This window comes from Mus caroli, unplaced genomic scaffold (genome assembly GCF_978045245.1).
Source record: "Mus caroli unplaced genomic scaffold, Mus_caroli_1 scaffold_1, whole genome shotgun sequence".
NCBI classification, from domain to species: Eukaryota; Metazoa; Chordata; class Mammalia; order Rodentia; family Muridae; genus Mus; species Mus caroli.
In genome coordinates, this window is record NW_028227256.1 from 91252159 (window position 1) to 91324247 (window position 72089).

A 72089-nucleotide genomic window follows, 5' to 3' on the forward strand; every position below is an offset into this window, starting at 1 on the left:
GTGTAGCAGTTAAAAGCAATGATTTTGTTTTTAACGTTAGACACAACAAGCAATAATTCTTCCCTCTACTTCCCATGTGCCTTTGTTATCTCAGATGAGGAACCTAAGATCTCATCTGTAGAAGAAAATCAAAACAATAACAATATCAATAACAACCCTAAAGATTACACTAATGTCACTAGTATGTTCAGTTAATCAATTTGTTTTAAAATATCAGTAAAATTTTAAAAGCTCAGTCTAGGGAAAAAAATCTATCAAAAAGTAGAAATAGCTGCCTTTGCAACATGTAGTTGTGCTTTGAGCATTTTTATGTGTTCCCATGTATCTCACTTATTTTTACCCCTTATTTCACCATTATATTCCTTCTGGACCCCTCTTTCCACATTCCTATCCTCATGTCCACATCTTGTATATTTATTTAACATGCTGAGTTTTGTGCTGTCTATCCATGCATGAGTATGTAGAAAATATTAAATATAACTCTTTTCTATCAAATACTATAAAACTTGTATTTAGGACAAATAATTAAAATATGATTATTTCCCCCACCTTATAGGACTTTTATGCAAATGTTTTAAACCTCCCCTTCCAGTGAAACCTTTGCTTACACACAGACTAGCTCCTCTGTTCTAAAACTTGACAGATTAGAGCAGTAAAGCTTTTTTATTTCATCCTTCATTTCCTGTTTGCGATGTGTTTTCAGACTAGTCAAGTGAATAAAACTGTGTGGTTGGACTCCAGTCAATGGAGGAAAGATACAGCCACCACTTGTGCTAGGACAAATGTCAAAGGTGCTTTGATTGAGTACCTTGATTGTAAAAACAAAATGTCTATAAGATTCCAGATGATCTTAATCATCTCTTCTTGGTCAGCCACAACCCAGGCAGTAAAATTTGTTGAAGTAGCTTGTCTCCTAAGATAATCTCTCTTGCCTGAGCAAATAATTCCTAGAAGAGACCACAGACTCAGACATAGCTTCTAGTGCTTTAACCTCTGCAATCCTAAGCTTTTTACACATCCCTTAAAGGGACCCAGACAGCTTTTCCCCCTCATAGAACTTCCATTGCCAAGTAAACAGTCTCATACTTTGAGGTAAACAGTCTCATACTTTGAGGCCAGACTCAGGTCCCTTTTCTTCTTCTGTTTCTTTCCTCTGTAGAGGAAGTTGAACACACTACTTTCCCTGAGCTCATACTGTTATTGTTCAAGAATGAATTATACATTCTCCAGACATCTTGTTTAGAATGGTGATCTTTTTTTTTTATGAGACCCCAAATGTATTTTTAACAGGTGTAACACTGTCCATTGGAGTGTGGGTACTTAGCAGGGCATATAACCCTGAAGAAAACAGACTCTTTTCCCCCCAGAAACCATTAAATGCCAATAGTCCTCAGTTAGGCGAGGGGCCTCCTGAGCTCTGAACACGTATTTTCCATGCTGGAGTGTTTATTGGCTTAATCTCAGACAGACAACTATAGCTGTTGTGAGGTCATGGGTACAGCTATGCTTTCATAGCCAGAAGACACCATTTTACAGCAGACTTCCTTATTACCAAGCTTGTTTAGTCTCTCTTTCCCTTCTTTTATGATGCTCTTCTTTGAGGGAAGGGTTTGTGACATTGGTATTTTATTAAGGTTGAACACTCAATGATCACTTATGCACTACAAAAACTAGAAGCTTCATTGGTAAGGTTTAAGAGATATACTAATGTGTGAGTATAAAGGTAAATATTTATAAAGGAATTTGGTTCTGTGTCAATTTAGCAAAATAAGAGTATCAGATTCTCTTTTAGAGCCTATTTTTATTTATATCTATAGATGCTTGGCTAGGGTTACAAACCAAACATGAGTTCCATCCTGTGGGTCATTCCTTAAATCCAATCAGCTGTAGTTGCCATTAAGATCTTCATGCCATTCAAGTACTAACTGAGTTATCTTGCCAGGCAAGTGTTATCATAGCTTGTGGAGTTCACAGCTTGGTAAGACTGTTGATAACTCTTTTCTACATCTTCTGGAAATAAAGTTATCCCAGATAATAGAGAACAGTACTCAAACAAGAAAAAAAATGTCTTAAAAGATAAAACACTGTGGAATTGTAGGGTGAAGTTTTGTACCATCAAGAAATTACTAAGGAAGGTTATAAAATGTAATATATATATATATATATGTATATATATATATACAGTATATACATATATATTTATATATATAGTAATATGTATATTACTATATATAAAATGTAAAAATATAAAGAACACTTTATAGCTATGTAACAGGCACAGAAACAATGTCCAGTTATTAAAAATACATTATATCAAATAATATCCCATTGTTTGGAAGTTAGCCACTGAAAGAATTTGTTCATAATGCTATATTTAACTGGTCAGTTTTGTGGTAATAATGTTTCAAATATGAGAAGGAATAACATCCCAGTGTAAATGAAAGAGAATCTAGCATATAAAGAGAGTCTGGAAATAGAGAGTAATCCCTATTCATCAGTACCCTCCAGTCCCTTCTTCTCCACATCCAATCTCTCCACTGAGTTAGATAGTTCAACTAGAAAACAAAGAAAAGCCATTGAAATGGAATGCATCACGTAGAAGACAGACTATTAGGATTCAAAGACAAAGGGTCTGGACCAAATAAGCATGGAATATGAAAACCAGCCACCCACCCAACCAACCAACCAACTAACCAACCAACAGAAGGCAACACATAGGAAATGCGGGGCACCATAAAAATAAATGGTTGAATTATAGGCATCACCAAGAGAAGAATCCCAAATCAATGATATAGATCATATTTTCAACAAGATCATAGGACAAATGAACCGTTCCCAAACTAAGAAATGGCACAGTCATACACCACACAGAGTGACAACTAGATGAGACCAGAAGAAAACTCACATGACATATCATCATTAAAACACTAAGTATACATAATAAAGAAAAGATATTAAAGAGATAGAGAGAGGAGTATCCTTCTAATCAAGAAAACAGTTAAACCAAAAGGCTAAACATATTCTAACTATCCTAAACATATATGCATTAGACCCTTTTCATAAAAATGTATGACTGGCTTTAAAGATGGAGAGATTGACATCATTCCATTAATAGGTGATTTAATACCCTGCTTTCTCCGGTAAATTTGTCACTTGTAAGAAAAATTAACTGAAAAATATCATAATAAAATAATTAATGGGCATGATATGTCTAAGATATTTAACAGCTATCTACATAATATTCTGAGCTGGGCAGTGGTGGCACACACCTTTAATCTGAGCACTTGGAGGCAGAAGCAGGTGGATTTCTGAGTTTGAGGCCAGCCTGGTCTACAGAGTAAGTTCCAGGACAGCCAGGGCTACACAGAGAAACCCTGTCTTGAAAAAACCAAGAAAAAATATATTTCTACCAAGACACAAAAGAACAGATGCTCTAATGCTCTACTCAGAAACTCATGGGAGGTTTTCTAAACTAAACCACACCCTGAGGTAATAACTATATCTTTACATATTTGGAAATGGTGAAATAACCTCTTGTTTTCTATCAGATCACAATACAATAAAACTTCAAATTGACAACAAATAAATCTCTAACAAGTACACAAACCCACAGAGATCAAATGATGAATGGGTCAAAAAAAAAAAAAAGAAATCAATCAAAAAATTTATTTGAACTAAGTGAAAATAAAAATATAATACAATAAAACTTCTGCAACACACTGAAAGCAGATCTATGGGGGAAGTTTATAGTTAAGAATGCCAATGCTAAAAAAAAAATCAGGAAGAGCACAAATAAATGACACAGAGATCCTACTTAAAATGTTAGGAAAACAAAATGACAAAAAGAAATAATAAAAATTAGAGCAGAAATTTGTAAAACAGAAATACAAAAAACAGCTTCTGGTCCCCACCAGCACCAGGGTAGTTTGGGGGCAGAGTCTGGGGATACCACAGGCTACCCACAAGACCATCCATTGGGACCTTAAGACCTCTGGTGAGTGGAACACAGCTGCTTCTCCAATCCAATATCACAGGACCTGAGACTGCATTAATTAGGGAAACAGAAACCCAGCCTGATCAGGGGCACAAGTCCCTCCCCACCAGCACCTGGGTAGTTTGGGTGCAGAGTCTGCAGACACTCACAGGCTACCCACAAGACCCTCCACGGGATCTTAAGACCTCTGTGAGTGGATCACAACTTCTGCCAGGAGGCAGGTTTGAACACCAGATATCTGGGCACCTTCCCTGCAAGAGGAGAGCTTACCTGCAGAGAGTACTCTGAACACTGAAAATCAGGAGAGAGCTAGTCTCCCAGGTTTGCTGATTGAGGCTAACATAAACACCTGAGGAACAAGATCTAACCAGAGACAACTACAACAACTAACTCCAGAGATTACCAGATGGTGAAAGGCAAATGTAAGAATCTTACTAACAGAAACCAAGACCACTCACCATCATCAGGACTCAGCACTCCCACCCCACCCAGTCCTGGGCACCTCAACACACCCGAAAAGCTAGACCTGGATTTAAAAACATATCTCATGATGATGGTAGAAGACATCAAAAAGGACTTTAATATCTCACTTAAAGAAATACAGGAGAACACTGCAAAACAGGTAGAAGACCTTAAAGAGGAAGCACAAAAATCCCTTGAAGAATTGCAGGAAAACACAACCAAACAGGTGATGGAATTGAATAAAACCATCCAAGAACTAAAGAGGGAAGTACACACTATAGAGAAAACCCAAAGTGAGGCAACGCTGGAGATAGAAACCCTAGGAAAGAAATCTGGGACCATAGATGCAAGCATCAGCAACAGAATACAAGAGATGGAAGACAGAATCTCAGGTGCAGAAGATTCCATAGAGAACATCGGCACAACAGTCAAAGAAAATGAAAAATGCAAAAAGATCCTAACTCAAAACATCCAGGAAATCCAGGACACAATGAGAAGACCAAACCTACAGATAATAGGAGTAGATGAGAATAAAGATTTTCAACTTAAAGGGCCAGCATATATCTTCAACAAAATTATAGAAGAAAACTTCCCAAACCTAAAGAAAGAGATGCCCATGAACATACAAGAAGCCTACAGAACTCCAAATAGATTGGACCAGAAAAGAAATACCTCCCAACACATAATAATCAGGACAACAAATACACTAAATAAAGATAGAATATTAAAAGCAGTAAGAGAAAAAGGTCAAGTAACATATAAAGGCAGGCCTATCAGAATTACACCAGACTTTTCACCAGAGACTATGAAAGTCAGAAGATCCTGGACAGATGTTATACAGAAACTAAGAGAACACAAATGCCAGCCCAGGCTACTATACCCGACCAAAGTCTCAATTACCATACATGGCGAAACCAAAGTTTTCCACGACAAAACCAAAATCACACATTATCTTTCCACGAATCCAGCTTCAAAGGATAATAACAGAAAAAAACCAGTACAAGGACAGGAACCACGCCCTAGAAACAACAAGAAGGTAATCCCTCAACAAACCTAAAAGAAGACAGCCATAAGAACAGAATGCCAACTTTAACAACAAAAATAAGAGGAAACAACAATTACTTTTCCTTAATATCTCTTAATATCAATGGACTCAACTCCCCGATAAAAAGACATAGACTAACAAACTGGCTACACAAACAAGACCCAACATCCTGATGCTTATAGGAAACCCATCTCAGGGAAAAAGACAGACACTACCTCAGAGTGAAAGGCTGGAAAACAATTTTCCAAGCAAATGGTCTGAAGAAACAAGCTGGAGTAGCCATTCTAATATTGAATAAAATCAACTTCCAACCCAAAGTTATCAAAAAAGACAAGGAGGGACACTTCATACTCATCAAAGGTAAAATCCTCCAAGAGGAAGTATCAATTCTGAATATCTATGCTCCAAATGCAAGGGCAGCCACATTCATTAAAGAAACTTTAGTAAAGCTCAAAGCATATATTGTACCTCACACAATAATAGTGGGAGACTTCAACACACCACTTTCATCAATGGATAGATCGTGGAAACAGAAACTAAACAGGGACACAGTGAAACTAACAGAAGAGCCGGGCGTGGTGGCGTACGCCTTTAATCCCAGGACTTGGGAGGCAGAGGCAGGCGGATTTCTGAGTTCAAGGCCAGCCTAGTCTACAAAGTGAGTTCCAGGACAGCCAGAGCTACACAGAGAAACCCTGTCTCGAAAAACCACCAAAAAAAAAAAAAAAAAAAAAAAGAAACTAACAGAAGATATGAAACAAATGGACTTAACAGATATCTACAGAACATTTTATCCTAAAGCTTAAGGATATACCTTCTTCTCAGCACCTCATGGCTTCTTCTTCAATATTGACCATATAATTGGTCACAAAACAGGTCTCAACAGATACAAAAATATTGAAATCGTCCCATGCATCCTATCAGACCACCATGGATTAAGGCCAATCTTCAATAACAACATAAATAATGGAAAGCCAACATTCACGTAGAAACTGAACAACACTCTTCTCAATGATACCTTGGTCAAGGATGGAATAAAGAAAGAAAGTAAAGACTTTTTAGAGTTTAAAGAAAATGAAGCCACAACATAACGAAACCTATGGGATACAATGAAAGCATTTCTAAGAGAAAAACTCATAGCTCTGAGTGTCTCCAAAAAGAAATTGGAGAGAGCACACAGTAGCAGCATGACAAAACACCTAAAAGCTCTAGAAAAAAAAGGAAGCAACTTCACCAAAGAGGACTAGATGGCAGGAAATAATCAAACTCAGGGGGGAAATCAACCAACTGGAAACCAAAAGTACTATTCAAAGAATTAACCAAAAGAGGAGTTGGTTCTTTGAGAAAATCAACAAGACAGATAAACCCTTAGCCAGACTCACTAGGGGGCACAGGAAAAGCATCCTAATTAACAAAATCAGAAATGAAAAGGGAGACATAACAACAGATCCTGAAGAAATCCAAAACACCATCAGATCCTTCTATGAAAGGCTATACTCAACAAAACTGGAAAATCTGGACGAAATGGACAAATTTCTAGACAGATACTAGGTACCAAAGTTAAATCAGGATCAAGTTAATGATCTAAACAGTCCCATATCCCCTAAAGAAATAGAAGCAGTCATTAATAGTCTCCCAACCGAAAAAGCCCACGACCAGAGGGGTTTAGTGCAGAGTTTTATCAGACCTTCAAAGAAGATCTAATTTCAGTTCTGCACAAACTATTCCACAAAATACAAGTAGAAGGTACTCTACCCAACTCATGCTATGAAACCACAATTACTCTGATACCTAAAACACAGAAAATTCTAACAAAGATAGAGAACTTCAGACCAATTTCCCTAATGAATATATATGCAAAAATAATCAATAAAATTCTCGCTAACTGAATCCAAGAACACATAAAAACAATCATCCATCCTGACCAAGTAGGTTTTATAACAGGGAGGCAGGGATGGTTTAATATATGGAAATCCATCAACGTAATCCATTATATAACAAACTCAAAGACAAAAACCACATGATCGTCTCCTTAGATGCAAAAAAGTATTTGACAAAATCCAACACCCATTCATGATAAAAGTATTGGAAAGATCAGGAATTCAAGGCCCATACCTAAACATGATAAAGCAATCTACAGCAAACCAGTAGCCAACATCAAAGTAAATGGTGAGAAGCTGGAAGGAATCCCACTAAAATCAGGGACTAGACAAGGCTGCCCACTTTCTCACTAACTATTCAACATTGTACTTGAAGTCCTAGCCAGAGCAATTCGACAACAAAAGGAGATCAAGGGGATACAAATTGGAAAAGAAGAAGTCAAAATATCACTTTTTGCAGATGATATGATAGTATATATAAGTGACCCTAAAAATTCCACCATAAAACTCTTAAACCTGATAAACAGCTACGTTGAAGAAGCTGGATATAAAATTAACTCAAACAAGTCACTGGCCTTTCTCTACAGAAAGAGTAAACAGGCTGAGAAAGAAATTAGGGAAACAACACCTGTCTCAATAGCCACAAATAATATAAAATACCTTGGTGTGACTCTAACTAAGGAAGTGAAATATCTGTATGATAAGAACTTCAAGTCTCTGAAGAAAGAAATTAAAGAAGATCTCAGAAGATGGAAAGATCTCCCATTCTCATGGATTGGCAGGATCAACATTGAAAAAATAGCTATCTTGCCAAAAGCAATCTAGAGATTCAATGCAATTCCCATCAAAATCCCAACTCATTTCTTCAACGAATTAGAAAGAAAAATCTGCAAATTGATTTGGAATTACAAAAACCTACGGTAGCAAAATCTCTTCTCAAGGATAAAAGAACCTCTGTTGGAATCACCATGCCTGATCTAAAGCTTTACTACAGAGCAATTGTGATAAAAACTGCATGGTACTGTTATAGTGACAGAAAAGTAGACCAATGGAATAGAATTGAAGACCCTGAAATGATCCCACACACCTATGGTCACTTGATCTTCGACAAGGGAGCTAAAACCATCCAGAGGAAGAAAGACAGCATTTTCAACTAATGGTGCTGGCACAACTGGTGGTTATCATGTAGAAGAATGCAAATTTATCCATTCCTATCTCCTTGTACTAAGGTCAAATCTAAGTGGATAAAGGAGCTCCACATAAAACCAGAGACACTGAAACCTATAGAGGAGAAAGTGGGGAAAAGCCTCAAAGATATTGGCACAGGGGAAAAATCCCTGAATAGAACAGCAATTGCTTGTGCTGTAAGATTGAGAATTGACAAATGGGACCTCATGAAACTGCAAAGTTTCTGTAAGGCAAAGGACACCGTCAATAAGACAAAAAAGCCACCAACAGATTGGGAAAAGATCTTTACCTATCCTAAATCAGATAGAGGACTAATATCCAATATATATACATATATTGGATATTATATATCCATATATAATATAGATATCTCTCTCGAGCTCTCTCTCTCTCTCTCTCTCTCTCTCTATATATATATATATATATACTCTCTCTCTCTCTCTCTATATATATATATATATATATATATATATAGAGAGAGAGAGAGAGAGAGAGAGAGTATATATATATATATATATATATAGAGAGAGAGAGAGAGAGAGATCAAGAAGGTCGACTCCAGAAAATCAAATAATAACCCCATTAAAAATGGGGCTCAGAGATAAACAAAGAATTCTCACCTGAGGAATACCAAATGGCTGAGAAACACCTGAAAAAATGTTCAGCATCCTTAATCATCAGGGAGATGCAAATCAAAACAACCCTGAGATTCCATCTCACACCAGTCAGAATGGCTAAGATGAAAAATTCAGGTAACAGTAGATCCTGGCGAGGATGTGGAGAAAGAGGAACACTCCTCCATTGTTGGTGGGATTGTAAGTTTGTACAACCACTCTGGAAATCAGTCTGGCGGTTTCTCAGTAAATTGGACATGGTACTACAGGAGGATCCCAGAATACCTCTCCTGGGCATATATCCAGAAGATGTTCCAACTAGTAAGGAAGAAACATGTTCCACTATGTTCATAGCATCCTTATTTATAATAGCCAGAAGCTGGAAAGAACCCAGATGCCCCTCAACAGAGGAATGGATATAAAAAATGTGGTACATTTACACAATGGAGTACTACTCATCTTTTTTAAAGAATGAATTTATGAAATTCCTAGGCATTGGTTGGACCTGGACGGCATCATGTTGAGTGAGGTAACCCAATCACAAAAGAACTCAAATGATATGTACTCACTGATAAGTGGATATTAGCCCAGAAAGTTAGAATACCCAAGATATAAGTTACAATTTGCAAAACACATGAAACTCAAGAAGAACGACGACCCAAGTGTGCAAACTTTGCCCCTTCTTAGAATTGGGAACAAAACACCCATGGAAGGAGTTACAGAGACAAAGTTTGGAGCTGAGACAAAAGGATGAACCATCTAGAGACTGCCATATCCAGGGATCCATCCCATAATCAGCCTCCAAACGCTGACACCATTGCATACACTAGCAAGATTTTGCTGAAAGGACCCTGTTATAGCTGTCTCTTGTGAGACTATGCCAGGGCCTAGCAAACACAGAAGTGGATTCTCACAGTCAGCTATTGGATGGATCACAGCGCCCCCAATGGAGGAGCTAGAGAAAATACCCAAAGAGCTAAAGGGATCTGCAAACCTATAGGTGGAACAACATTATGAACTAACCAATACCCCGGAGCTCTTGACTCTAGCTGCATATGTATCAAAAGATGGCCTAGTTTGCCATCACTGGAAAGAGAGGCCCATTGGACTTGCAAACTTTATATGCCCCAGTACAGGGGAACGCCAGGGCCATAAAGTGGGAGTGGATGGATAGGGGATTTGGGGGGAGGGTATGGGTGACTTTTGGGATAGCATTGGAAATGTAAATGAGCAAAATACCTAATTTAAAAAAAAAAAGAAATACAAAAGCAATGCAAAGAAACAGTGAATCTAAGAGCTGGTTGTCTCAGAAGATAAACAAAATTGTCTGATCATGGGCCTAAGTAAACAAAAGAAATTACACCAATGAACTGAATCAGAAATGAATAGGAAAACATTATGTATAATAGATTCCAAGAAATTCAGAATGTTATAATAGTAAAAAAATTCCCTACTCTATTAAGCTAGAAATCTAAAAGATATGGAAGAATTTCTATATTCAAGAAAAACACCTGTATTAGTCAGGATTCCCTAAAGTCATAGAACTTATGAAATGTCTCTCTATGTTAAGGGAATTTATTGTAATGAATTACAGTCTACAGTCTAGCTAACCCAACAACGGGCAGCTATGAGTGGGAAGTCTAAGAATCTAGTACTTGCTCAATCCCACCTCACCCCCGAGGCTAGGTGTTTTAGCTGATTTTCTGTATAAGATGGAATCCTGAAGAAATAGGTTCCAACAGATGTGCTGGAAAATAAATCAAGCAGATGAAGAAGAGTGAGTGTTCCTTCTTCTGTCAACCTTATGTAGGCCTCCATCAAAGGGTGTGGCCCAGATTAAAAGTGTGTACCACCACACCTAGCTTTGGAACTTGCTCTGTTTCAGGCTTGCCTCAGTTTCTTGGGAATAATGGTGTGTATTACATTTCCTGGGACTAAGCTTTTCATGGCCACTATGGCTCATGATCTAGATCAAAAATATTGCCTTGCCAGAGCTAACAGGAATTCTCACAAAGCCCCTCTCCTTACTGAAAAGCTACACATAATCAATGGCTGCTGAGAGGAGAATCAGTTTTTTTTCTTGTGACACTTGCTTGGTTACCAATCCCAGGTGGCCATCTATAAGCACATTTACATACAAGCAACAACATACAATGGACTCTCTCTGTCTCTCTCTGCCTCTCTGTCTCTGTCTCTCTCTCTGATAATTATAGAAGAATTAATGAATTCAAGAGGGAGTCGGGGGAAGAATTGGGTAGGAAAAGCCAGGGGTGGAAATGATGTGAATACATTATTCATATATTAAATTCTCAAAAGGAGGAAATGTTTTTATAGTCACTGTAATTACTATTAATAACAGAATTATAAAGATATTATTAAATACTATAAGAAAACGGAATACCTTTCTAAATTTCTATGTGGTTGCTGTAGAATTAAACAAGATTCCTGTAATTAAACAAAGTTACAAAGTCTAAGAAAAAAAAAAAGAAAATGAAAAACATGTCCTCCATTTCTGGATTGTAGTTCATTCTAGATGTAGTCAAGTTGACAACCAGGAATAGCCATCACACCACCAAAATTAAAGCAAGACAAAGCTTCACAAAATCAAAAAAGAATTAGAAAACTCTATACATCACACTTGTTATATGAAGAAGCACGGAGTCAGTCTTAGATGTGGTCGTTTTCTGAGATGGTCATGATCTAGCATAGTATCAGAAATCCCCCCCAAAAAAAACAACCCTCACTCTTTGTGTATCACAAACACATACCAATAGAAAGAGAATTCATTTACAAACATGCTAGCATGTTTTTGACTTTCTTTTAGTATGAATCTTCCAAAAATCCAACACTTCTTTGCTAGGGTTCTCAGCAAATTCCTGCCCACAGAATCTAGAGTTATCAAGAGACAAAGGGATTTCTGACCTTCAGAGAAAACATGTTCTTCTTGTGATCTTCAAACATGCATTGCAGATAGTAATGTCATGTTTCTTAGTAGGTAGAACTTCAGTGTGTAGTTGCTTCCCAGAAAGGAAGATGTATAGACATATTTCCTTTGTTCTATTTGATAATTAATTTTATAATAAAAGAATAAGGGAATTTCACTGTGAAAGTTTTTCAGTTAATATCAAGGCAAAGCGAGGAGGCAAGTTTGCATGCTGAGCAAACACATGGACTGAGTTTGGTTTCAGAAAACAGAAACCATGCTAAACAAGCAAACAAACAACAGGATGTGGCCATTTGTGTGCTGTAACCTCTTCACTTTAGTATGCAGTCAGACATTGGGTGATCAAGCCTGGTTAACTTTCAGATAAGCTCCTGTTGAGTAGGACACGCTATCTCAAAGAAATAAGGTGGGAAGTTATAGAACAGGACACTCAATGTCCAGTGCCTTCCTCTAACCTTCAAGCATGTACACTGGCACCTACACACACATGTGCTCATACATGTACACAGGTACCTACACGTATACATACATATACAAACACACAAAATATGTGGAAGCAGTTATCTGTACATGCTCACTTGGTAGACAGATATCTAAGTCATAGTGAACCAAGACTTTGTTTAGGATTTTGTACAGGTTCCTTCTCTTTGTTTAAGGTCCTTTATCATTCAATGACACATTCTTAGCTGGTACACATTTATAAATGCATGATATATGTTTGCCATCTAGTAGTAACAACAAACATGTAATTTTCTCCAATGAGCATTCCAGATAATCACACATTCTGTTTTATATTTAAGCTTAACCAATAATTGACTAGCCATGTTTATTCTCTCCTAAATAATATTTAATGATTCTTTATATAAATAAAATATTTATCCCTACCAAATGCCTTGGTGTTTTTGCTTCACAGTAAAGTCTTAGATAATTTAAAAGCAACATTTTACATCCTTTGCATGATTGTATGCATTTAAACTACAAATTAACAGCCTTATGCTCTAAAATATAATTATGCAATTGTAAAATAATTACTTGTAGCAAACTCAACAACTCTAACAGTAAACAAGCTGAAAATCTATTGTCACTATGAACAATTATGATTATATATGGAGCATAAAAATAATTAGTTTTTTTTCTATTTGTAGCATTCAAGAAAATTCATGAAAAATTAGAATGTCAACTGAAAATTCTAAATTAACAGTGACAGTAAATTTAAGGCTAAGGTATAAAGATCTTCCACAAGTAAGTCTGGAATGATAATGACATCTTTTATAAAATGAGATAATGAACTTAAATACAAAGCATAGAAGAATGAAACGATTTAACAGGTTTCTCTTTGGATTTTCTAAGTAAAATACTTTCTGTAATGATCTTTATCTTTTGCAAAAAGAAGCCACCTCTATGAGGGTGACAGCTGTTCATGGGTAAGTGTAAGAATGAGCATTTGGTATATTAGTAATTTAAATACATGTAAAAAAATGCTATCTGGTCATGTTCCAGGCATCTGTAATGACACTGGCCTCCTTGATTACTTACAAAAAAAATTTGAGCTGATTCCACCAATATTAGTCTGATTATAGGAAAAATACCTCAAGACATAGGCACAGCCAGTGTTTTTCTGGCCAGTATTACAAATGCTATGAAATAAAAACAAGAGTTAGGTCCATGCCATCATCAAATTGAAAAGCCACTGATTTTTAGAAAACAGTTTTAAGAATAAAGAGGGGTATGGGAAATGATGTAATTATACTATAATATCAAAAATAAAATAATTTTTAAAAGAGCGAAAAGAAAGCATACAGAATGGGAGAAAACATTTGTCAGCTGTTCATATGATGTGCACTCGATTGTAATAAACTAGAGTCATTTGAGAGGAGGAAACCTAAGTTGAGAAAATGTCCTCACTGAACTGGTTGGTGGACAAGCTGGTCATGCTCCAGTTCTGGATTGATGTGAGAGGGTCCAGCCCAATGTGGCTTGTGCTACTCTTGCGAAGGTGGGAACAGGTGGTATAAGAGAGCAGGCTGAGCAGGTCATTGAGAGCAAGCCACTTAGCAGCACCCCTCCATGGCATCAGCAACAGTTCATGCTTCCAGGTTCCTGTTAGGCTGAGTTCCTGCTCTGGTATGGTGTTTTTTGTTTGTTTGTTTGTTTTGTTTGTTTGTTTGTTTTTTGAGACAGGGTTTCTCTGTATAGCCCTGGCTGTCCTGGAACTCACTTTGTAGACCAGGCTGGTTTCGAACTCAGAAATCCACCTGCCTCTGCCTCCTGAGTGCTGGGATTAAAGGCATGCGCCACTATGCCCGGCCCTGATATGTTTTTAAGGATGATGGGCTGTGATGTGGAAGTGTAAGCAAAAGTAATCATTTCCTCCACAAGTTGCTTAGGGCCATGGTGCTTTATCACAGAAATAGAAGCCTTAGCTAGGACAATATGCAAATGAATTACACACACACACACACACACACACACACACACACACACACAGAGAGAGAGAGAGAGAGAGAGAGAGAGAGAGAGAGAGAGAGAGTACAAGAATAGTTGATCCAGCCAATATGCACCCAATGAATTGAAGAGACACTTCTTATAAGAAGTACAAGCAGGCAATGAGGTTTTAAAAATGTTCAACATTTTTAATAAGTAGAGAAATGCTAAATAGACATATCTGGATTCTATCTCAACCCACTCACAGGAAATAACAAATGCTCATGAACACTAAAGGATATTGGAACACTTACATTATTGGAGGAAAGGCAAATTAGACCAGTTAGAATAAACTATGTGTGGATGATTGTTTAAAAATATAAATATACAGCTAACATATGCTGCTATACCACTCCTGGGCATATAATACATATTCAAATTAATATAATGTTACATTCATAGAATGAGTCTAAGAGCACATGATCTTAACCATAAAGAAAAGCAGAAAATAATGTTCTATAACTAGGGTAGATGAACTACATTAGTTGAAGTATGAAGGAGGAGGAAAACAGGATGTTGGAGCAACAGTGAACACATAAACCCCCTCAAGACCCTTATGGAGGAAGCTGACTCTAGAAGTGTGTCAGAATCACTGTAAGACAATCTGGCACTGCCTAAGAAAATTGCAAACTGTTCTACCTGAAGACTGAGCTATAATACTCTTGGGCATATACCCCAAAGATGCTTCACCATACCACGAGGACATATGCTCCACTATGTTCACAGGAGCTTTATTTGTAATAGCCAAAAAACTAGAAGCAACCCAGATGCCTCTCAGTGTAAGAATAGATACAGTAAACGTGGTTCGTATATACAATGGAATACTATTCATCTATTAAAAACAAGAACATAATGAATTTCGCAAGCAAATGGATGGAACTAGGAAATACCATCCTAAGTGAGGTATCCCAGACCCAAAGGGACATGAAAAGTATGTACTTACTGATAAGTGGATATTAGCCAAAAAGTACAGAATACCCGTGATACATTCCATAGATTCTAAGAAGTTAGACAAGAAGGAAGATCCAAGTGAGGATATTTAAATCCTACTTAGAATGGGGAACAAAATAACTATGGAAAGCAGAGGGAGGGATGGAATTGGGTGGGAGAGGGAAGAGGGAGGGGAAAGGGGGGGCAGGATCAGGAATGAGGGAGATAGTAGAGAGACCCTGAGGGACAGGAGAATGAATGGAAATAGGCAGCTGCTGGGAGTGGGGGGTGGGAGCATCATCCTTTAGAAATTTCCAGAGACCTGTGATCTGAAAGGCTTCCAAGACTCAATGTTGGTGACCTTAGCAGAAATGCCCAACATTGGGGATATGGAACCTGAAGAGATCAGCTCCAATAGATAGATAGGCAGGAGTGGAGACTGAAAAAATGGCCAACCAGTGACCTGCTCAACCTGGGATCCAACCTATGGGCAGGCACCAATCCCTGACACTATTATCAACCAACAGTGACCAACACTGTCAACTAACCTGAAACCCTGGGAGCTCCCAGAGACAAAGCCACCATCACAACAATACACAGACTGGTCTGAGACCCCCGGTACATATATAGAAGAGGGCTGCCTTGTCTGGTCTCAGTGGGAGAGAATGAAACTAATCCACAGAGACATGACACCCTAGACTGGGGGAATATGGAGGTTAGGGAAGAGGGACTTTCTCAGACACAAAGAGGAGAGGAGATGGGAGAACTCTGTGAGGGGAGAACTGAGAAGGGGGGTGCCAACATTTGGGATATAATAATAATATTTAATTAGTAAAAACATTTAAAAATCATTTACCACTTTCCACATTCTAGAATTTCAAAGCCTGCTTTATTGTTCTAAAAAATAATTTCTCTATGTACCCATAAAGAGATAAGAAACTCAAAGCGGTGTACATAAAGACTGCATAATGTACAGTCAACCCATACATCTATAGTTTAATGTATGGCTTGTTTCCTGTCTTCATTTATTCAATGCAATCTAAGCTGCATGTGCGTAGGGATTGCTTCTCCTCTTTTGTCCCACTATTTTATCTGCATAAAGGAGAAAAATCCAACCAGCTCTTTGCTCTTTGTGATGTGTAGTTATCTGAGTGAAGCTGAAGGAAGGAGTATAATCATAAACAAATTTCACTCTCAGACAACAGAACCCGCAAAAGAATTTTCTCCTAGATTTTTTATAACTCAGTTTTTACATTGAACCACATGTCCTTCCTGTGACCATATCTTGCATAGCTTAACCTTGGAATATCTCTCTTCACAGGTTTTATTCTTGCAGATTTAACTGGCCCAGAGTCCTGCCTTCTTTCTGTGTAGATCACGTGGCAATATCACACTGTCATTGTAACTGATATCCAGAACAACCAGTGTTGTTAACTAAAACTGTGAGCACAAGAATTCAGCCTCTCAAATGATGATGCATCTGCTTTGCCCTCTACATGATCTCAAGAGTCTAGTATGGGAACAAGGCAATGGAATGTATACAATAAATAAAGGGCAAATAAAGTAGTACATGGATAAAAAGAGATGTATGGGCTTGATGCAATGTGTTAAGTAAGTAAATCATACTGGGAAACATAGATATATTACCTGCCTTCATTCTCATACAGAATCTAGTATTAACGTAGGTTAAAGTACATGACTGCATATGTGGACTCTTGGAAAGGGAAAGAACACTGTGAGGGGAATACTAGAATCACAAGGTTAATAGAGAGTGTGTGAAAATGAGCTATACACATGTCACAAGTAGAGATGTAGGGGGTATTTCAGTCTCTATATTGAATTATAATGGCTTTAGAAGGGTAACTTTTATCTTTATGCCATTTGTGTTTATTGAAATTTATTAATTGAACAAAATAAATGTATTGTGACACATTAATATCTTTTATCAAACTGCTGGGAGCTTTCCCTCTAAAATTACTACAATTCAAATTTGAAAATTAAATACAGCAAAAATTCTTTATTTGTTTACTAGTGAATATTTGTGTCTAAGATACTTAATAATATGCACTATATATTTGGAAAGTTCCCAGCAGTTTGATAAAACATATCAGTGCTGGGGTTTCTAAAGATAGGCATTCTAAAAATGTCTCAGTTCACTATAAAACATCACATCTGAAATTATCTCTTTCTAACACAAAAAGCAACATATAGACAAAGTTTCTATATAAATTTAAATTTTCTTTAAAGTAAAATTTTACCATGCTTTGAATTCTTTTCATATTTTTGTTTTACATTTATACCAATATAAATAAATAACAATTTGTTTTATTCTGCCAAGTCAGTAGAATAGCTAATTTACTTTTATATTGATATTAATTGCATATGATGCAGTGATTATATACTGATTTAGTAAACACACACATATATATAATTTTTGTCAAATAAGAAACACACAATAGTATGGTGTCTTTCCAGTCAGACTGTTTAACTGATTCACAAAGTTTTAGAATTCTTAAATACAACTGACAATTTCGGGCTAATAAAATGATTGTTGGCTCATTGGCTCATCTGAGACTTGTTAGTACATAATTTTCTGTGTATTCCATATTATATGACTACAGATTATTTAGCACAGTTTAGGTAAATGTCAATAAACACACCAAATATTTAGATAAAACATATTAAAACTGGCAGTCATTTCAAGCACATTCATTCCAGAATGGAATTTGACTCTTACTACTGAACATTAGTGTGTGACACATGCACACATTTCATTTCCTTGGAGAGACCTTGTTAAAAGATTGCCTGACTGTCATCCATATTTAGACTGGCATTCCTATTATTCCAATTAGGAATTTGTCAGCAACGATGTGCCACTCATGGATTGATGGAAACTGCTGAGGTTTATATATCTTCTTAGTTGTCTACTTGGCTCATCATCTAAATTTTTCTAAAATAAAGTTCATGTCTCAAATTCAAACAGTATCTTATAATTTCAGAGACCAGAAGAAAGCACTAGTATTCAAAGGCTTTATGTAGCAGGCAGAGGATATCCTTCTTCTTCTCTTCCTCCTCTTCCTCCTCCTCCTCCTCTCCTCCTCCCCCCCAACTCCTCCTCCTCCTCTCCTCCTCCTCCCTCTTCTCTTTCTCCTCACCCTCCTCCTCTTCCTGTTCCACCTTGTCCTCCTCCACAGCACATAGTGAGCTAGCCCACAGCTATAAAAATAGCCGCCTGCAATCTCTTCCTTGATATTACCTTTCAGTGCTCATACTTTCTTACCTCCCCAGTTCCTTACTTCACACAATAGTCACAACTGTTCTGCTTGGAGAGACTTGCTTTCTATGCATGTGCTACCTCGTTCCTGCAGGGGAAAATTACAACACCATAGTGAATTCTGTCTTATCAACAGAGTGAATTATCTTGCATGGATTATTAATTTGAAGTAATATATGCCACCATACTGTGAATACCCTTATCATATATCTTTCTCTGCCAAAGGGGAATTTCTTCTGAGCTTTATCAGAAATTGAATCCAGTGCATTCATCTTCAGGGTGCATCTCAGTCCCTTTCGATTATTAGCATTTGTACTTTATTTCAATGATTCTTCCCTGGTTGATTGTAATAAGTCTTGTACCATGTCTAGCTCTTTACCGTATCTATGCTCTCCAGGCTTCTTGTATAATTCCCTAATCAGCTTAGGTGCTCTAGGTGAGACTTGAACAGTTTTGGTCTACTTCTGTAACATTTGGCCTTTATTTTTATTTTTGAGGCAATATAACTGAGTGTATATTAACAGAATTAGTTCTATTGTAGTGACTAAAATTTGCAATAGGAAACTTTTACATAAATTTATAAATTATAGGATGCACCCATATGGAATGTACAGTTTTGGTGGGCCCTGAAAAAATACATGTATGTCTATGAATCTGCATTGCAATGAGACACAAGATAGTTTTATCAGCCCAGAATAAAGGCCAACTAGTACCCTTGACTCTTGGAAACTCTGGTGGATGTTTATGTGTCATTGAACTGAGTAAGAACACTCAATATTTTCATGGCTTTAGACAGTCAGAAAGTGGAAAAACTGCCAGGTAAACAAAAACTGGAACCAGTGTTGTCCTAAAGTATGGAGACACCTGGATTTCTACACCTTAAGATTTGTTGAAATTTTTGCCAAAATTGATTATCTAATGTATCATAATCCATCTCTTATCAAAATTCCAAATAAATAAGAATTTATTTCTGGGTGTGAAAGTGATTATATAAGGAATTAAAATGTCTTTATATGCAACTCTGGGTCAAAAATATTAAAATAAACAAGAATGTCATATTTGATATTGAATTGTTTGAAGAGTTCATATTTATTACTAATATTTTGTATAATATAAAAGTAAAACTTGTTACAAAAGTAAATATCAAATGTTCCACTACAAAGAAATAATAATTTTTGTATGATGATTGATTTGATATTTAGCTGCATTAAGCTATTACAAAGAGAAATGTACAAAATGATTTATTGTGTCTATATACACACACAATTATTGTTATGTAAACATAAATATTTATTTATGAAGCTGATAATGATGAGGAATTTAAAAATCAGTAAAATATAAACAATGTGGAGTAAATGTTATGTTAACTTATAATTTTAATAGAGACTTGGCTTCAGATCAAACAGGAAGACTTCCTGATCCTCCAAATACGTCTCTCTCCTAGCTGTATACCTGCCTTGTAACAGCTCACAAGGTTCAGTCAGTGGTGAACAGATTCGTATGTATGTGTGTCTGTCCACCAGAGCATGGATAACACACAGTGTCCAATCTCTCAAAGAATGATCATTTCACTCCAAGTGCTGTCAATAGCCAATCAATCCTCAGTAAGTAGTAGGGCCTCACAAAATCCTATGCTGAGTCTAAGCTGAGGCCTTATCTGGCTTAAACTTGTGCAGGTAACCATATTAACGGTGATGTCAGGAGTTAATAGCCATGTTATATCCAAAATTCAGCATTTCACATCACTGCTTCCTACACGTTGGCACTTTTTTTGCCTAATTTTCCATTATGTCCAATGTTTCCTGAACTTTGAAGATGGGGCAATGTTGATAATAAAGCTGTCCCTTTTATTGCTGAGCCTTAAACAGTCACTTATTCTCAGAACATTGCCCAACTGTGCATTTATGCACTGGCTCCTGCCTACTGAAAAAGGAGGAGGAGGAGAAAGAGGAGGAGGAGGAAGAGAAAGAGAAGGAGGAAGAAGAGGAGGAGGAGGAAGAGGAGGAGGAAGAGGAGGAGGAGGAGGAAAACATTCCTAAAATTCCTCACAATCAATATCTACATGTTTTCTTTGTTAGCGAAAGAAAGCTTGGAGAAACTTTGCCCTCTTCAAATGTGTGGAATGAATATAAAGTCTACTATCTGTACTTGAAATTGATGAATATTATAAAACAAATTTTCTACTTATATATTACCTACATAAGATTTATTCCACATTGGTTATATTTTACTCACTTTTTATTTCTCATCATTATGTTTCAAGTCTTTTTGTTTATTTTGCTTTTGTTTTAACATTGAATTTTAATTTATTTTTTTATTTTTGAAATTATAATTCAAACATTTCTCCATCCCCTATCTTCCCTTTAACCCTTCCCTCTGCTCTCTTTCAGATGCATGCCCTTTAAAAAATACTAATTGTTATTGATGCATACATGTGAATGTATATACACATATATTCCTAAATGTTAACTTATTCATTCTATATAATGGTCTTTGTAGCTATATCATCTGTGCTAACGGTTTGGCCCTGAACAACATAGTGTGTCTTCTCTAGGAAAAGCCACCTCTTCTGTTCATGGAATTTCTCATTTGCTGTTTGTTCTTTGTTTGGGACTTGTATAGGGTTGAGGTTTGCTGGGTTATCCCCTACCTGTTGGGGCATGACCATGGTTTTCATCCTTGCTCAGTTCACATCTGGGCTGTCATGTTGCTAAGACATGTGTGTAGTACAAGGGTTATTTTCTCCCTTTCTAGAAATATATATGCTATCCTTTGTACTATTTAACAGTAATTTATCTTGTATTATTTACATAAGACTAATAATGTTTGTGTAATTGGGTTCTTTCTATTTACCCTTAAATCATTTGTATAAGTTTTGTTGGCATGAATTTTCCTTTATTGTGCTATAATTTTTCTTAAGGTGTCACTGACCACAATATGCTAGCAAAGTAAAAAAGACACAATGCTGTATTTTTAACTTTATTCAGATTTCATTTTTTCTATTAAAATTTTATTTTATATTCGTCTTTATATAAGTGTTTGTCAGCATGTTGGCATATACTTGTGAAAGAACAGTTATGCATGGAATCCAGACTGGGCATTCTGATGCCCTGGATCTGGAGTTATATGTGATGATGAACAACACAACATGCCCGCTCCCACTGGTCATCTTGACGTGATAGTCTGCAGCTTATTGTTATTTTGGGAAATCTTCTGGTAAGGGTTGAATAGGTAAACTGGTGAAGAAGTAGATTGCTCACTCTCTGGAGTTGATATTGTAGTCAAATTGTGAACTTCAATATGTCTCAGTTATTGAATGCTTTTCTGAAATAATTACCACCGATGAGGGCAAAATATATTGCTTATGTACTGTTGTGTGGCTTTAATATGCATGAACTGTACCATCCTGCTTCAGGGTAGTTACACTATTAGGACAAGGCACAGAGACAAACACACTGCCTCAAGTCAGCTTACACCAGCCAAGTCCTGCTGTGTTCCAGACAAGAAAATTTGTTGGCCTCACTTTTATTTGGCTATTTTCTGCTGCTTTAGGCATTTTTCATCATCTGCATAGAAAGCACCTTTTCTCTGTAAAAGTTCAGCCTACTCAATGATACTGGCTTGTAATGATTAGAAAGAAAGATAAAACACTTTTAACTTGATATACATATAACAGCCAAGTCTGAAAATGCATGCAGATACACTCTGATAAATTTACTCAAGAAAACTAAGTTTTTCTTATTCATTGTTTAAGAAACTACACAGTTTTAACTGTATGTATATATATATATATATATATATATATTCCAGTTATTTTTTGTTTGTTTGAATATAAGTAAATCACATTTTCTTTATTAAAGAACATTGTTAAAACAGGGGCAGAGATATGAGACAGGATTTTCCCTGTCCAATTATATTAAAATATTAGGGCAGCAGGAGACCTGTGATTGGAGAGGGAAAGGGAGGCAGAGTGAAGAGTTGTAGAGACAGAGGTGTCTCAGGAGAGAAGTAAAAAGCCACGATGGAGGTGGATGGACAGGAAGAAGAACCTGAACCAGCGTGACTTTAAATAGCCACTGGTAGTTATGAGATCATAACGGTTAGAATAACTGGGGTAATTTGTCTAATCTAGGTGGGCAGCTTGTATCATTATCGATTGGTTCTGAAGTTATTGTATTGGCATCTTGTGAATTGAGAATTTATTGATATATAAATCTGACTTGTTAATTATAAGCTTCTAGAGTTTTGATTTACTGAGTTACTGAAATGTGAGACCGCCGACTCTAGGGTTTTATGCCAGAGAGAGAACTAGAGGCTCTAGAGACAAGTGAACCAAAGCTGAGAACACAGCAGACAGTTGCTGGGGGATGGGGGTGGGGGTCGGGGTCGGGGGTTGGGTAGAGACAGAGCTGCCATGACTGTGCTGGGGCAGAGAGTTGTGGTGGCTGACCGCAGGGTGGACGGTCATTGCATGGGGCTGGCGTGGCAGCGAAGGGAATCTGGGAGTAGCTGGGGAAGCCTCCCAGTATTTTTTAATATTTCCTGCAACAGAGATAACTTGATATTGTAAAACTTTAAAATATGGAGTTCCTGTAAGAAGTTCCCAGTTACTCAGTAGGCAGAGGCAGGCCGGTCTCTTGAGTTTGAGGCCAGCCTGGTCTATATAGTGAGTTCTAGGTCAGCATCTATGTAGAGAGACTCTGTTCCCTCAAAATATTTCCAGCTCAGTACTACAATGTTACGACGCTGAAATGCCATAGATCTCATGAATGTTTAGTCAGTGTAGAAATCATTAAAAAAAAAATAGTAAACAATGTGCTTTTTATAGAAACTAATAATTTCTTAGTGATTGGGCCATTTCTTTGGCCTTGAATTTAGTATTTATTACTAGTGAATAAATTCATACAAATTCGTTTATTTGCTGACGTTGAATTTAAGTTGTATCAGGTTTTCTCTCTGGAATTCAGAAATTATGTAGCATTTCATTTAAGCTAATGTAAAGATTTGCAAAAGTTGCTTTGAAATATTTATTTATAAAATGACATATACTTTCCTGAATTTAAGCTGGTGAATTCAGGTAAACACAAAGAGAAACGCCCTTACTTGGCTGTTGTAAGAGGATCACCTCCCATGAGACAGACATAAACAAAACAAAAAATTCAAATCAGCTTAAAGCAAGAATTTCTTTTATAAATTTGATTATTGTCTATATAATTTTAAACTGCCCATATAACTGTATATATAATTTATATATTAACTTTATATTATTTATTTTTTAAAGAGAACTGGAAAGAAACTACATTTAATTTGATCTTTCCTTCCTAGACAAATAGTTTGAAGGTAAAGCTATAGAATGAACTATAAGAAACATTAAAACCTAGTAGCCAGTGATAAAGATATTATTCCATATTTCTTTTATTATAAATTAATTATTTTATTTATTTTCATCCCTAATGTTGCCCACCTCCTGATCTCCCCTTGCAGAGTTCTTCCCCCTTCCCCCTCCCCTTCACCTCTGAGAGGGTTGCCCACCCCATCCCTGGCATACACTATCCCTGAGGTGTCAAGTCTCTACAGGATTAGGCACATCTTCTCCCACTGAGGCCACACAAGGCAGTCCTCTGCTACATGTGCCTAAGGCCTCAGACAAGCCCTTATATGCTCTTTGCTTTGTGGCTCAGTGTCTGGAAGCTCCCAGGGGTCCAGGTTAGTTAACATTGTTGATCTTCCTTTGAGTTGCTGTCCCCTTCAGTTCCAAGTTCCTTCAATTCTAACCCTTAACTCTTCCATAGGCTTCCCTAACCTCAGTCCAATAGTTGGATGTGAGTATCTGCATCTGTCTCAGTCAGCTTCTGGTAGAGACTCTCAGAAGACAGACATGCTAGGCTCCTGTCTGCAAGCACAGCATAGCATCAGTATTAGTATCAGAGTTTGGTGCCTTCCCATGGGATGGATCCTAAGTGTGGCCATTTATAGGCAGGACAAAAATGGAGCAGAGACTTACCTGTATTATATATATATATTTTTCTGATTATGGTTTCTCCTCTCCTCCCTTTACTCCTCCCAATTCCTCCCCTGGCCTCCGTACATTTGGATCTGTACTCTTTCTGTCTCTTTGTAGAAAACAAACAGACATCGAAGGAATAATAGTAAAATTAACTATAATTCAATAAGATAAAAACAAAAACAAACCAAAATATGACAAAACAAACAAACAGAAGAAATAGAGGCCAAGAAAAAGTACACAGAACACATATAGATGTGAACAAACACATTTGCTTACACAGGACTCCCATGAAAACACAAAACCAGAAGCTGTAATACATATGCAATGGACCTGTAGGGTTTAATAATATAAAAAGCCCTGGCAACACATTATGAGACAAAGAACCCCCACAATTGAGTCTTTATTGCCTTAACCATCTACTGCTGGTCATGGGCTCTGTCCTTAAGAGTGGTTTTTTTCCCCAGTGAGTCCCTTGGAGAAAATGAATTTTTCATTTGCTAGTTGTTCAATTGGAAACAGCTTCTGGGTTAGGAGGGGAGACTTGTATTCACTTCCTTCATTTCTAGGACATTATTGGTGCACATCATGCAGGCTGCCACAGTTTATTTGTGGGTTTATGTTAATCCATCCCCTCTGGTCTTACAATCTTTCTGCTTCCTCTTTGGAATACTTCCCTTAGTCCTGAGGGGAGGGATTTGATGGAAACATCACATTTCGGACAGTGTGTGCTAAGGTCTTGCACTCTCTGCACCTTGTCTGGTTGCAAGGATCTGTGTGTGTTCTTACATGCTGCAGGAGGACGTTTCTCTGATGATGGCCGAGCAAAGCGCTGATTTTTGATTATAGCAGAATATCATTAGGAGCCATTTTATTGCTGTGTTCTTTCAGCAGAATAGCAGAATTTGTTTTACCCTGTGTCTCTGATAGGTTCTTGGCCAACCAAACAGAGTCACTCCATCTTGAGGAATGGGCTTTAAATCAAATCAGATCTTAGTTGGTTACTCCCACAAGCTTTGTATCACTATTAACCAGTGTAGTCCACCTCTTCTTTTAATTGGTGGTGTCTAATCTTTACTTTCAAATCCTTTTTTTTTCCAGTTATTAAATTTATTGCAATTTATGTAGCCTTACCAGACTTTTCTATTCTAGTGCTTGAAGGCCAAAAATTTCAAACAACTAATAACCAAAAGGAAAGCAGATTGCATCTGATAAATACATATCAAAAAGAATGGGAAGTATATGAAGGAAATTGTAGCAAGAAAGAAAAAGGCTACTCTTTCCTGACCACTGTTTCAGAGTATTTCTGCTTCTAACTGCAAAGAAACTAATTTATGTTACTGTAAACATTTTGCATTGCTGATTATTCCCTTACATTTTAAGCTTGAATACACATTTGATCACATTCCAAAAAAACATGATGTCAGTAAAGTGTATGCATTTTTTAAAAAATGATAAAATATATTGTCTTTTAAAGTGGTCTTTCTAAAGGAAAGAAATTAAAGTTGAGAAAATTATATGTCCCCTTCTATTATTACTACACATGAAACAAAAATGTGGCTCATTTGAATCGAATGTTACGAAACATTAGCTGTAACAGAGCAACAGTACCTGAGAAGTCCTCAGAAGATATTTCACACTGACCTGAGGAAGACTGCTAATTTAATTTTATCATTTTCAGTGAAAGTGACTTCAAACCAAGGGAGAGTCATCTAACAGTAAGCATAATTGCAAGCGCTTCAGTACATTATGCAGATAATAATGGCTCCCATGTGGGTAATAGAAGTTAGCAAGAGTACTAAAAACTGTACTTTCTTTTGCCATGGTGAAAATGAACCGCGATATGCATCTCATCCCCTGATCCACATACAAAAATGGAAATTGCTTTCTGGGTTTTGCTAATTTTACTGACACAATTTTGAATATTGGGTGAAACCCTCTCTTTATATGATTTCATTCTAATTAAATGCAAAGTGAAGAAAAAACATGTGTGAGAAATTTTATTCATGTGCATGTTGATAATTCTGTGTGGCATTGCCATACACACGCATGATACTCAAAAGAAGCAGCGACAACACCGATCTCAGATGAGTCCACGTTAATCAAAAGGTGCTGCCGTCCATCTGACCATGAAACTAGATATGTCTGAATTTAGTCTGAACTGTTACACCACACATGTTAAACCTACTAAATGCTACTATGAGTAGGGCTGGGATATCTAAAATTTGTATATAAATGTAAAACAGGTTGGTAAAGTATACATAAAGTAAAATAAAAGAGGTAGCTCAGAGGTTAAGAGCATTGGCTGCTATTACAGAAGACCCAAGTTTGTTTTTCAATATCCATATGGTGGTTCACAACCATCTGTAACTCCAATTTTAAGGATTGAATGTTGTTTTAGTTAGGGTTACTGCTGCTGTGATGAAACACGATGACCAAAAACTTGGAGAGAAAAGGATTTATTCTACTTATGCTTCCATATCACAATTCATCACCAAAGGAAGTCAGGGCAAGAACTCAAACATGGCAGGAACCTGGAGGCAGGAGCTGATGCAGAGGCCATGGAGGGGTGCTCTTCACTGGTTTGCTCACCATGGCTTGCTCACCCTGCCTACTTTGAAAATGCAGGACCACCTGACCAGGGATAGCACAATGGGCTGGATACTCTCCATTAATCACTATGAAAATGCCCTGCTCTCTTTCTTACAGTCCAGTCTATTGAGGCAATTTCTGGATTGAGGTTCTTCCCTCTCAGGCGACTTTAGCTTGTGTCAAGTTGACACAGAACCATCCAGTGCAATTTCTGTTCTATCTTCTGTATATACAAGAGAATTACCTGGTGCATACATTCACATGAAGGCAAAAACACTCATATACATAAAATAAATAAATTTTAAAAACGATATATTTTTAAAAACCACATCAAGTCGTGAAAAAGACAACAAAGGTGCAGATCACAGAGGCCCAAGGAACACTCCATGGCTCAGAACTTTTGATGGTGGAGCACTGAGAACAGGGCCAGGCTCCAAGCCAAAAATTAAATCTTTTTCCAGTTCTGGCTGATGGTACCTGTGGGTTTGTTTGGGCACCAGACAGGTTATCTGCTACCTTAACCCAGTTAACATATCCAGTTCGCTTAGTGATAAGACGCACCTTTATATGGCACACATACAAATGACATTTTGGATGTTTGTGGAAAATATTAAGAGCAAACAGGTTACTGTTCAAATATAGTTAAAATTTCAGTCATGTTGACTATACTTAACTATTTTGTTTTTACAACATGTTAATATTTGATGAAGTTTCTGTTTTGTTTTCCTAACCAAACCTGTAAAGACTAGCTTGCTTTGAGCAAATTAATGCCTTATAGTGTTTTGCTAGGTACTAGAGGAAGAGTAAAGTAACCTTGACTATTCTAAAACTCAACTCCTATTTACAAATGCTTATTGAAATTGTGTGAATAAGCCTGGCTAGTTCAAAGCATTTGCCCTGAATTAGTGAACATAACTGTATTCTGAGAATTCCATCTCAGTCTTTTAACACGCATCTTATATCAAAGTGAAGTTCAGAAATTGACACAAGGCTGTGGCACATGAGGAATTTGCAACAGTCTTGGATGAGGGTTGTTGAGCCAAAAGATTTAGTTAGCCAGTATACCTGGGCTTTACTCAAGATACATATAGATGTGATGTTTACAGGTTTGTGCTTTTAATCATAGCATAATAATTTCAGTAACTAAATTGACCTTATTGTATTTGGAGTATTTGATTCAGTTTCCAAAGTCCTTCTCAGGAAAAGAAAATACATGTATTATTACACTGTTACCCACTTAAGTAAATGAAATGGAGTGCCTCACCACAATTAAATTATAGCATTTTATAATGAATACCATATTTATTTGAAAAAAATAGCCAGATATGCCAATCTAATTAATTCTTGTTTTGTATTAATATTCTCACACTTCACATAGGTAAGTGTTGAATAGCATGAAAAATTCATACCATATTCCACCCATGAAATTGAGATAGCTAACAATTTTGTTAAAATGTATAGCTTGATAAGTAAAGTGGGGGTGGATGATGTTACACATGCATATTTTAAAGGGGTTGACAAGTCTGGAAGAGCAGAGATGACTCCTTAGATAAGCTATTAGCATAACATATAAAATGTTTATACAAATCTCTGTTTGCAACTGCAATGGCAGTGATGTTCTTGCTATAAATATGTCTTTAAACAACATACATGCTACAGATGTGCCCTTAAACAGAATACATGCTTCAGATGTGTCCTGTGCCCTTAAAAAACATGCATGCTATAGATGTGTCCTTCTACTTCACAGTGGCCATTGATATGTCCTTCTACTGTGAACTCCAGAACTAACATTCTCCACAGAGGTGAGGTCAAAAAGGAACAACACTTACAGCCATGTGCAGCTCTCTAGGGCATCAGTCAATTAATAAAGGCTTGTGGGCCGTATAATGTTACTACTGCCCAGTTCTCTAAGATCTTTCTTTGTACAAACTTTCACATATCCTTGTCACTGAGCAAATGCAGAGTCAATGAGTCTCCTCAATAAAGTTAAATACAGTTTACAGTGGTGGTTCAAAGAAGAAATGCCCTTTATAAACTCAAGTGTTTGAACACATGGTCTGGTCACCAGTTGGTGGCATTGTTTGAGAGTGTTTTGGAACCTTTAGGAGGCGAATTGTTGCTGGAGGATGTGTGTCTGTAGAGAATTTATAGGCCTAACCAGCTTCCAGCTCACTCTCTCACTTATGTGTGATTTAAATGTGGGTCTCAGCTTCTGTTTCACTCTCTCACTTATGTGTGGTTTAAGTTTGGGTCTCAGCTTCCTGTTTCTAAGTTTTCCTGGAAATCATGGACTCCTCTTCAAGGACAATAAGCCCAAAGAAATTCTGTCTTCCACCACTTTTGGTGGTGGTGTTTTATTTCGGTAACCGAATAGACTGACATATTAGAAAGTTTTAAGATAATATTTAGAAATAGGTTTTGGCTTTTTTTTTCATTACTGAGAAACTGATTGCATTTTTTAATCCAACCACTTAGAAAAATCTATGTTGGAAAAGCTGTTTGGCAAGAAGAAACGATTTTAAATAGCAAGGTAAACAGAGGCTGCAGAATTCATGCATTTATAGTCAGATTTGCATTTTAGTATGACTTTGGGATCATCTCAATGGCTTGGTTTATTCATTAATGAAAGAGGAATGGAAATAATTGCTGAACTGTAGGACTCTTATAAGGATTAGCAAGTTCAGGCATTTAATATCGTGTAGTGCATGATGAAAGGCTTGAAGATGAGTCTACAGTATTACTCAGGACAGCCACTTTAGCTAATCTCACATTTAGGTTCATAAGTGGCACTGCAAAGGAAAGGCTCACTTTGAATTTCTGCAAAAATGTGAAGGAAATTAGTTATCTTCAACATTAGGCTGACAATATTTTTAAGTACCATATAACTGTCTAGTCAATGAAGAAATGGTCTTTCACATTTCCCAAATGTGTTTTATGATGTTATCAATAGAAAGTATCCTGGGATGAACAATTTTCAAAATCAAAAGCACTCTGAATCAAAAGAAAAGGAAAAAGTACCTAGCAAGATGGAAAAAATTAAGCATAGAAGTAAATTAGGCCCGACAGATCAAAGAAAGCAAAGATGATGGTGCTATCACTGTAAATGATAATAAACTGTTTTATAAATACTGCATCTTTACTGCAATTCATTTGAAATGACATACGCCAAATGAAAATTCCTTAATTTTTATTCCTTGTTACTAGAAATATCAATAAGAAACACTTAAACTGATTTTATTTATAAAATGTTTTTGTTGTGCCTCAGTTTACTCTGTATTTGGCTTTTAATAAAAGAAATAAAATTCAAGCACTATAATTGAATGTTTAGTTGTAAAAACATGATGTGATCATGTTTTCTTTTAGTGGGAATTTAAGCCCTACACAAAACTCAGAGATACAGTGTCCCTGTAACTACTATATATATAATGTATGTATGTATGTATGCATGTATGTAAAACAATTGTAGAAAATACAAAATTATTTCAGTCCCAATGACATAGACCTACCATTCACATTATTTAATATACTTTCATTGGCTTTGGAAAAAAACATTGCTTACAGTGGTTTAATACATACATGGAAGGGTCTGTGTATGTAAATGACTATGGTCAAGCAACAAGTTGCCTATGTATTTCTGTAATTCTTTTAGCAAGTCAAAACTAGAAGACCTTCAGCTCTTAACACTTCTGTAATGGAGTCACCAACTATTATAGAATATAGCAAACTATAGAATTACAGTATGAGATATGACTAGCTTATATTGCAAATTTTTTTGTTTAGGCACCATAAGAATTATAAGTGATGGCTGGATATATAATTCAATGCATAGTGGGAAACCATTGGTCCAATCTCCAGTACTCATCCCTCCCCCCCAAATGGTAAAGCTGTGCTTCTTAAATTTACAAAATAATTATTCTATAATTTATAATCTTGAGTTAATTGATTTGTAAAGCAATAAGTAGTACATATTCTGATGTAGTGATCAATAGAATTTAAATTTTTGGATAAAGGGGTTATTTTATTTTTAAAATCTAGTTACAAAACCAGTCACAAAAGGCTGATTTTGAGGGACCAGCATCTAGAAATGAATGGTCAGTAGCAATTTGATTATATATTATGCACTCTATGAAGCTTTTATCACCATATAGAACCACAAACACAGACAGCATCTTAAAGATCTTGTGGTCTTGTCTACTTACTAAAACCTAAGTGGCTATGGGAGCCCACAAGTGCCTCAGGCTTCTCTTCTTTGTCTTCTCTCGAATGAAACAGTTGTAGGTTCACTGTTTAAAATCTCTGCTAATAACATAGTTACTGGAAATGACTGCATCTTTAAAACCATTTCAAAACCCACTAATTTTTGTTCTCACCTGAAAATTAGAAAACAATTGTTTTTATGACACAAAATGACATGGAGACATGATCTTTGAAACCTAAAACTGCTCTTCTTCAGGATTTGATTTTCAGTGACTGTGATCTTTACCCACTGGTCACCTTGTGACAGCTGCCATCACTATGTGTTCCTCTTAATAATTGCAGAGGACTGCTGTTTTATGGAGTTGGTTGAAATGATCCACCCCCTGACTTATTTCTCTTATACCCTATTCATACTCTTATTTAAACATCATCAGACATTAAAACATAATTAGTTGGTTGGAAATGGTCATTTTTTATAGTCTTCATATTACTATAGTTTTATAATATGACTTTGCAGCTGACCTATGATGGTAGAGAGCAAATGTTTCCATAATGCTGGGGAGTGACAGGATTCTAAGCCTCAGTCGAAAGTGACTTGTCCATTTATGTTGATATTTTTAATGTCTGACCATTGCCAAAGAAACAAGTCCCTGGGATGAGACTGGAAATAAGTGTAAATTACAGCCATGTACTCTCCCTCTCATCCTCTAGGTTGACTTCTAGTGTGTAAACTCCACACTATTTCTACCTAAGTGATTCTGTTTCCCAAGTAGTCATTGGTAAAACTAAGGTTTCTCATAGTCAAGGATAGCTAGCTCAGGCCCCTGGCATTTTGATGTTCATCCTGTGTTGGTTGTGACAAGGACTATATTTTTTGTCTCAATCCTGGGAAAGATTTTAGGGTTGCAATATGTTTTGAAAATATCAGATGGCAATAGGAAAAAGTGGATCTTTAGGATTACAGTCATGGCATGGGACAAACCATGTTTAGGCTGCTCATATTGAAAGCAGGGATGAGTGTTAGGCAGGTTCTATGGGACCACAGACTTTAGTTTTTGGCTATGCTTGGTCTAGTGTTTATCTCTGGACGCTTGCTGATCTGCACAATGACTTCCTTTCTACCATTTGTTCTCCCAGTTGTTATTTCATGTGTAAAATAGTATAAATTCCTATTTTATGTGGGATATTGTTTCTTTGAGTAGAATTTAAAGTCTGTATGGAATGGATATGTGCATGATTAATACCCTAATGTATTGCAGAGCCTACCACACTGCTGGATATAAAGTAGATTTTTAATAAATGGATGACTTTTCGGGGGAAATAAGCAATTATCAACCAACCATATAACTAACCAAATGTTCAATTACATTGAAGTATTTGCATGCCGACTGCTTAAACACTTTCTTAAAGCGTTAGTGTATTTTTTAAGGTCAATTTCCCAGCAGCAACACATCTATGTCACTAAATTCTATTGGTAGGGATTACTTTTAAAGAAAACACCTGCCCATTTTTTCCATTAATATATGTGTATCTAATTAGAACAAAATCTTAAATGACTATTTTTAGACATATGAAAATTTGGGTATCACCATCTAACAAGATTAGTTTTTTGATTATTATGTAATCAGTTACTTACTTAGCTCGCAAATTTAGGCAAAAATCTTGATTAAAATTACCACTGTTATTTTAAAATAATGTAATTCCATTTCTTACTTTGAACCAGACACGCACTCATATCCAGGGGACTTTCTTGATTAAAGCATTGAGTTATCTAATCACTTCTTTGCCATATAAATGGGTGACAATTGCTGAATAAGCCACAGCATGTGACTCTTTAAAACATATTTTATACTTATGGATTTGCTTAAAATATTAACTTTTATTTAATTGTTTTTATTCAAGCCTTATCAACAATCAACAATTTACTATTTATGCTTTCTAAATTATACTCATTTTATTTTAAGAAATGTTGTTAATCTTCAATAAGCATAATGTATTTATTGAAATGAGTGTAACTAATTAAAAGAAATAATTTTTTTTCTTTCTAGGATAACTAGATTTTTTCCATTGTGTCTTGCTCTCTTAATTTTTCCTAATTTTATTATGGTTGTACATAGTTAATATAAATTATAATTTATCAAAATGCACATATGTAATTCATTAAATAGTGTTGGCCATCACATGAATCTTCATTGCTTAGTTTATTTATTTCTCTGTGTCCATTTCTTAATAATTGTACTTTCCCTTTTCTACAATGTGTAATTCATAATTCATATTGCTTAAAATATTTCTATTAAAGGTTAGTATCTCACAGAGAGAAAGAGAGAGAAAGAGAGAGAGAGAGAGAGAGAGAGAGAGAGAGAGAGAGAGAGAGAGAGAGAGAGAGAGAGAAAGAGAGAGAAAGATTTTCCACAATATAGGTTTTCACTTAAAAGAACAGAGCAGGATCTAAGGAAGGTTTTATTTGTAGGTCTAGAAGAGCACAGTGCCTCATCATGGTCACCCTTTCGCCCTCTTTTCTCTCCGAATTTGATTCTTTCTTCTTCCTGTAGCATCAACTTCTTCATTCTGTCTCCTGTTCTACCTTTTTGTCACAGTCACCCTCATTTCACAGACACATGTACATCCTCTCTCTCTCTCTCTCTCTCTCTTTCACACACACACACATACTTTCTCAGTTGTTCCCTCTCAAAGACATGCACACACACACGCACACACACACACACACACACACACAATTTGCTCATTTGACAGTTACTAGACAGATTTATACAAATTTTACGAGTAAGAGTAATTCCTCTGAATAGCTTTTCCTGGAACTGGGAATAAAATTAAGTCTCAATTGTCTTTTTGTCTCTTAATACATTTTGTTCTACAGAAATACATTACAACCTTGTATTACATAGATAATTTTTTTTTATTGTCTGGATCACCCAAGCAAAGCCTGAAGTCTTTTTGATTAGAGAACTGAGCAATTTTATTCAACATTAGACACAGCATGTAAAACACACAGAGAACATTTGGTAAGTAATTATGACCAACTTAATGATTAGAGATTTGTTGTCAACATTAGTAGCTCCTGTGGCCACACATTACATCTTTGATTGTAGAAGCTGGAACCTTAGGACAAAAAGACAGGGAAATATTACTTGAGCCTTTAGAAGAATAGCATTTGGAGCTGTTGCCAGAAGTAACAATCTCCTGGAAATGGAAAGTAGACAGCAGTGGTAAGTGCTTGACGAGAGACCAGAGGCATCTAGTGTTCAGTTATGACAACCTTGGCATTCCTGAGCTCAAAGCCTTGTTTCCACATTCCAAGGAAGTGGGTTTAAAATAAAGCTTGTTATTAGAGGTGGAATTATTATTATGTTTGTGTGGCCCTGACAACTGTGATTTCTAAGTTTACTGAGGGGCACTGGACATATAAGGCATCAAACACAGCTCCAGTCTCTTCAGGAGAAGTTAGCATCACATTGAATCTCTCACCTTAATGAGATTACTTCAGCCTCTGGCCACACTCTCCTCACCTGGTATCTGTCTGCATGGGTTCAAGTCCTCAGAGGGAGAAGAGTGTGGGGAAGCCTTTGGAGAGTCTCCTTCCCTTTTGCTGGAAGCAGACAACAGAAGGGGCTGGAAGAAAAAAAGAACACGTGGCTTCAGACCAGGTTAGAAGCCCCAAGAAGCCTCATATACCTGGGGCAAGCAGAATAAAAAAAGTCACTGGTGCTTTTTAAACAGGGACCAAAGAGCAGTAAAATGTGTTTTGAAAAAGAAAAAAAATCCTGGTATTAAATCAGGAAAAAAAAAAAGAAACTTATTAAGTTAAACATCAAGACTGATTGACCTTGTCTAGTTACAGAAACCAAGTGGTAGGAAGTTTAATATACAGTGAGGGGAAATGTTTTCAGTTTGGGACTTACTCTATGTGTCATATACCAAAACTTTAGAAACACTGTTAATATACAAAGAGAAGGTTAACCTTGGAAACAAAGGGTTTTTACAGGATTCTTGTTCAGCTGGGTATGGTAGACTATCACAGCTATCTTAGAACTAGGGAATTTGAGTCCGAAAGATGTTGAATTCCAGACCAGTGGAAGCTACACAGAAAAATCTTGTCTCAAACAAACAAACAAACAAACAAGCATGAAAATCAACACATTTTCCAAACAAACCGCAGTGAAACATTTGCCATTGGTTTGTAACAAATGGGTATACTGGACACTATGGCATCAGTGTCGAAGTATAACTTGGAAGGCATTCTTTGGCCGGTTGATAGACAACCTTCTACACAATGGCTATCTCAAAGTAGTAAGTGCTGAAACTTTAGAATATTTTGGGTGCTAATTTTTGAGGCGGTACAGTTCCAGACGAAAATGTCCTTGAAAACATAATTGAATTACTTCCTTTTGAATTTCCAGAGACTTGACATGTTCTGGGTATCTTCCAGTCTACTGTATTGCCTGAATAGTGGATGAGGACTGATATTTGTTGTTTCTTCATAGCTGGTAAATGATCTCATTAAATTCCTTGAAAATATTTTTGCTGTATTGATTGGTTGTCAATTGAATCAAGTGGATATATAGACAATGTGAAGAGATGTTCCCGAGTTATAATTCAAAAGGGAAGCTCTAATACATATGCACAGAACCTATAAGAACATCTACTAAACGCCCCAACAAAACATTCTAAGACAAACAATTATCCAAGATACCACTGAGTTTCTTTTGTGTTGTCTGGTCATGAGACCTGCCCTTAAAAATATTTTTTATCCTCAGTTGAGAATTCTTTGTTTAGCTCTGTACCCCGTTTTTAATAGGGTTATTTGGTTTTCTGGATTCTAACTTCTTGAGTTCTTTGTATATATTGGATATTACCCCTTTTATCAGATTTAGGATTGATAAAGATCTTTTCCCAATCTGTTGGTGGCCTTTTTGTCTTATTGACAGTGTCCTTTGCCTTACAGAAGCTTTTCTTTAACATCCTTAGTCATCAGGGAAGTGCAAATCAAAACAACCCTGAGATTCCACCTTATACCAGTCAGAATAGCTAGGATGTTATGTTCATAGCAGCCTTATTTATAATAACCAGAAGCTGGAAAGAAGTCAGATATCCCTCAACAGAGGAATGGATACAGAAAATGTGATACATTTATACAATGAACTACTACTCAGCTATTAAAAACTGTGAATTTATGAAATTCTTTGACAAACGGATGGATCTAGAGAGTATCATCCTGAGTGAGGTATCCCAATCACAAAAGAACATACATGATATACACTCACTGATAAGTGGATATTAGCCCAGAAGCTCAGATTACCCAAGATAAAATTTACAAAACCCATGTAACTCAAATAGAAGGAAGACCAAAGTGTGGATACTTTGATCCTTCTTAGAAGGGGGGACAAAATACCCATGGAAGGAGTTACAGAGACAAAGTGTGAAGCAGAGACTGAAGGAATGATCATCTAGAGACTGCCCTACCTGGAGATCCTTTCTATAGACAACCACCAAAACCAGACATTATGTAGATGCCATCAAGATCTTGCTGACAGGAGCCTGATATAACTGCCTCCTGAGAGGCTCTGCCAGTGCCTGACAAAAACAGAAGTGGATGCTCACTGCCATCCATTGGACAGAGCAAAGGGTCCCCAATGAAGGAGCCAGAGAAAGTACACAAGGAGGTGAAGGGGTTTGCAGTGCCATAGGAGGAACAACAATATGAACTAACCAGTATCTCCACAGCTCCCTGGGACAAAACCACCAACCGAAGAAAACACATGGTGGAACTCATGGCTCTAGCTGCATATGTAGCAGAGGATGGCCTAGTTGGTCATCAATGAGAGGAGAGGCCCTAGGTCCTGTGAAGGTTCTATGCCCCAGTAGAGGGGACTGCCAGGGCCAGGAAGCAGGAGTGGGTGAGTTGGTGAGCAGGGGGAAGGGGGAAGGGATAGGGGGTTTTAGGAGTGGAAACTAGGAAAGGGGATAACATTTGAAATGTAAATAAAGAAAATACCTAGTGTAAAAAAAAGTATTTTTTATCCCCACTGAAATACCCTGGATTAAAAGGTATCTTTTTCAATTTGCAAGCATTTATTGATAGCTTCAGGGTTAGAATGGAAGCTTGTGACTAAGTCTCTCAGCACTAGTACCCTGAGGCTGTTTGAATACAAATGGCCCCCTATAGGTACATTGATTCTAATGATTAGTTAATGGAGAATGGCACTTGTTGGAAGGATTATAGATAGCCTTGTTGGAGGACATGTTGTGGGAACAAATAAAGGGGGCCCTGGGGAAGTGGGGGGAGGGGAAAGGCCCACACCCCGCCAGAGTTTTACCTATTCTCTGGTCAGTCAGGCATGGGAGGGCTACTGCCTACCCTTTTCACTCAACCCTGGGTGGGCATTCCTCTATTCCACTCTTCAGGGGGTGGCCAAGGGGCAGCTGTGCCTGGGGACAAACACATGTGACTTCTTTGATTATGGTTAAATATTTAAATGTTAGAAATACTACTATCTAAATAGATTACATACATAGTAATATTTATATTTGTATTAAAATTTTTATTACTATACATAATATATAAAGCAAATGAAAAATGGGCTTTAACTAATTTCCAATGGGAGATACTTTTTTTTAAAGTGTCTGTTGGCAGACTCCCAAGGAAGAAAGTTGATATATTGAAAAACAATCAAAATAAGGCTTCATTTGACACTGCAATCACTGGGTTTTCCCTAATGAGTCTATCTACTTTTCTTGATGATTCCATGGTCTTAGAAGCATTCTGAAATTCTATTCATATGAATTTAGAAGCTATTTCTCATAATTAGCAGGTGCTAAGGGACTGGTTTTAAAGCTGGGGAAATCGTGGTACTTAAACTTTGGAGTGCCCTGCCCTTAATGCATGAGTTTCAAATTAGTATTCGAGTTTTAGGTTTGTAAAAAATATATTATATCACATGCAGTATATGTACATGAAATGCACATATACTGCATAAATTCCAAATTAGTATTCGAGTTTTAGGTTTGTAAAAAATTTATTATATCACATGCAGTATATGTACATGAAATGCACATATACTGCATAAATTCCAAATTAGTATTCGAGTTTTAGGTTTGTAAAAAAATTATTACATCACATGCCATATATGTACATGCTGTATAATTAAGGAGGTTTTACTAAAGGAATTTTTTTTTAATGAAAATGAACAAAAAGTTGAGCATGGCTGTGGACACTGGATGACAGAGTTCATCCTTCCTTTTGTTGTATGTTCCTTGAGTACCAGGATGCCTTTTCCAGTGGTGACACTGGAACTTCATCATTTAGGACATGTCATGCTATGACAAATTGTTTGTTTCTCAGGCAATTGCATTTTGTTGCGTCTCTCCACCAAACCAGTATAAAGTAGCTGATGAAATCTGGCATGACAAATTACAAAAGACAAGTCACCCGGGGTTGGCAAAAATCAGTATTCCTTTGTTTACTCTAAAAGATAGAATGTGTCAAAATAAACAGCGGGGAAACATTTAGGTGGCATGTATACTAATGCATGTGCCCCCAAGAAGGGAAACTAAAGGCTAGATAATGCAGTAGCTAAAAAAAAAACCAAAACAATCTGGTTAAACAAAATGCCACACGTGACGAAGAATACTTGCTGTGTATGAAATACATTTTTTTTCCAGGTGTGTGTACAAATCTTCAGGGTAAGTGCTCACTTAGGGGCATATGGTGTGAGTTGTGGATCCAGCGCCTGCTGGAAACACACACATTCAGAACCTGAAAACACTCCCTCTGAACGCCAGGGATGGTGGGAAGATCGAGATACAAGTTCTCAGATGTGTAGGCACGACCCCGATGGACTTTTTAATAACAAGAGCATCTGCTTTTTCATTGGACTGTAGAGACTCATGTTGCTGGGCAGAAAATTGCCCGAAGAGAAAAGCACTGAGCTTCACAGGCGGGCTCTCTTCAGAGGGTGCTGTGATGTCTCTTATCCTAGCTTCTTTGACTCTTATTCCTGCTTTCAAATTTTTTTTTTTTTTAGAAAAAGAAACATGAAATACTGTTTTAAATGGCATGGGCGATTTGGTTTCATGGTTCCTTGTGGAAAGAATGGTTTATGTGGCTTGCAGATTGCTATTTACTGTGACTATCAAGGGATTTGTCTACCGCTTTGTTGTCCTTTAAACTTAGTAAGAAATAATAGTAAATATTTTGAGGATTTATTGGTATTTCAAGGTACATGTTTCCAGCTAATCTCCCTAAGACCCTTGGAGAGTCATATCTTGTTATTTCCAAGATAAGGAAAACAGTGTGTAAAGTACAGACTGTTTAATCAGAAACAACTGTGTTCTAGTTTACTTATCTTTTCATTAAAATCCTCACGGTGGTTTCCAGATTGTAAACACCAGCGTCACATACCACAGGTACATAAAGCAACGCGGGACTACTGGCAAGAAGGGAACCACAAAAATCTTGTGATAAACCGAAACTTTGAAACAACTTTAGACCATCCTTCCTGCCTTAAGGAAAAACTGCTTAACCGTCAGCAAATGCCTCTTTCTCTTCAGGGAAGCAAGAGAAACACAACACACATGGAAAAGGAGAAATTCACAGATGTACTTGTAGCATCTGAAGAACTCGGTATTTTTAAGATTCACAGACATTTTATGTTTGCTGAGCCAAATACTTCTGAATTGTAGTTTGGATATAGGTAGGCTGGTGTTTTCGGCTGTTGGCTTGCAAGGACAACAGCATACTTGACAACTGCTTTTTTTTTAATTCGATATTATCTTTATGTACATTTCAAATGTTATCCCCTTTCCCGTTTTCCCTCCCTCCCACGAACCCTCTATCCTATCCTCTCTCCCCCTGCTTCTTTTTATCAAGCAATATGTTTGTTCAGTACTGGTGCTTCCATGGAGCACTTGCTGTGCACGGTGTATGTGTTCCCACAATCATATCATGTGTTTGATCTCACACTCACATTTTAATGCACACTTGGTTGCTTACTTCATGGTGTCTGTATGCTATTCCATCAGCCTTTAGAAAACTCCACTAATTTACGGTATAGACTTCCTTAATTTTGTTACGTACACTAGGAAGAAGAAAATTATCAAAAAGATGTCATTTTGACGTGACTGAAATCAAAGCTTACCAAATACTTAAGTCTTTTGATCATTTTCAGAAGCATTCCTACACCTCAGATGGATAAACAAAATGTAAATGAATAAAGCTGATTTATGGAAAGCCTTTCTGATTGGAATTTCTTGTGAAAAACGCCATAAAAATAAAAGCAGGCCTCCTTTTACTTTGTCGTCAATAGTTCACCTAGTCACAGTCCCTTGCAGAGGTCTTGGCATATCCAATCCATGTTTATAGAGCAGACAAGGGATCTTCTAGGCAAGGCAGACCGATGGCTCATTTTAGTTGTAAGGATAAGAAGGCAGATGAATAAAATAACTTCTTCAAAGCTGCTCAGGAATTTGTACATACCCAGCTTGTTAGCGCTATTATATATTTGGGGTGGGTGTGGGATGAGTGGGGGTTCAGGCAACAATTCCAAACTTCACTATTTGGTATTCTCATAGGGGCATTGAAAAATAACTTTTGATTAACATAAGAGATTTAAATTTTACCAGGCTACTTCTTTATCTTAATTATGCTGAGGGAGATCTGATTGTTTGGAATGATAAGCATAGAGAACAGAAAGAATTAATTGGTTGAAACTGTACCTGCTTGAATCCCAATGCCCCTTGGGTCTCAGTCATAATTTCTAGGGACAGCTAACCCTTTCTTTGCCCATTTGGAGTTCCTGATTTTTGTTTTTATTGTCTGTCTGGCCTTGTATTTTTTTTTTTTTTAATTTCAAATCAATTCTGTAATTTTGCAGACTGCCTATTTTGAATTCAATTAAAAATCCTAGTTTCTACTTAGTGATTCCATTTTCATTATCAATCTAGCTGGTATATGATTGTGAATTATTTTTGTATGAATTGTTGCCTTCTTGTATTGGTTTATACTAGAACTTGGATATATTAAGACCTCTTACAAAAATAATATTTATTTGTGCCTCCTATAAATTCTTGTTTTTCCCCAATTTTTTTCAGCTTTTACTTGTATGAATCAATAGATAAATTTTAGAATTTTAGAATTTTATATAGTTATCATTAAATTGTCTGAACTCTGAATTACTAAATCAATTGTGTACACTTATTTCAATTCATCCTCAACAAGCTGATTTCTGTTTTTATTGTCTGTCTGGCCTTGTAATTTTTCTTTTAATTTCAAATCAATTCTGTAATTTTGCAGACTGCCTATTTTGAATTCAATTAAAAATCTTAGTTTCATAAACTTTCATAACTTATCTACTTCATTTAATTATGGGGCAAAAATATGAATGCCAAAGCATACTAATCAAGTTTATCAATCTGGGAACCTGCTTGGATTTGCATTCATTATAAATGTTGTATACTAATTTATTATAGCAAATACTATTCTACAATGCTATTAAAATCTATTTTAGAAAACCTTACATTTTATTATATACTTATCAGAACTGTCACTAATGCTTAACATTTGAATGTATTTCCTGTAAGAAAAACCAAGTATGTTCCTAAGATTACAAACAACTGATAGGTTTCTAAAACATGACCATAAAGATATAAAATATTAAGGGGTCTGTTGCTTTCACTTACTTTATGCAGGTGATGAAAGTCATATTTTGAGGGTCTGCTATTATAAAGTGGCATAGTATTTTGTACAGTCTTCATGTTGAGAACAGTCTCTGTACCACTCCTTTATAGCCTGAAAGAATCACTGTCCCTTTGTCTTTGGACTTACCTCGCCGTCCCTTCTTAAAGGGCTACATATAGAATGGTGTTATTTTTCTTTTTAAATCAGTGGGTTTCCTTTCCCACAAGACCATCGTATGTTTTCTGACCAACTCCATCTCTAGATGATTGATTGTACTTCCATAAATTTAGTCCTCAAAAAAGCACAAAACACTATTGTGATGGTTTGAATAAGAATGGCCCAGAGTGGCACATAGACTTGAATACTTGGTCATCAGGAAGTGACCTAATAGTATTCGGAGATGGGGCTTTGTTGGAGGAAATTTGTCACTGGGGTGGGCTGTTAGGTTACAAAAATCCCCTTCCAAGTCCAGAGTCTCCTCTACTGGGTATCGAGATGTACAATTCTCAGCTACTTCACCAGTTCCATGTCTGCCTTCATGCCACCATGGTCTTGGGTATGATGATAACAGATTAAATATCTGAATTGTAATTGAGGCCCAATTAAATGTTTTTCTTTATAATAGTTACCTTTGTCATGGTGTCTCTTCACAGCAATAGAACATTGACTGAGACAACTATTTTAAAGATACTTTATTTTGAGGATAATTATGTTGAAAATGTATGTCTGCTAATATAGAATATTAGTATCTAACTTCACGTTTTACTGCTGTGAACAGACACCATGACCAAGGCAAGTCTTATAAAGGACAAAATTTAATTGGGGCTGGCTTATAGGTTCAGAGGTTTAGTGCATTATCATCAAGGTGGAAGCAGGGCAGCATCTAGACAGGCACAGTGTAGAAGGAGCCAAGAGTTCCACACCTTCATCTGAAGGCTGCTAGTGGAAGACTGACTTCCAGGCAACTAGGATGAGGGTCTTAAGCCCACACCCACAGTGACACACCTACATCAACAAGGTCACACCTCCTAATAGTGCCACTTCCTGAGCATATACAATCCATCATAATTAATAATGAGAAAAGGTGAGGAGAAAGAAATTAGTACAGTTTCCCACAAAAGATCCTTCAGGCAGATATTGAACTTGGGAGAACAAAACAAAAACAAACAAACAAACAAACAACTATAATAAATTGTTCTAATGAGTTAAAATGAGTTTAGTGAGTTGATTGCTATTGAACCTAGATGGATCTTACAGCCTAATCAGTTCAGTGAATGGGATGCATTGATTTACATGATCCAACTGGTGGACAGACAATAATGGAGAAGCTCTCTGGGAACTGGCTTCCAGAAGAAATGTGAGGAGGGAGATTGTCACTGTCTGATCAAATCATCACTAAAGGCAATGTCATACAACATGAGGCTTGCCTAGGATAAAGAAGCAATTACATGAAAGGGTTTCATAAAAGACATAGGCAAGAAATGAAGCTACTTGACAGGTTTAAAAAGTGACTGTATGCTTTGACCAGCAGTTATCAACATCTTGTGTTAGGCAGCATATCCATGGAAGAAAAGAACTATCTTAAACTTCTTTCTTAAAATTACATGGCCCCCTCACCTCTAAGACAGTTCAATCTTCCATGTCAAAATGCTATATTGTAGCGAGTCTGTCAGAATGAGACAATTTGCTGTGATCTTCCAGAAAACTGCCATGGTAGATAGTCTCTTACAAACATGAAGATTGTTGCCAGGTACATGCTACATGTTGAGATGGAATTTTAAGTGTCAGCACTGAAGGAGAGTGGATATTTCCCCCAGAAGGTAGTATCGAGGCACTAGTTAGTGACTGGTAAGCAATAGGGTGACCCAATAAACATGAGTGTGTTTTCATGAGTGTTATGGCCCTTGATGAAATATAAAATATTCTCTAAGAAAAGTTAATCACTACAGTGTTGTAATTTTAATATGAAAATATTCTTAGATTATAAACATCACTGGATAAATTTGACTTTCTTGCTTCCTACATGGGTCTAATTAAATATTATGTTGTAACTATTCATAATTTTTTATCATGGCATTAGTGGGAGAAAATAGCTGAAGAAGGTTAATAAATAATAAAAGTTACATATAGATGTATGTCACTCATCCTTTCAGTCTTTTGGAGACTTTTTTTTCAAACATTCAACTCCTTCAAAGATTTTATCTTATATTATGTAACTCACAGACTCTGTATTAGAACAACATTAGACAATTGTAGATATTTATAAAATTGTGATGACTTTAACTGTTAACAAACTTTAATCATTTGATTTGTACAAAATTATTATTTTAACTCCCCTTCAAATGTTTGAAATTCTTTTATTTAGGGTTGCTTGATTTAAGAGAGAGTGCAATTTTCTCACAAATTTCCTATTGTTAGTAATTGCAAATTAAGACACATTCAGTGGCTAAATTCCTGGTACATGTCCAAAGCTATGTGCAATTTTTTCTTTCCAGATCCATAGAAATCTATTTTATGAGCAGGCAATTGAAAAATTTCCTTAGTTTGCCTCACTCTGATCATTCAGCAGGGTGTTTTGTGGCCAGAATTTCTTAATATGCAGAAATTGCTAAGGAAATCAAGGCAATCCTTGGAATCCAAGAAAAGTTGTGAGTCCCATCGTGTTTATTAATCAGAAGCTGTTGGGATATTTCTGATCGTTGGCAGCTGCTAAAGCTCAGAATTAGGAACTCTCTTCAGTGTTGTATAGCTAAGAAAGTTCAAAGCAGACACCCACTCTGGTGCTCTGCAGAGACCAAGGGCTCCATGGAGACCCTCATCTCACAGAGCTAATGCATAGCAGATGCCCATTGTCAAGGGTTTGCTTTAGAGACCAACTCTTAGAGAAGTGGGATGAGCCTTGTTGGTGAGTCAGACTGTGTGTTATTTACAGTGTTTTTTCCCTGATGATCATGGGCATTTATACAGTGTGTTTTCAGTTGATCTTAAAATGTTTGCATATTTTTTTAATGGTTTATTATTTTAATATGGAGCATCCAGATTCAGGAAACTCACTGGTGTGTGTGTGTGTTTAATTAGGAACTAGATTTGTTAGCTATGTCATCCCTCATTTATTTTACTGTTCTTTAACCTTACACTTGTTCCTTTAAAGACCTCAAATCACCTATGTTTTCCATTTTTTAAAAAAATTTTTTTTTGCATATAGTATTTATTGATTACACCCCTTTACAGTTCCTCCCTACTTCCCCTGCCATCTAAATTCACTTCTTTTCTGTCTCTCAAAAAAAACCCCACCATACTTTTAAGGGATAATAGTAAAATAAAGTACAACTTAATAAAATATAATAAGATAAATCAAAAACTTACCCAATAGAATAAACAAGATAAGCTAGCAGAAGAAAAGAGCCCAAGAGAAGACAAATGAATCAGAGACCCACTCATTTGCATATTTACAATCCCATAAAAACACTGAACTTGAAGCCACAACATGAATGCATAGGAGCTGGAATCAGTCGGTGAATCTGTGAATGCTGGTTCAGTCTCTAGGAGTCCATGTGAGCTTTGTTCATGTTGATTTAGAACCTTGTTTTCTTGGTGTCCTCCATTCCCTCTGAATCTTAAAGTCTTCTACAAGGTTCCATAGGTTCTAAGGGAAGGGATTTCATAGCAACATTGCATTTGGAGCTAAATGTTCTATGGTTTCTCACTCTATTCATAGTCTGTATATTTGTTCCAATGTGCTACAAGAGGAAGCTTTCCTGATAATGGTTGAGAAAGACACTGATAGATGACTGTAGCTGAAGTCATTAGAAGTCATTTTATTGATACTATTTTGTTATTGCTGTTGTTTTAAATCAGTAGAATTTGATTTTACCACAGTGTTTGATCTCTAATGTCAGGCTCTTGGTCAAACAAGCAGTAATGGGTATAGGTTCAATTTCATGAAATGAGCCTTAAGTTAAATAAAACATTGATTGGTTATTACCTTAAGCTTTGTGCCATTATTGTCCTAGCATGCGTTCCAGGCAGGGCACTATTGTAGATTAAAGGGATTGTGGTTGGGAGGGGGGGTTAACATTTTTCTTTTGATAGCATGCAGTGTACTTTCCTGTGACAAAGATGGTAGATCATAAGAATAAAGATCCTACGTAGGCTCAACTTCTTCATGTTCAATGAATTGTGATGGGTTCTTGACATTATTTTTTGGACAGCAACCTGTAGCAGCTTTACTTTTTGACAGCTTTCTTAAATTGTAAGACTCATGTCATCTATTAAAGAAGTGAGTATGAGACAAATGTCTACATCAAAACAGGGCTTTAGGAACTCCAGAAGGAAATGTCTATGAAATCCTTGCTTCTGGTTCTGCCACCTGGACATGTTAGTTATTATATAGAGGACCACAAAGACAAATGTCATGTGATTAAAACAGAATTTTTAAAATATTCTTGAATGTATCTCAGTAGAATATATCTATGCAAATGGTTAGATAAATGGATCAGTGGTCATAATTTCACCAAGACGTCCTATTAAATTACCATAGTAGAGAACTAATATATTTTCTATATAAATGCACTTTAAAATGTCTTTTTTATGTTAACTCCTCTGAGTTTAGTTTAAGTAATTCTAGCTGCCATCACAACAACAAAATCAAAATCTTAATTTTAAAGTTAAATCTAAACAAAGTTAATGAACAAAATATTTATCAATAAAGAGTGCAACCAGCTAGGAAAATAATTTAAAAGGTGGCAAGATTTTTAAATTAAATTAATTATTTTAATTAAGGTAACTTTACATAGAATAAAATACATTTAAAAATCTAATAAAAAAAAACCCAGCACTTTACTGAAACAACTCTCCTTTCCCTCCCATTCCACTTCAATCTCCTTGTAGATGGCTGCCACAATGGACGTATGAATGAATAGAGTAGGTGAGTGAGGGGGAATAATTCTTCCCTTACATTTTAGGCAGGATTACATGTATCAAAAATCCTTCACCACTTAATAATACCTAGTATATAAAAATAATTGCTGGAAGACGTACAGAGTCTCCTTTTGCAATTTGTAAATAGTATAATTGATATCTCATTGAATGGCAACATTTACAATTTTTTTAAATTAGTGTTTCTATTTTATACCTATACTAGGAAACAGAGTTCCAGTTGTTCTATAGTCAACTCAAACAGTATTGGAGGTTGTCAATGACTTGCCTACCAATTACATAAATAGAAATACTAGCTATTTAGACTTCACCTAGAATTTACTTTATAAATAATATTGTTGAACAGATTTTATGTGCTTTTTTATTGCTCCAATTTTTCTTCTAAATTGTATCTGATAGTAAGATTTTTAAATCTTATATTTATTTACTGTGTGTGTGCATGTGTGTCTGTGGTGTGTGATACAAATGACATATGGTGCACATGTGTGTTTATGGTTTATGTTTGAGGTATAGGATATAGTTTCTGTGTGTGATGTGGTGTGACTATGGTATGTGATGTATGTGTATGGTATGATGTCTGTGTATTATTTGTGTGTGGTGTAGTTCATGGTACGTACTTGTATGGTATGATATCTGTATATGTGTGATATAGCACATGTGTTTGTGTGTGATGTGTGTGGTATATGTGCATGAGTATACATATATGTATTTATATAATAGATATTAATATAGCACTATTTTCACCCTAGAATAAACACAGGAGAAAAGATGTCTTCTCAATAAATGATTCTGGATGAGGAAGATATTCATAGCAAACAATTCATAATGGAGTAAATATTTAAATATAAAATTTCTGGGAGAAAGGGGAAGTGGCATGATATTACTATAGACATTCTTTTTTTTTTATATAAAACCCAAGCATAGAAAATAGCATAAAAAATTTAAATTCATCAACCTAAATTGCTTTCTTGCAGCAAAAGAAACAGTTATCAGTGAAGAGGAAACCTACAGAATGGGAGAAATGTTTGTAAACAACTCATCTGATAAATTATTAATATACAGCATCTATAAAGACTCAAATGACTTAAATGTAAGTTGGCAAGGATAGCAAGAATGCATTTAAAAGCGGACTAGAGAACTGAACTGACATTTCTCAAATGAATATGTAAGTAGTATTTAGAAAAATATTCTCCATTAATAATAATGAAGTAAATAGAAAAGAAAATAACAACAGTGAGATTCTATAGCTCTAGTAAGGACAGTTACTGTCTAAATGACCTAAGGTACCAAGTGCTACTGAAGATGCAGAAGAAAGCCAAACTTTGGTTGTTTTTTTTTTTAATTTTTAATATTTTTATTACATATTTTCCTCAATTACATTTCCAATACTATCCCAAAAGTCCCCCATAGCGCCCCCCACTTCCCTACCTACCCATTCCCATTCTTTTGGCCCTGGCATTCCCCTATATTGGGGCATATAAAGTTTGCAAGTTCAAAAGGCCTCTCTTTCCATTGATGGCCGACTAGACCATCTTTTGATACATATGCAGCTAGAGACAAGAGCTCCGGGGTTCTGGTTAGTACATCATGTTGTTCCAACAATAGGGTTGCAGATCCCTTTAGCTCCTTGGGTACTTTCTCTAGCTTCTCCATTGGGAGCCCTGTGATACATCCAATAGCTGACTGTGAACATCCACTCCTGTGTTTGCTAGGCCCCGGCATCGTCTCACAAGAGACAGCTATATTTGGGTCCTTTCAGCAAAATCTTGCTAGTGTATGCAATGGTGTCAGCGTTTAGAAGCTGATTATGGGATGGATCCCTGGATACGGTAGTCTCTAAATGGTCCATCCTTTCATCACAGCTACGAACTTTGTCTCTGTAACTCCTTCCCTGGGTGTTTTGATCCCAATTCTAAGAAGGTGCACAGTGTCCACACTTTGGTCTTCATTCTTCTTGAGTTTCCCATGCTCATGGATTGGCAGGATCAACATTGTAAAAATGGCTATCTTGCCAAAAGCAATCTACAGATTCAATGCAATCCCCATCAAAATTCCAAATCAATTCTTCAACGAATTAGAAAGTGCAATCTGCAAATTCATCTGGAATAACAAAAAACCTAGGATAGCAAAAACCCTTCTCAAGGATAAAAGAACCTCTGGTGGAATCACCATGCCGGACCTAAAGCTCTACTACAGAGCAATTGTGATAAAAATTGCATGGTACTGGTATAGTGACAGACAAATAGACCAATGGAATAGAATTGAAGACCCAGAAATGAACCCACACACCTACGGTCACTTGATCTTCGACAAGGGAGCTAAAACCATCCAGTGGAAGAAAGACAGCATTTTCAACAAATGGTGCTGGCACAACTGGTTGTTAACATGTAGAAGAATGCGAATCGATCCATTCCTATCTCCTTGTACTAAGGTCAAGTCTAAGTGGATCAAGGAACTTCACATAAAACCAGAGACACTGAAACTTATAGAGGAGAAAGTGGGGAAAAGCCTTGAAGATATGGGCACAGGGGAAAAATTCCTGAATAGAACAGTAATGGCTTGTGCTGTAAGATCGAGAATTGACAAGTGGGACCTCATGAAACTACAAAGCTTCTGCAAGGCTAAAGACACCATCAATAAGACAAAAAAACCACCAACAGATTGGGAAAGGATCTTCACCTATCCTAAATCAGATAAGGGACTAATATCCAATATATATAAAGAACTCAAGAAGGTGGACTCCAGAAAGTCAAATAACCCCATTAAAAATGGGGCTCAGAACTGAACAAAGAATTCTCACCTGAGGAATACCGAATGGCAGAGAAGCACCTGAAAAAATGTTCAACATCCTTAATCATCAGGGAAATGCAAATCAAAACAACCCTGAGATTCCACCTCACACCAGTCAGAATGGCTAAGATCAAAAATTCAGGTGACAGCAGATGCTGGCGAGGATGTGGAGAAAGAGGAACACTCCTCCATTGTTGGTGGGATTGCAAGCTTGTACAACCACTCTGGAAATCAGTCTGGCGGTTCCTCAGAAAATTGGACATAGTACTACCGGAGGATCCAGCAATACCTCTCCTGGGCATATATCCAGAAGATGTCCCAACCGGTAAAAAGGACTCATGCTCCACTATGTTCATAGCAGCCCTATTTATAATAGCCAGAAGCTGGAAAGAACCCAGATGTCCCTCAACAGAGGAATGGATACAGAAATTATGGTACATTTACACAATGGAGTACTACTCAGCTATTAAAAAGAATGAATTTATGAAATTCCTAGCCAAATGGATGGACCTGGAGGGCATCATCTTTAGTGAAGTAACACAATCACAAAGGAACTCACACAATATGTATTCACTGATAAGTGGATATTAGCCCAAAACTTAGGATACCCAAGATATAAGATACAATTTGCTAAACGCATGAAACTCAAACTTTGGTTGTTATTGGAAGCGACAGAAATTAGTAAGTCGTCATAGAAAACAACATAGAGTTTTCACACACACAAAATAAAATTAATGAAGAACTACTATGCAAAACCAACAAGACTGCTACCTAGTATGTAGCTACAAGAAAATCAGCTTGTTGGAGTGAAAGCTTCACTCTTATGTTTCCCATAGCAATATTCACAATGGAGAAATAGAAGCTAGGTGCTCATCTCCTGATGAGTGCATAGGAAAGTGCCATGCATACACATAATAGAATACTTAGTTACAAAATTAATGGTGTACCACTATCTGTAACATCTGGGATAGAACCTCAGACTACTCTGGCAAGTGAAATATGTCAGAGGTCAAATTACTGAATAATTAAAGATATTAACATATTTGAGAATTTCATAGCAATTTCCAGGATTCTGTAACATGTAAGAGAATCGAATGTAAACTACAGTTGTTTTGAAAAGTTTATTTATCATTTATTTATTTATTTACAAAATTAGGCATGTGCATTGGTTAATCAGTCATTTTTTCTTTGTATTTTTTACCCTTTCACTTATTGTAAGATGAATTTGTGTTTCACTTTGTTCATGCCTGAAATTTAATTGGAACTTTCAACTTGATAGCCTTATCAAAGCAGCAATTGGATGCTCACAGTGTAAGTAAGCCAAAGTATGCATTGGGAAATTACAAACACAAGACTCCATACAAGAATGTAAAGATATATGCTCATAAAAGAAAACTCAAAGCAACAAGTTTCTCTCTATATTTCTTCGCTTTATTTAATATATTCAAATACCAGCCTACAAAAACCATATATACTTCCTGAATATGGTTGGAGGGATAAACCACTTAGTTTACCTTCCAGACCAAAGAAATTCTATGCAAATTAATCATAGACTTTCTATAACAACCATTGTAGGAGTTGCGTGTGGTGGTAAACACCTTTAATGCCAGCATTCAGAAGGCAGAAACAGAAAGATCTCTGAGTTTAAGAACAGCTGTTTGCAAAGTGAGTTCCATGGCAGCCAGGACTTTATAGTACCTGATGTTTATACAGCAAAAGCAAAAACAACAACAACAACAAAAAACCCACAAATAAGCACAAAAGTAATAAACAAAAGGAAAAACTCATGAGTACCCTAAACAGTCATTTTGTATATATAATTAGTAGCAAAATTTAATATTTATTGACAGGAGTATAAATACATTTGTTCCAGCTTAATGCTTTGATGTATGAAAAAATTAATAAAAGTATCTTTTATTCTTACTTCCAGAGTTATAAGAAGTCATGGGTATGATTAGATTAGTACTTTGTAGATTTATCTCAATATTAAATTTCACACATATCAAATTCAGGAGAAAATGTATACTTGAAGACTGAATGCCTGACAAGGTGGGTTTCTTGTCTATTAATATTTATTCCTTAAGAGGTTGAATGCCTATCCACTTACTCTAATATATATATATATATATATATATATATATATATATACACACACACATACACACACACACACTATATATATATATATATATATATATATATATATATATATATATATATATATATGCTAACAAGTATGTGAGTATAAGGAATATGTATAGATAATATGGGGAGAGCAGAAATTGAAATTGATTTGGGTGGATTACTTACATAACAAAAGTAAGACAAATACATCAAGATCTTTTCTTTGCATGAATGTATATATAAAGAATATTAAAGAAAATTTATAGAAAAATGTATAAAATATAATTATGCTTCGTATTAATTATTTGAGGCAATACTGGTTGTATATATACTATGCAGCCTGCTGGGGGTTCTCTTTACACAATTAGTCTTGCAAGTGCACATTCTTTCCAGTGTAGTGTTCTCCTAATTGTGGTTTTAACTATGTGTAATAACTTAGGACAGTAGTCACAATTTAAAATAGTATTTTAGCATTTAACTTAGATGAATGAGATCTTGATTTCCCAGTATTCTAAATTGACTTAGAATAAAAGTTTTATTGTCTAGAGGGCCAAAGAGGACAATGGAACGAGGGGGCATTAGAGAAAAATCAATGATAACAGGTTACAAGAAAACTATATTTAATATATAATAAATGTGTATATGTAACCATCTCTAGACAACACAGAACTGGGTAGAATGTATGAAGACGATGAGAATTTTAAAATAATGTTTCTCAATTTTATTTAAGATTATTTTTACCTTTGATCTCAGAAAATTCTTTAGTTTCTGTTCCATAAGGTATTTTTAAAGGTCAAACATATGTGTGTTGAAATGTATTATTCCTTTCCCTCACACCGTAATAATGTTCCTTGGTTAGAAAATTCAGTTCCTATTTATTGTTTTCATTTCAGCCTCTCTGATTAGATCTTGACTGAAACACTCTGAGTTGCCCCAGGCTAGAGCGCAAACTGGAGACAAGGTCTCTGCCTATTTCTTTTTTTCATTGTACAACCAGAAAAAGATCTTGTGCAAATCTTGTTTTGTATTTATCGTGATGAAATCAATCAGGAACTTCTGTTGCCGAGGGGTTAGCTGACCAGCATAGGCTATAATGGAAAGTTGACAGTGGTTTCTCGCTTATGGGTTTTCCTACCTTTAAGTAAGTAAAGATAAAATATACACATTCCTTTTCTCTCTGCTCTTTCTCTGACTTTTATTCTTTTTCCACAGACTGAAAGGAACACTTGGCCAACACCCAAAGGTTTTATCTTACCCAATATAGAAGTCACCCAGATTATGGATCTGAAGAATTCCCAAGGAAGAGAACCAAATACAGAATACAGATAGAAAGATTTTTCTTATTAATATGAATATTGATGTAAAATGTCTCTTTTGTGCCACAGTGCTGACAGTTTTCTTTATCTACTTTAAGTTGTCTGGCATACATTTGTGGTAACTGTATGTGTTGCTCCATTGCCTACAGAGAAGCATCTCTGGTTTGGGAAAAGCATCTTTATTTGCACACTAGTCTACTTTTTTACTCTTACATGGGTCCCTCAAAGTCCCACTGAGCAAACATTTAAACTGTATAGAGGATTGTCTCACTTACCTCTGTCACCCACAGCCAGGCATGGTGGTGCATGCCTTTAATCCCAGCACTTGGGAGGCAGAGGCAGGCAGATTTCTGAGTTTGAGGCCAAACCTGGTCTACAAAGTGAGTTTCAGGAAAGCCAGGGCTACACAGAGAAACCCTGTCTCGAAAAATCAAAAATCCAAAAACCCAAAAATCCAAAAACAAAACAAAACAAACAAACAAAAAAACCCTCTGTCACCCACTACAGTATTCTAAAGGTCTTCTAAAGGGACTCCCTGCTTCCCAAGCTCAAATTTAACAATCTTTATCAGGATAGCAGCCAATATAATTCTCTTAAAAATTTACTGACTGCATCATTACACTATAGAACTTTCAATTTGTTTCCCATCTTATAACAAACAAACAAACAAAGCAAATTTGTACTGAGTTTTACCTGTTCATTGCTGAGTTAACCTGGTCCAAAACTACTCACACTCCCCACTTTAGTCACATTGTGTGCTTGTGCATTCTTTTTGTTCAATCTGATTTTATTTTCAAAAAGGTATTTTTCTTTTATCAACAGTTCCTTTGCTATTTTGAAGTTTTTACCAAATGCTTGACAGTGGGCACTGTGCACATATTAGGAATCATTATCTGCCGAGTATCTGGTTGCCAGTGCTCTCTGCCCTTCTGTTGAAAAGGTAGATTCATTTAGTAGGAGTGCATTTATTAATCTCTCATATCTATTTCTCCCTCCAAGATAAATGATTATGGAATGTAGTAGATAAGTGTCAAATTGATTCTACTTCTTAAAAATGCTTTCTCTCTGACTCAAAGATCCAGGACCTAAGTATAAGCCCTGGACTTTTCTCTAATGCTAGCAGATTTTCTGATTTCCATCTCCTGACCTTTACTGTCCCTACTTCTCTACATCCAGCTACACTCCTGGGTGACCAATGCCAGCACCAGATTACATTCCACACTCTTGCATTGACTGTTTCTAGATAAACTGCTAAACTTTAAGAAGAGAGAGCAGCAGGCAGCTGGAACAGATACTTTTTGAAGATGCTTATCGCAGCCTGGTGGTATATCAGCACTTGGAAGGATGGACCTGTACAAGCATGAGTTGGGGCCAAGCTTGGGAAACAGTGCAAGAAGTCTCAAAGTGAAAGAAAAAATTGAGGCAAAAATCACTATTCCAACTAGAACAAACATGGTTTTATAGATGTGTAATGGACTCCATGGGTTAGCAATGTTGACTTTATGAGAAGAATACCAAATTCTCCAATTGTTTGAATACATAGTCTTTTAAACTGAGCATGAACTACTGTGGATGAAATTATTTCCAGAACAACTGAAATGTAAAGTACTTACTTTTATCTGATAAAGATGATCACACATTTCTGTAACTTGAAGACTCTGGAGACAGAAGAGGTGAAATCTGACAGTTCTTTGGGCATTCAACCTAGCCCAAATGGTGTTACTAGTTAATTGAAAATACTGTATCCTTCCAACCAGACAGCATACACCAACTGATATGAGGCCCCCAACACATAAACAGCAGAGGACTGCCCGGTTTGGGTTCAGCCAGAGAAGATGCATCTAACCCTCAAGAGACTGGAGGCCCCCAGGGAGTTAAGAGGTCTGGTGGGATAGGGGGGCGGGAAGGAGGTGTGGGATGTGGAACAGTCGGAGAGTGTACTGGGAGGGGAATTAAATCTGGAGTGTAAAAAAAAAAAAGAAAAGAAAAAAAGAAATTGCTATTGCTACTATCAATTGCATAGAAGGAAGTTCAAGTTAAAATTTTTATTGTCCCAGCTTTATTTAAACATACATAGGCATATTTATATAAACCAGAAATATTTATATAAAAGATTAATAAGTGTTCTATACTAATAGCATCATAATGATGATGCTTTTTCTCTACTGTACGTTAATGAGCTAAATAAAAATGTCTTTAGGCATTTAAAGAAAAGCAAAGAGAAAGATACTGTATCCCTATAGGAGAAAGGAGAGACCTTGGAAAAATGGACCCTAATCTAGATGTCTCTGTCAAATCCCTCCTCTCAGGAGTCAGGGTTCCCTGGGAAGGAGGAGTTAGAAAATGTGTATAAGCAAGAAGGGGTAGATGACACTAAGAAACAGCCTCTAAATAAACATGAGCAAAGTTCATATGAACTCACAGGGACTGAGGCAGCATGCCAAGGCCTGCACAGGGCTGCACCAGGACTGTTGCACATATATTATGGCTTCCCAGTTAGTGTTTCTATGAAATTGCTGAGTGGGCAAACACATGCATCTCTGGTTTTTATGACGTCTCTTGTACTCTTTGCCTTATGTTTATCAGTTTGTTTATTCAATTCCAATCATATTGTTTATATTTATTATGTTGATTATATTATATTCCCTTGTTTTTTAATTACTCTTCTCTCATATATTACATCTGATCACAATTTCCACTCCCTACTCTCCTCCCAGTTTCTTCTTCCCTCCCATTTCCCTTCAGAAATGGTCAGGCTTCCCAGGGATATCAACCAAACATGGGATTTCAAGTTGTAACAAATCTAGCCATCTCAACTCATATTAAGGCTGGACAAGACAATACAGTTGGAGATAAAAGGGTTCCAGAACCAGCAAGAGTCAGAGACAACTTTATTCCCACAGTTAGGAGTCCAACAAGAAGACCAGGCTGTAACATATATGCAAAGGACCTAGGTCAGACCCATGTAGGCTCCCTGATTGTCACTTCAGTCTCTGTGAGCTCCCATGAGGCCAGGTCAGTTGATTCTATGTTTTTCTTGTGGTTTCCTTGACCTCTCTGGGTCATTGAAATGCACACACACACACACACACACACACACACACAAAGGGTGAGACATACACAGAAGAGAAAGAGAAAAAAGAAAAAAAATATGAGATCCTATTTCTCAGTTTACCCTTTTTGATATAAGATTCTATAATAAATCCACAAATCTATTAAATGAAAACTAGGCAAAATTAAGATGTGTTTATATAACTCAATGAAGAAAAAAGCCATTATTCTAACCATTTGGGCAAAGAAAATTCTATTAAACAACTGCTGTAGGTCAGATATTTTGGGACATGTTGGGAGTACACTGGTGATTGTGGGCAGGTATATGAAACATTCTGTGATGCGATTATTCTCACTATGCATTTACTATTTGGAAAATAGTCTACAGATTTCTAGAGAAAAAAACTTTGGAAAGGATTTTTATGATTACTGTTTGTGGTGGTTTTAATGAGAATAGCTTTTAGGCTCATCTGTTTGAATGCTTTTTACCAGTTAGTGGAACTATTTGGGAAGGATTAGGAGGTATGTTAATAGGGTGGATTTTGAGGTTTCAAAAGCCCATGGAATATGCAGTGTCTCTGTCTTTGTCTATCTGTCTCTGTCTGTCTTTCTGTCTATCTGTCTGATGTCTTTGACTGTTGAGAATATCTGCTCCAGCACAAGGCCTGTCCCTGCCTTCTTCCCACCATAATGATCAGGGACTAACCTGTCAATCATATGAAAGCTCCCAATTAAATACTTTTTAAAATGAGTTACCCTGGTCATAGAGTCTCTTTACAGCTATAGAAAACTAAGACACTATTTTTGTCTATTAAATTAAATATTGTATTTTGTACTTTATTATTATTTTCCTGTTTTAAACTCCTTTCTTTTTATGATAGTCATATTCTTATGAATATTATTCTTTGTTCTCATAAATATCTATAGTTATTTAAAAGATATAATTAATCACATATGTCTTATTAAAAATAGATGACCAATCTTTTAACGTGTAATTAAACTGAAATGCATATATCTTTAAAGATTTGTATAATACTAAGTGCTGTGATGGATTATCTCATTTCTTTCCTGCAAATATCTAATTATGTATTTGTGATTAAAAACACTTCATAATGTATATAATAATATCTTAAACATTAATATTTTAATTGTCTTCTAAGTAATAATTACCATGTAAATATCCTTACAAATTATTCTAAACCAAGAGATTAGTAAGTCTATAATTCCATTACTAAAATATACTTCGAACAGTATTTCTTTCCTGTATATTGCTTAGTTGGCTCTGCTAAAATTAACATTTTAATATATGTTAAATGTTAGTAAAAATAATTTGTTTTATTAAGTCCTCTATTATTAAAACAATAAGGAACTAATTTGTTCAGTTTGAGTACACTCCTGGGCTATCACGTGCTTCTCTAGCATAAGCGTTTTCAAATCTCGATAATGTAAGCATGGAACATAAAGGGGCTTGCCTTGCCTGAATAGGAAACTCACTCAGATGTAATGTTGCTATGACCAACCTGCAATTTAAAAAGAATAGATTCTTCAAGAGATTGAAATTTGTGTGTATTGATTCTTTTTTTTTTTTTTTGTTCATCTCAGAGAAAGTAACCACATTAACTTTTGAACTACTTTTGAGCATTTTCTTTAGAAATGTGTTTTTCAAGTGTCTCCTTAAGCGTCAAAAACTTAAACTTTTTTTCTATACAAGAAAATTATAATCATCGGTGGATTAAAGAGAAAAAAAGAAGTTAATGTTAGTGTTTTCTAAGTAGGGTATGTTGATGTCTAGTTTCAATGATGCATTTCATGTATTTAGCTTGTCAAATTTTATGATAGCATATTACTTTAGAATTCCTTACATCTCAATCAATTCTATTAGTCTTAACTTTGCCCACTTAGAAAAATGTTTAGTTCCTAAATACCCAGCTTTTCCAATACCTAAGTTTAAAATAATTCTAACTTCAAAGTTTCATTTTTTGAACCAAGTGTAGTAATCAGAAGCCTGTGGGAACAATTTAGTCGTTTGACTCATTTTGGTAGACATCATTAGAGCATGTAGTTTTTATAAAAGATTTAAGCTACTATCATATGTGTATTTTCAAGCAGCTAAAATGAAGTATCAATATCAGCTTCATGAAATGTCTGTTGTGTTGCTGTTGTGTGACTTTAATTGGGAAAATGTAAACAGATGTCTAATTACCTGAGTATGGTACCAAAGACAGACAAAATACTAATAATGTTAATTAATAATAATAATAAATGATGATGTTAATAATAATAACAATAATAAATATAACAATAAAGATTCAGTTTAAGTCTCACATCTTGGTTGCTATAACAATATCTGAGGGGCACTGATAGGACCATGGGTGAATCAAAGACAGCACATCAGGTAACCCACGTCCTGCATAGTCTCAGAAACCTTTACTGGCTGTTTGCAGAGCTCTCTGTCCAGCTTAACAGCTGCTGAGTGTTACAGCCCAACTCTCCACTCTCGGAAGGGATGTTTCAATTTGGAAGACAGAGTTGACAGACGAGAGTGGCATACAGTCCTCACTGCTTTCATTGGAGTTCTAATATAGTTCTTTGGTAGAAAGTCCATGCAAGGAGCTTGCAAATGGGATGATTTTATTTTTGTTTTCTATTTGTATCACTTTACACAAGTTTTTCTTCCTGCTTTACAATTTGTTTGGAGTTTAGAATAGATAGTTTTGTATTCCACATCTTCTTCAACTGAAATTATTCCTTGCCATACTTCAAAATAAGTCTCTGATAGTTTTTAAAAAACTACTTTGGAAGTCATAATACCCTTTTAAAATTATTGGTATACATGTATGTGATTGATTTTAACATTGCTTATATTAATAAACATATTAATCAACCTTGCTATTAGGCTTATGTTTGGCTTATAGAAAATGTACTGAAAACCAAATATATCATAGAGGATAAAATGTTTGTGAAATGTATCAGTAAAACAGGGTACATTCATTGAAATTTTCTGATTTGTTTTGCATAAGAGTCTTCAAGTCCAAGACTCTCTAAGCAATGGATGTCTATCTCTATTCATACTTGTATTCATACCCTTGACAGGTTGGACAGGGTGGACTCATTCCAGCTGGCACTTGTAGGACTCCTGAATGCCGCACATGCAGAGCTTGTCTGGTCCATCACCTACCTGTCAAGCATCCTCTCTCATTCTTGATCCAGGTTCACTTCGGTTCATCTCTTGAACACATGCACCAAGTCATTCATGACATCTGACAGAAACCACAACACGCCGAGAAATAAAATGAATTTTGATGCCTGAGCACTTATACCATGTTTGTCTTCTTTGGAACTCTGTCATTTTGTTAGAACCCCTCTTTAATGGGTTCCTTTTATGCTGGATGGCATTGAGAGGTGGAGCTGACATTCAATCTTTAGTGAACATATATTTTGTTCACTGTATTTATGCTGTGTTGCTTTGCTCTATCAATCTGCATTGAAAATCAGTTTCTGTGCACCATGACCTTCCTGTCCTTTTAATTTTTTAGTTCTAGCTTTGTGCCAGTGGGTACTTCCTACAAAATGTTTTTAGGTAAGCACTTTTTATATATTACTATATTTATGGATAGTAATTTTGAATGTATAGACATACAATTTCATCTCCAAATTTTACACACACACACACAATATATATATATATATATGCATATATATTATACACATATATTATACAAAATCTAAGTTTTATTTTCAGAAATACAGTTTGGTGAGAGAAAATACTTTGCATTATTTTACATGATCTTAGGGTGATTTTAATTCATAGTTTCAATATAATATCAGAATGTATTAAAGCACACCAATATTAAGAATACTAATTTTAAATCCTTTCCCCTATACTTGTATGTATGATTTTATATATATATATATATATATATATATATATATATATATATATATATGTGTGTGTGTGTGTGTGTGTGTGTGTGTGTATTCACATGTATATACTTCCTACTGAGTATATACTTCTTACTGTGTCCATTAAGCTGTGTTTTATGTTCATGTGTCTAAGGGTGATCTATTAAAATTGGACAACCTCTATAGTCTGTAGAGAAGAATAATTTTCCCCTCTGGGCAACTAATGACCACCTACAGCTCTTTCATCTAGGTTGGATGATATGGCATTTTTTCTGTCCTTATTGGCATGTTTACTGACATTTGCCATTTTTCTGGTTTTGTTCAGGCAACTGTATTGTTGTCAGTTCCTGGGTGAGTTTTCCCTGTCCTTTCTAGGGAACACAATTTATTAATACGTCTCCTTGGCGTCTCGATCCTCTCCTTGATCTTCTTTACAATCTGCATGCATGCATAAAATGAAGGAGAAAGAGGCTGTAAAGGATCCAGGACAACACTCGGATCACAGAGAAAGAGAAACACGTTCCAGGATTTACAGAATAAATATCCTAATGCAAGAATGTAAAGGTTGGGATAGTAGACGAACACTGAGAGAAATGATGTCTAAGAGAACTGATGAGCATTGAATGATGTGTAGTTTTATGTCATCAGGAAAGAATCAGAAGATTAGGAACTTGATACTCAGAGGTGAAGAGTTGTAAGGCTAGGAAGAAAGATTCAGGAACAAGAAAGCAAATAGAACTCTTGAAAAATTATAAATAGACTGTTTTTCTTTATTGAGGTTTCTGCATCAAATAGAAGGTTAAAACCCAGAACAAAAAAATTGATTATGAGTCAGAGAGTATTAAATTTTAGGCCAAGTGAAGCATAGCAGCATCCAGGCAGTCATGGTGCTGGGGAAGGAGCTGAGAGTTCTATATCTTGATCTGAAGGCAGCAGAAGGAGACTGTGTGCCACACTAAGTGTAGCTTGAGCATATAAGATCCCAAAGCTTGCCTTTACAATGGCACACTTTCCCCAACAAAACTACACCTCCTGCAACAGGGCCACACCTCTTAATAGTATTACTATGGACAAGCATTCAAACTCATGAGTCTATGGGGGCCATACCTATTCAAGTCACCACACACAGCATGCACCTGATAAAGCCAGATAAAAATTGAGCATAGAGTATGGAGGTGGTTGCATGTCCCACCTCTAGATGAAGAGCTATTAGTAATTAATGACTGTTGCAAGAAGAATGAACTTTCATTATGGATGCAACCTATGAGATACTAGCCCATGATCCATCAGATGTCCCCACACCCCTGCACATACTGGTGGTATTAAGTGGACTCATTGTTTAAAAAATACATGAAATTGGGAGGGTAGAGGAGGTACTGGAGGGGAAGAAATGGCAGATACTTTGATCAATGCAGTATTTATATTCTGACTCACGACCATTGGGGAAAACATCAAGACTTGTAAATTCCCCTTGGGAAACCATGCTCCTGTGTGATAGAAGCAAGTTTGGTGTTTCAGATCATAGTTTACATCCTTTGATTTTCTTCCATTGATTTTCTTTTTTCCGATATGTTTCTTCCGTTTTATTTTATTTTACTTACAGTTTCTGCCTTGGGGTGATTTTTTTGGGGGGGTCTTGATTTTGAAGCTTGGGGTTGAATTTAGGGTTTTGTACATAGGAGTCATGGGCAGGGTCATTAAGTCACACCTTTCTTTGCAACAATTACTGTCCAGAGTTTATTGTTTCCTTACGGAACAGCAAATAGTTTACTCTCTCATATAAATGCTTGGTGTATGTCTTATGATTGTATACTTGGACTGTATTACAGAAGTAGGCATACACAGTCTATAATTAAATCTCTGGTGAAATACCAATAGTTAAAATATATTGAGGCAAATCTCATTTGCACTTAGAAAATTTCAAATCTAAAATACTGAGGGGAATTTTAATATTTAACATTCCTAATCACACTATGCATGTTTCAGGGCTACAAATTTGTAAAAGAAAGTAATTTTCTCAAAAGATAAAATAAAATTAAACCTCCTTTTTCTTTTGTAGACTAGGAAATTCCTTACTTGACTATCATTATATTAAAATTAATAGCTCCATTTCTCATTGTCTCCAAGAAGGACAGAGCTCATACCAGACCATTAGAGCAAAGGATTAAAACACAGGCGAATTCTTTCTCACTTTCACCATGGGAGATCTTCTGTTTTTATCACTTTGAAAATAGACAGCTTTCTGTCTGATCTGATTGAGGAAATGGCAAAAGAATACTTCACAGCTGTGGAGACTGCTGTGTCCCCTGTCCCACTAATGAAGAGAAGATGATGCAATACACAATGCTGAGAAGGTGGGACATTTATATACATGTACCCATAGTTTGGCAGGCCAATATTAAATGAAAAGAATAACATTTTCTCATCCCACTTGGTAATCTAAAGATCAAAGTGATAGTATGTTTAAGTGATGATATATTCATTTTAAGCATATGATTCTGAGTTTGCATGTTTTTATGAGTATATATTTAAGTGCTAAACATGCACCTAAGATTTATGATGTCTTTCCAAATATTAAAAAATGGAACTCCATCTTCCAGTCCATGTCTCTACCTGCAATCTTGGGTCTGCATTCCATTCCTGGGTCACACAGCTCTGCCTGCTTCCTTGGAAGCCTGCTGCCACCAGTACAACCAGGTGAGATAACCATGTCCCAGTTGCCTGCCTGCTGAGTCCCCCAGCAAGGCCAGCAGCCACAATGCCTGCCCAGTCCTCTCTGTGCTCCATCTTCTAGTCCACACCTCTACCTGTAATCCGGGATCTCCATTCCCTGGGCCACACTCTTCTGCCTGTGTCCCTGGAGGCCTTATGCCACCAAGGACAACCAGCTCTACCTGTAGTCCCAGAGGACTACCAGGCCAGCCAACACCAGAAACAAGCATATGACTAAAGGTCAGAAAGAGTAAACAGTTCCCAAAAGCCTGGGCAATATGGCACCATCATACCTCTCCTACTATGTTGGCTCCCCACACTACTACAGCTCTCCTACTACAGCAAGCTTCTGGATACCCTAACAACCTGAAGAGCAAGACCTTATTTCTCATCTTATGAAGATGATAGAGGCCTTTAAAAAGGATATGAATAAATGTAAAAAAAATACAGGAAAATACAATCAAGCAAGTGAAGGAAATAAATACAACTGTTCAAGACCTGAAAGTGGAAATGTGTTTATGTTCTTCACGTATAAAATGTGTAGAAATATTCTAGAGAAAAATATTTATAACCTTCTGAGCCAAAACCATATTCTATATGATTTTCTGTTGAAATTTCCCTGTAATTTTGTATTTTCTTGTTGATTCCTTTCTACGTATCCAATAGCAGGGTCATTATTCCCTTATTATTTTGTCAGAATGTTTGTGACTACTTACATAGGTATATGCTATTATTTCTGACAAGTGTCTTTGATTTGTGTATATGTCTGGTTTAGAGACTTTGGCTTAAAGACTACTATTCAATATTCAGTAATGAAAAAAGACAAGAAATATGATTAAAACACAGATTCAAATGAGCAGGCACTATGCAGAGCACATGACTCCAAGGCTGGAAACTATTTTCAGGGCTTTTGTTCCACTGAGTCCACAGAAGTTGGATCTTCAGCACCTCAGAAATAGAGATTGGGGCACTGTATTTAGCACAATGCAGTCATTAATCATTATGAATGAAGAATTAGATTCAGGACCACTATGGACACTTGACTCTGGAGATGCTCAAGTACCTTATAGAACATGACAAGAGTATTTGCTTATAACCAATACCCATTGCTTTTAAATCATCAATAAGTTAGTTATGTTAACTAATATAAAATAATATAAATGCTATATAAGTAGAAACATAATAATAATTGAAGAATGATGGCCACATGTGCCTACTTGCAACAAACATATGCTTTGTGTTTGTTTTCCAAATAGTTTGGATCAGTGGTTGATTGGATCTACAGTTTGGGAATACAGGGGTATATAGAGGACTGACTGTATTCCTAACCTACTTAGCCAATGAGCTATGAATTCATCTTGTTCCTAAGTTAAGCACTTGTATGAAAGTGGAACACATTCTCTTTGGGCAGTGGAGGCTTACATTGTAGCCCTTACTTATGATCTTACGCTAGGATAACAGATTTTACTTTGTTTATTCTGGTGTATAACAGGGAGTATATCTTATGTCACAATATATTTCTATAAAATATGAAATACCCTACTTATGAAAGTGTAATAACCCTAAGCTATTACCATAGTATTTTTGTCACTAATCACAACACTAATAGCTTGACAACCTAACCTAGTACCTTGACTTGCAAGTCTGGAACACTGTTTTCTGGGTTAGGATCAGCAATACCTATCAGCCTTGGCTCTCAGTATTTAATCTATGTACTTTCCACTACTGGAGAGAGATGGTATCATTTAAATGGAAGTCTCTACAAACAAATACTTGGAGTCTAGTGGGGCATGAATCATTACAATCATTCCCTATAAGACAGAATGCAGAAGTAATTGACATAAAGTTCATGTATGTTAATTTGTACATAGGTCTTAGAGTAAATATAATTGTTCTAGTTATTGACTTCATAATGCATGTGCCTATTGCCCATGTATATGTGAGTTTCAATATTCTATTGGATATCTTAGAATGAGAGAATTTCAGAAGACTAATGATGTTCCAAAGTAGTTCATCTCTGGAGAAAGCTACTGAACTTGCTGGTGAACGTGCCTTTGATTATATGTCAATATTTTGTAAACATGTGAACAAATGCAATCTATGCTTTAGAAAAATAAAAAAATACTTTGATTATTTAAAATAGATGATCAAAATATGAGCACATCCAGGCAAACAGTGAGAGTTTGGAATACAAATTTATCAGGAATTGAAAGTAGTCTTATTTGTGGTTTTCAGTCTTTAATTCTGCTATATTTTTCTATAGCCTATATTTTATTTTTTGAAATTATAAGTATATCATTCCATTCTTTACCTTCTAAACTCTGGTTTTTGAAATTATATATATATATATATATGTATATATACATATACATATATATATACATATACACATACATACATACATAGATATACACACATATATACATACATAAAGAATATATATATATATATATATATATATATATATATATATATATATTCTTTCACCGAAAAGAACACACCAATTGGTAATCAATACCAAATGTCATCCCTTAAAACATGCACACAAGTAACATTGTGCAGCTTATTTTTCTTTAAGTTAACAATTATGTTCAAGTTCTGTTTACTATATGTGCATATATCTATATGCATGTTACAACAATAAATTTGAAAAACAAAGTCAATGACGTGTGTATGAGAGAATCTCGAGGGAGAAAAGAGAAGGAGAAAACTGTGTAATTATAATCTCAAAAATAAAAGAAATAATTAAACAATGAAATAAATAATAAAAATAAAATAGAATAAAATACTGCTTTGTGTTCAACCCTAAGTAGGTCTTCTGTTAGCCACCATGAGTAGAAAATCCTGTGAGGAGGGCTCCATCAGGTCCTGCACCTACTATTTCCTTTGCCTTGTCCTTCATTGTGATGCTTTTCTTCCGAGAGAAGTGATCTATTTGATTCTAGCTGAACAAGCACATAATTAAGTAATACCCCTGGGTTGTTTTATTTTCCTGCATTATCATGAAATAAGAAAGAAATGTCTCCTAGAGGAGAAATAAATAAAATGCTGGTACACAGCATATGGAGTTTCCTTTGCTTACAAGGAAAGACTTTCTTTTTCTATAAAACACATAAATTAATTGGAGAACTTTAGGAATCAATTAACTACGTAAGCACCGTGAACACCTATAGGACACGTTTTACAAGTTGTGTGTTTTACAACAAAGGTGGGATTAGTAAGCTCCTTCGTTGCCAGCACCATCATGCTAATTAGTGTTGTCAGTCAAATAAAGGCCACACGTTTACACTAGAAATAGACTAAATTCTTGACAAATTGCAAGATCCTTTCTTTTACACTTCTATCATGTTTTTATGTATACCATTATTAAAGTAGAAAATAATCAAGTCAGAAAGTGAAACATTCCATTGTGTATATCTTGTGCCTAACAGCTGTAAAGACTATTATTTTGTGTACTACATGTGACACTAGTGTACAATGAATATTATATAAAAAGTCAGACCTGCATATGGATGATGCAATCAATCACCCATGCATCAAATCAACAGGAACACCGAGTAAACCTCAAAGAGTAAAAAAAAAAAAATGTTCTAAAACATTGGTGTTGTTATAAATACTGTATTTATTTTAATTTTATTTTTCCTGTACTCTGAACCTTTGCCAAGAATTTGAAAGAATATCTGAAATTTATAAAAAGTATAGTAGAGAAAGCTATCTTGGAAGATCCCATTATAATATTTAGTTGGCTATAAGAAGTAAATATAAAATTGAAAATAATCTTAAAATGATTTAGTGAGCTTTAGATTAAGCATGAACAATTTTTATTTGTTAAGCCTATCATACATACACTTAGATGCTGGGATGTGGGTGTTGATTAAATTTGTTTTAACTTGTAAGCAGGTTGTGATATCAGTTTTACAAAAAACAAAATATAAAAAATTCACACAAACAAAGGACATATACTTGGAAATATTTGGAATTTAAAGAATCATAAGAAAGATTAAAATTGAGAGTAAATTTTATTGATCATCCTATCCAACAGATAAGCGTTAATTAATTCCAAGAGAAGTCCTGAATTGTTTGTTTGCTTAAGGCAATATATAAACTGATTATGATAAAATAATAATTTATAGAATCACCTACTTCAATGAACTAAAGGAACAGATAATTCTAATTTCAGCTATTAAGCCTACCTTCCTCTTAATCATTCTTAATCATTGTTTACAAACCTGTGTCTCTCCACCAATTAGGTTTTATTAGGACATCATTGCAGCAACAAAGATAAAATAAAAAAATCCAAATAGTACATTTGCCTATCATTTATTCAGTGATCGGCGTTTAAGGCTTGTGAGCCAAGTGATCAATCCAGGAGGATAATCAAAGGAATGGAAGGTGCATGACATATGTGAACATTACAAAATAAAATGCACAAACTGGATAGAAATGCGAAAGGATCTAAACCTATATGCTTTATCAACCTCCCAGACCCAAGTGCAGGCTGATGTGCTTGTTAAGAAGATGGACTAAGGGCTGGGATGCCCATCTGCACAGGGATCATAATTGGCTTCCACCTGTGGGCAAACATTCTTAAGGAAGCACTTGGCTGTTGAATAAGTAATAGGTGCTTTTGGCTAACAAAATTTACAAGTCTGGTTTGCTTGGAAGGCTGCTGCAGATCTGGGGTCACTTCATATTTATGTATGATATGAGTGCTATCCACTAGTGTATGTGGTTACTACTTTAACAAACTCTTGAGTGGATGAATCTCTTCCTCTCCTCTCCTCCCCTCCCCTCCCCTCCCCTCCCCTCCCCTCCCCTCCCCTCCCCTCTCCTCTCCTCTCCTCTCCTCTCCTCTCCTCTCCTCTCCTCTCCTCTCCTCTCCTCTCCTCTCCTCTCCTCTCCTCTCCTCTCCTCTCCTCTCCTCTCCTCCCCTCCCCTCTCCTCTCCTCCCCTCCCCTCCCCTCCCCTCCCCTCCCCTCCCCTCCCCTCCCCTCCCCTCCCCTCCCCTCCCCTCCCCTCCCCTCCCCTCCCCTCCCCTCCCCTCCCCTCCCCTCCCCTCCCCTCCCCTCCCTCCCCTCCCCTCCCCCCCTCCCCTCCCCTCCTCCCCTCCCCTCCTCTCCTCTCCTCCCCTCCCCTCTCCTCTCCTCTCCTCTCCTCTCCTCCCCTACCCTACCCTACCCTACCTCTCCTCTCCTCTCCTCCCCTACCCTACCCTACCCTACCGTACCCTACCCTTCCTCTCTCTCTCTCTCTCTCTCTCTCATAACCTGTGCTCACTGACAGAAGAGAGAGACTTCTTACCACCAGCAGTGCTTTAAAGTAGAAAAAGTAGAGCGAGGGAGTAACTTCACGTTCTTTTATCTTTAGAGAAACTTCTAAAATACATGGCTAGACCAATCCATTGAGGCTCTCCACTCAGGCTTTCCTCTGGCTGTGCAACACACCTTTCTAATCTCTACCCTTCTTACCCCTAAGGTTGTCTGCTCTGGGATATCTGAGGCAATGAATCTCTTTGGTAAATCTTCAAAAAATTTTTTTCCTAATAGAAGATACCAATGCCTTTCTGATGTCTTAAAAATAATTTTATTTTTTGTACTGTCTGTTAAATCAATAATACTTTACAGCTTGGTTACTTATGTTATACTTTTTTTTTTAAAGTGGGAAGCAGTGTATCCATTATTTTAAAAAATTATTTTATTTCCATGCCAAATGTTTCCCCCTCCTGGTGCCCCCTCCCAGAGTTCTTCACTCCAACCTCTCTCCCCTTGTCCTCTGAGAGGATGCTCTGTCCACCCCCTCCCCAACCCCTCCCTTCCATCCCCCTTCCCTGGGCCTCAAGTCTCTACAGAATTAGGCAAATCCTCTCCCACTATGGCCAGAGAAGACAGTCCTACATATGTGCCTCAGACCAGCCTTGTATGCTCTTTGGTGTCTTATTCTCTGGGAGCTCCAGGGGTTACACAGGGGTTATTCGACACTGTTGGTCTTCCTATGGGATTGCCATCCCCTTCAGCTCCTTCAACCATTCCCCTAACTCTTCCATAGAGATCCCCAACTTCAGTCCAATGGTTGACTATAAGTGTCTGCATCTGTCGCAGTCAGCTACTGGTACAGTCTCTCAGAAGACAACCATGCTAGGCTCCTTTGGATAAGCACAACATACCATTAGTAATAGTGTCACAGTTTGGTGCATACCCATGAGCTGGATCCCAAGTTGTGCTGGTCACTGGTCAACCATATCTTCTCCATTTTTGTCCCCGTATATCCATTACTTTTAAGAAATACCTGTAATGAAAAATTTGAGAGAGTGGATAATTTTATAATTTTATTTTAGTTTCATTTCTATTGCAGTGATTAAAGACTAGGACTCAAAGTAACCTGGGAAGGGAAGGGTTTTCCATCCTAAAAGGTAGTTAGGGCAGAAACTTAAGCCAGTAATCTGGAATCAAGAACTGAAGCAGAGGTTGTGGCAGAAAGCTTAGTGCCCAGCTCCTCCTGGCATAGTCAGCTTGCATTCTCATACACCTGAGTAACAGCAGCCCAGGAGTGGCATGGTCCCCAGGGAACTGGGTCCCCTTCTCCAATCACATTTTAAGAAAATGCCTACAGACTGGCCTATGGGACAAGCATACATACATGCTTTGTCAGTTGAAGTTCTTTCTCTCCAGATGACTTTAGCTTTTGTCCAGTTGACACACACACGCACACACACAGACACACACACACACTAAGTAGCACATTTCTCCTTATTTTATTATCAGCATGTATCAAAAGAAGTGTCTATTAAAATAACCCAGCTGAGCTTGTCTTAATATGTTTTAATTATACTGTGTACTTTTTCAAAAAAAGCAATATCAGTTTTTCCCCTTTTTTATTGGGTATTTATTTCATTTACATTTCCAATGCTATCCCAAAAGTCTCCCACACGATCCCCCACCCACCCACTCCCCCACCTACCCACTCCCACTTCTTGGCCCTGTTGTTCCCCTGTACTGAGGCTTATAAAGTTTGCACGACCAATGGGCCTCTCTTTCAACTGATGGCCGACTAGGCCATTTTCTGATTCATATGCAGCTAGAGACACGAGCTACAGGGGGGTACTGGTTAGTTCATATTGTTGTTCCACCTATAGGATTGCAGATCCCTTTAACTCCTTGGGTACTTTCTCTAGCTCCTCCATTGGGGACCCTGTGATCCATCCAATAGCTGACTGTGAGCATCCACTTCTGTGTTTGATAGGCCCCGGCATAGTCTCACAAGAGACAGCTCTATCTGGGTCCTTTCAGCAAGATCTTGCTAGTGTGTGCAATGGAGTCAGCATTTGGAAGCTGATTATGGGATAGATCCCCGGATATGGCAGTCTCTAGATGGTCCATCCTTTCGTCTCAGCTCCAAACTTTGTCTCTGTAACTCCTTCCATGGGTGTTTTGTTCCCAATTCTAAGAAGGGGCAAAGTATCCACACTTTGGTCTTCATTCTTCTTGAGTTTCATGCATTTAGCAAATTGTATCTTATATCTTGGGTATCCTATGTTTCTGGGCTAATATTCACTTATCACTGAGTACATATTGTGTGAGTTCCTTTGTGATTGGGTTACCTCACTCAGGATGATGCCCTCCAGGTCCATCCATTTGCCTAGGAATTTCATAAATGCATTCTTTTTAATAGCTGAGTAGTACTCCATTGTGTAAATGTACCACGTTTTCCGTATCTATTCCTCTGTTGAGGGGCATCTGGGTTCTTTCCAGCTTCTGGCTATTATAAATAAGGCTGCTATGAACATGGTGGAGCATGTGTTCTTCTTACCGGTTGGAACATCTTCTGGATATATGCCCAGGAGAGGTATTGAGGGGTCTTCCTGTAGTACTATGTCCAATTTTCTGAGGAACCGCCAGACTGATTTCCAGAGTGGTTGTACAAGCTTACAATCCCACCAGCAATGGAGGAGTGTTCATCTTTCCCCACATCCTTGCCAGCATCTACTGTCACCTGAATTTTTGATCTTAGCCATTCTGACTGGTGTGAGATGGAATCTCAGGGTTGTTTTGATTTGCATTTCCCTGATGATTAAGGATGTTGAATATATTTTTCAGGTGCTTCTCAGCCATTTGGTATTCCTCGGGTGAGAATTCTTTGTTCAGCTCTGAGCCCCATTTTTTAATGAGGTTATTAGATTTTCTGGAGTCCACCTTCTTGAGTTATATATATATGATATTAGTCCCATATCTGATTTAAGATAGGTAAAGATCCTTTCCCAATCTGTTGGTGGTCTTTTTGTCTTATTGACGGTGCCTTTTGCCTTGCAGAAGCTTTCCAACTTTATGAGGTCCCATTTGTCGATTCTCAATCTTACAGCACAAGCCATTTCTGTTCTATTCATGAATTCTTCCCCTGTACCCATATCTTCGAGGCTTTTCCCTACTTTCCCCTCTATAAGTTTGAGTGTCTCTGGTTTTATGTGGAGTTCCTTAATCCACTTAGATTTGACCTTAGTACAAGGAGATAGGAATGGATCAATTCACATTTTTCTACATTATAACTGCCAGTTGTCCCAGCACCATTTGTTGAAAATGCTGCCTTTTTTCCACTGGATGGTTTTAGCTCCCTTATCAAATATCAAGTGACCATAAGTGTGTGGGTGCATTCCTGGGTCTTCAATTCTATTCCATTGGTCTACTTGTCTGTCGCTATACCAGTACCATGCAGTTTTTTTTTTTTGTTTGTTTGTTTGTTTTTTTTTTTATCACAGTTGCTCTCTGTAGTACAGCTTTAGGTCAGGCATGGTGATTCCACCAGAGGTTCTTTTATCCTTGAGAAGAGTTTTTGCTATCCTAGGTTTTTTGTTATTCTAGATGAATTTGTAGATTGCACTTTCTAATTCGTTGAAGAATTGAGTTGGAATTTTGGTGGGGATTGCATTGAATCTGTAGATTGCTTTTGGCAAGATAGCCATT